At 43.5% G+C, this 72,089-nt stretch overlaps 1 protein-coding gene across 2 annotated transcripts; it reads left to right on the top strand.

Annotated features, from left to right (window-relative positions):
- The first annotated feature begins 15,516 nt into the window (after positions 1 to 15,516).
- On the top strand, positions 15,517 to 70,741 carry LOC123482915 (interleukin-8-like). Of its 2 annotated transcripts, XM_045212144.1 has the most exons (4): positions 15,517 to 15,685; positions 16,256 to 16,379; positions 16,594 to 16,677; positions 17,646 to 17,986. In XM_045212144.1, exons 1-4 carry the CDS (start codon positions 15,622 to 15,624, stop codon positions 17,710 to 17,712), a joined length of 339 nt encoding a protein of 112 aa, XP_045068079.1. In that variant the 5' UTR covers positions 15,517 to 15,621; the 3' UTR covers positions 17,713 to 17,986. The 2 variants fall into 2 exon arrangements, with proteins under 2 accessions (XP_045068079.1, XP_045068080.1); XM_045212145.1 differs by lacking the exons at positions 16,256 to 16,379; positions 16,594 to 16,677; positions 17,646 to 17,986 and adding exons at positions 66,513 to 66,560; positions 70,301 to 70,741.
- Positions 70,742 to 72,089: the final 1,348 nt, after the last annotated feature.

The raw sequence follows: 72,089 nt of genomic DNA, 5'->3' as shown, positions 1-72,089 counted from the left end.
ATTCCTTGCCACTTTGTGTCATATGATAATCTTTGGAGTGTAATGGTAGCCAATCAGACTGGCATCCAGACTACGACCAATGACTCTGACTACCTGGCACACTGCTACTGGATGTGTAACTGTGTGTGTGGTGTGTGAGTGTGCAAATGTTTTTTCATATTTCATTTGAATTTGATTAAAAACCAATCATAGCATCCCCTCATCTCAATGAAGGCTGTTTCTTTTGTCCTGCCTAATGTGTGTGTGTGTGTGTGTGTGTGCCTGCGTGCGTGCGTGCGTCTGGGGTGGGGGGTCGGGGGGAGTGCTGACATGTAAGCTAATGTTTTGTGAAATTCTCTAGAAGAGGCCTGCTGTCCAAAAACATTTTACTTGGATGACTTCGCTTGCTTTCCTTCTACTCTGGTATGTGGTCTCTCGAGTCACATTCACTGAGCTCAGACCATATAAGATATCTCTTACCATGATGCAGCAGACAGACACTAAAGTGGAGACAAGAAGAGCAACTCATTAAAAACAAACTGTTTAACTCAGAAATTCACTGCAACCAAAGAAGAAGAAGAAGAAGAAGAAGAAGAAGAAGAAGAAGAAGAAGAAGAAGAAGAAGAAGAAGAAGAAGAAGACTGCAGCTGGCTTACTAGTATTCCCTCTGATACAACAGCCACACTGCAACTACAGTCTACAGAGTCAAGATCATCATGAATACTGCAATGACTGTTATCGTTCTTCTGGTCTGCTCAGACGTCATCTACAGTGGGGAAAAAAAAGTATTTAGTCAGCCACCAATTGTGCAAGTTCTCCCACTTAAAAGATGAGAGAGGCCTGTAATTTTCATCATAGGTACACGTCAACTATGACAGACAAATTGAGAAAAGAAAATCCAGAAAATCACATTGTAGGAGCTTTAATGAATTTATTTGCAAATTATGGTGGAAAATAAGTATTTGGTCACCTACAAACAAGCAAGATTTCTGGCTCTCACAGACCTGTAACTTCTTCTTTAAGAGGTTCCTCTGTCCTCCACTCGTTACCTGTATTAATGGCACCTGTTTGAACTTGTTATCAGTATAAAAGACACCTGTCCACAACCTCAAACAGTCACTCTCCAAACTCCACTATGGTCAAGACCAAAGAGCTGTCAAAGGACACCAGAAATAAAATGGTAGACCTGCACCAGGCTGGGAAGACTGATTCTGCAATAGGTAAGCAGCTTGGTTTGAAGAAATCAACTGTGGGAGCAATTATTAGGAAATGGAAGACATACAAGACCACTGATAATCTCCCTCGATCTGGGGCTCCACGCAAGATCTCACCCCGTGGGGTCAAAATGATCACAAGAACGGTGAGCAAAAATCCCAGAACCACACGGGGGGACCTAGTGAATGACCTGCAGAGAGCTGGGACCAAAGTAACAAAGCCTACCATCAGTAACACACTACGCCGCCAGGGACTGAAATCCTGCAGTGCTAGACGTGTCCCCCTGCTTAAGCCAGTACATGTCCAGGCCCGTCTGAAGTTTGCTAGAGTGCATCCAGAAGAGGATTGGGAGAATGTCATATGGTCAGATGAAACCAAAATATAACTTTTTGGTAAAAACTCAACTCGTCGTGTTTGGAGGACAAAGAATGCTGAGTTGCATCCAAAGAACACCATACCTACTGTGAAGCATGGGAGTGAAAACATCAAACTTTGGGGCTGTTTTTTCTGCAAAGGGACCAGGACGACTGATCCGTGTAAAGGAAAGAATGAATGGGGCCATGTATCGTGAGATTTTGAGTGAAAACCTCCTTCCATCAGCAAGGGCATTGAAGATGAAACGTGGCTGGGTCTTTCAGCATGACAATGATCCCAAACACACCGCCCGGGCAACGAAGGAGTGGCTTCGTAAGAAGCATTTCAAGATCCTGGAGTCTCCAGATCTCAACCCCATAGAAAATCTTTGGAGGGGAGTTGAAAGTCCGTGTTGCCCAGCGACAGCCCCAAAACATCACTGCTCTAGAGGAGATCTGCATGGAGGAATGGGCCAAAATACCAGCAACAGTGTGTGAAAACCTTGTGAAGACTTACAGAAAACGTTTGACCTGTGTCATTGCCAACAAAGGGTATATAACAAAGTATTGAGAAACTTTTGTTATTGACCAAATACTTATTTTCCGCCATAATTTGCAAATAAATTCATTAAAAATCCTACAATGTGATTTTCTGGAATTTTTTCCCTCATTTGTCTGTCATAGTTGACGTGTACCTATGATGAAAATTACAGGCCTCTCTCATCTTTTTAAGTGGGAGAACTTGCACAATTGGTGGCTGACTAAATACTTTTTTCCCCACTGTACATGATACAAGGTAACTGTAGAACTTTTGATGACAATTAGTATTATCTTTGAGTATTTAGTAGAACTTTGAACTTATACAGTGGGGGGAAAAAGTATTTAGTCAGCCACCAATTGTGCAAGTTCTCCCACTTAAAAAGATGAGAGAGGCCTGTAATTTTCATCATAGGTACACATCAACTATGACAAACAAATTGAGGAAAAATTTTCCAGAAAATCACATTGTAGGATTTTTAATGAATTTATTTGCAAATTATGGTGGAAAATAAGTATTTGGTCACCTACAAACAAGCAAGATTTCTGGCTCTCACAGACCTGTAACTTCTTCTTTAAGAGGCTCCTCTGTCCTCCACTCGTTACCTGTATTAATGGCACCTGTTTGAACTTGTTATCAGTATAAAAGACACCTGTCCACAACCTCAAACAGTCACACTCCAAACTCCACTATGGCCAAGACCAAAGAGCTCTCAAAGGACACCAGAAACAAAATTGTAGACCTGCACCAGGCTGGGAAGACTGAATCTGCAATAGGTAAGCAGCTTGGTTTGAAGAAATCAACTGTGGGAGCAATTATTAGGAAATGGAAGACATACAAGACCACTGATAATCTCCCTCGATCTGGGGCTCCACGCAAGATCTCACCCCGTGGGGTCAAAATGATCACAAGAACGGTGAGCAAAAATCCCAGAAAAACACGGGGGGGACCTAGTGAATGACCTGCAGAGAGCTGGGACCAAAGTAACAAAGCCTACCATCAGTAACACACTACGCCGCCAGGGACTCAAATCCTGCAGTGCCAGACGTGTCCCATTGCTTAAGCCAGTACATGTCCAGGCCCGTCTGAAGTTTGCTAGAGTGCATTTGGATGATCCAGAAGAGGATTGGGAGAATGTCATATGGTCAGATGAAACCAAAATAGAACTTTTTGGTAAAAACTCAACTCGTCATGTTTGGAGGACAAAGAATGCTGAGTTGCATCCAAAGAACACCATACCTACTGTGAAGCATGGGGGTGGAAGCATCATGCTTTGGGGCTGTTTTTCTGCAAAGGGACCAGGACGACTGATCTGGAGGGAGTTGAAAGTCTGTGTTGCCCAGCGACAGCCCCAAAACATCACTGCTCTAGAGGAGATTTGCATGGAGGAATGGGCCAAAATACCAGCAACAGTGTGTGAAAACCTTGTGAAGACTTACAGAAAACGTTTGACCTGTGTCATTGCCAACAAAGGGTACATAACAAAGTATTGAGAAACTTTTATTATTGACCAAATACTTATTTTCCACCATAATTTGCAAATAAATTCATTAAAAATTCTACAATGTGATTTTCTGGATATTTTTTTCTCATTTTGTCTGTCATAGTTGACGTGTACCTATGATGAAAATTACAGGCCTCTCTCATCTTTTTAAGTGGGAGAACTTGCACAATTGGTGGCTGACTAAATACTTTTTTTCCCCCACTGTATATATATATATATATATATATATATATATATACAGTGGGGAGAACAAGTATTTGATACACTGCCGATTTTGCAGGTTTTCCACTGTATCTAACTATAGAATTATGGACTATGGGTGTGAACTATGTTATTCATTTCTTGCAATTTACACTAAAATGTTAAGGCCGGGATTCAATCCTTCTAACGTTGTCCATGATGCGCCTTTTAAAGGCAATGTTACCTCGTTCGCTGAGATCATATTTGAGGTACAGTAAACACTTCAAATATCAGCTCATTCGGAAATTACCTTTAAATGTCAAGCGCTGTAACACGTTTTCAGATTGAATCCCCTGTCTAAAACTAGATTAGGAAATTGTTGATGAATGTATAGGGAGACTAAAGTGTTTTGTTTGACTTTCGCTATTTTCTCTACAGGGAGAGCTATAGCAGATCCTCGATGCCGCTGCCCTAAAGTACATCCAGGTGAGGTGACCTGGGATAGGATAAAGTAATCCTTCTACCCCCCCAAAATTGTAAAGTGGTTATCCCACTGGCTATAGGGTGAATGCACCAATTTGTGAGTCGCTCTGGATAAGAGCGTCTGCTAAATGACGTAAATGTGCCCTTGAGCAAGGCACTTAACCCTAATTGCTCCTGTAAGTCGCTCTGGATAAGAGCGTCTGCTAAATGACTAAAATGTAAATGTAAAATGTGACTACCAGTTTAATCATGAAACTGACCCATTACCCTCCTCGCTCACACTGCTCTAAGGAAGAAGTCATGTGAGTTACTATACTATACTGTGCTGTACTGTACTGTAATGTACTATACTGTACTTAAATAAAATTAGATGCACACACTATACAGTGGGGAGAACAAGTATTTGATACACTGTCGATTTTGCAGGTTTTCCTACTTAAAAAGCATGTAGAGGTCTGTAATTTTTATCATAGGTTCACTTCAACTGTGAGAGACGGAATCTAAAACAAAAATCCAGAAAATCACATTGTATGATTTTTAAGTAATTAATTTGCATTTTATTTCATGACATAAGTATTTGATCACTTACCAACCAGTAAGAATTCCGGCTCTCACAGACCTGTTAGTTTTTTCTTTAAGAAAGCCTCCTGTTCTCCACTCATTACCTGTATTAACTGCACCTGTTTGAACTCGTTACCTGTATAAAAGACACCTGTCCACACACTCAATCAAACATACTCCAACCTCTCCACAATGGCCAAGACCAGAGAGCTGTGTAAGGACATCAGGGATAAAATTGTAGACCTGCACAAGGCTGGGATGGGCTACAGGACAATAGGCAAGCAGCTTGGTGAGAAGGCAACAACAGTTGGCGCAATTATTAGAAAATGGAAGAAGTTCAAGATGACGGTCAATCACCCTCGGTCTGGGGCTCCATGCAAGATCTCACCTCGTGGGGCATCAATGATCATGAGGAAGGTGAGGGATCATCCCAGAACTACACAGCAGGACCTGGTCAATGACCTGAAGAGAGCTGGGACTACAGTCTCAAAAACCATTAGTAACACACTACGCCGTCATGGATTAAAATCCTGCAGCGCACACAAGGTCCCCCTGCTCAAGCCAGCACATGTCCAGGCCCGTCTGAAGTTTGCTAATGACCATCTGGATGATCCAGAGGAGGAATGGGAGAAGGTCATGTCGTCTGATGAGACAAAAATAGAGCTTTTTGGTCTAAACTCCACTCGCCGTGTTTGGAGGAAAAGAAAGGATGAGTACAACCCCAAGAACACCATCCCAACCGTGATGCATGGAGGTGGAAACATCATTCTTTGGGGATGGTTTTCTGCAAAGGGGACAGGACGACTGCACCGTATTGAGGGGGAGGATGGATGGGGCCATGTATCGCGAGATCTTGGCCAACAACCTCCTTCCCTCAGTAAGAGTATTGAAGATGGGTCGTGGCTGGGTCTTCCAGCATGACAACGACCGAAACACACAGCCAGGGCAACTAAGGAGTGGCTCCGTAAGAAGCATCTCAAGGTCCTGGAGTGGCCTAGCCAGTCTCCAGACCTGAACCCAATAGAACATCTTTGGAGGGAGCTGAAAGTCCGTATTGCCCAGCGACAGCCCCGAAACCTGAAGGATCTGGAGAAGGTCTGTATGGAGGAGTGGGCCAAAATCCCTGCTGCAGTGTGTGCAAACCTGGTCAAGACCTACAGGAAACGTATGATCTCTGTAATTGCAAACAAAGGTTTCTGTACCAAATATTAAGTTCAGCTTTTCTGATGTATCAAATACTTATGTCATGCAATAAAATGCAAATGAATTACTTAAAAATCATACAATGTGATTTTCTGGCTTTTTTTCCATCTCTCACAGTTGAAGTGTACATATGATAAAAATTACAGACCTCTACATGCTTTGTAAGTAGGAAAACCTGCAAAATCGGCAGTGTATCAAATACTTGTTCTCCCCACTGTATATTTTCATGATCAATTTTATTTTATTAAACATCTCTCTCTCCCCCCCACTATTTATCTTACTCATCCTCCTCTCTCTCTCTCTCTCTCTCTCTCTCTCTGCTCTCTCTCTCTCTCTCTCTCTCTCTCTCTCTCTCTCTCTCTCTCTCTCTCTCTCTCTCTCTCTCTCTCTCTCTCTCTCTCTCTCTCTCTCTCTCTCTCTCTCTCTCTCTCTCTCTCTCTCTCTCTCTCTCTCTTTCTCTTTCTCTTTCTATATCAATCAGTGTCACATTGAAAACTGGAAGATTGCTCTGTCTCGACCCAAATGGGAGCTTTGCCAAAAAACAGATTAAAAGACAGACCAAAGTGTGAGTGTATATATGTATTGTATTGCACAAGCTATGTTATAAAGTCAGAATTATGCTTTTTCTTATGACTTATTTTAGTCAATTTAGTTGTTTGAATAAACGATTAAAGTTTAAATGGATTATGGGTGTGAACTACATAAATACTGCATAAATTATGTCAATGTAAATGTAATATAAAAAAATATATATATATATGCCATTTAGCAGACGCTTTTATCCAAAGCGACTTACAGTCATGCGTGCATAAATTTTTTTTGTGTATGGGTGGTCCCGGGGATCGAACCCACTACCTTGGCGTTACAAGCGCCGTGCTCTACCAGCTGAGCTACAGAGGACCACATTTCAAAACATGGCATAGTCTGACCAGTTGAATCCAAGTGAAAGCTATGATCCCTTATTGATGTCACTGTCAGGCTGACAAGGTAAAAATCTGTCGTTCTGCCCCTGAGCAAGGCAGTTAACCCACTGTTCCCTGGGCGCCGATGACGTGGATGTCGATTAAGGCAGCCCTCCACACCTCTCTTATTCAGAGAGGTTGGGTTAAATGCGGAAGACACATTTCAGTTGAATGCATTCAGTTGTACAACTGACTAGATATCCCCCTTTCCCTTTCCTCTCCCTTTTGTTAAATCCATTTCAACCAATGTAGATGAAGGGGAGGAGACAGGTTAACTTTTAAGCCTTTTTGACAATTGAGACATGGATTGTGTATGTGTGCCATTCAGAGGGTGAATGGGCAAGACAAAATACTTAAGTGCCTTTGAACGGTGTATGGTAGTAGGTGGCAGGCGCACCGGTTAGTGTCAATATTTGCAACGCTGCTGGGTTTTTCACGCTCAACAGTTTACCGTGTTTATCAAGAATGGTCCACCACCCAAAGGACAGCCAGCCAACTTGACACAACTGTGGGAAGCATTGGACATTGGCCAGATCCCTGTGAAACGCCTTCGACACCTCGCAGAGTCCATGCCCCGATGAATTGAGGCTGTTCTGAGGACAAAAGGGGAGTGGGGGATGCAACTCAATATTAGGAAGGTGTTCCTAATGTTTTGAACACTCAGTGCCTACAGTGTATATACATATCAAATCAAATCACATTTTATTGGTCACATACACGTGTTTAGCAGATGTTATTGCGGGCTTGTGCTTGTAGCTCCGACAGTGCAGTAATATCTAACAAGTAATATCTAACAATTTCACAACATTTACCCACACAAATCTAAGTTATACAGTTATTTATATATAAATATATATATATATATATATATATATATATATATATATATCTTTACTGTCTCTCTGTGTGCCCTTGGCTTATAGAACATGGGCCATATATTTTTCCTGAATTAAGAATGGTTTGAAGCTTGACAGAGTACAGTATCTGTTCTGCCACGTATCTCAGAGGGTTAATCAGCACACCTTCTTCTCTCCTACAGAAACCAACAGCGTCCAGAATCAACGTTCCATTGAGACTCTCTCCCCACCTACCACCTCTAGCACTTGATCAGTCTTTGTCTGGTGCTGGAAGCTGGAAGCTGTGCCACCCTGCAACCCCTCTGCAGGCTTGCCTCTGAAGCAGGGTTGGCCCCTTGTATGGGACACCATAACCAGAACAAGTGGTGTTGGAGTGCCAGCAGGGGGCACTGTTCCCTCTGGTCCAAAGACACATAGATCCCTTTCCTAGAGTCAAATGACCTACTGGCATCATGGGTGGAATATTATTAATATGTTTCATAATTTCATAATTTATGAAGGTATATATTTTTTTGTTGCCGAAAATCTGGTGTTTCTATGTCAAACTGTTTTGTTATATTTCAGTATTCTGTGGTGTATATAAAGTGAAATATTTGGATGCAAACTCAAAATGCAATACATTTCAACTCTATATCTGACATGGTACACGTGTCTTCTTTTTTTAAGGTCATTACCATGTGTGTGAGGTGTATACTTTTGCTTCAAATGTAGATTTGTTTAAGACTACCAAGAATCACTCTGTGTGACCCTGATTTAGCCCACTGCAGTAAAAGGTTAAATCAATGTGTCAGGACAGTTATGGGGTCATTGCCCTACTAAGAGAGCCATCCTTTTATATATATTTTATTAATGTTTATATATACAGTATAGGAATAATATAATAGTATTGTTGATATAAAACATGTCTTTGATGTATTTATTTTCATAGTTATTGTCACGGATTCCGCCGAGGCTGCTCCTCCTCCTTGTACGAGCAGGCGTCGGCGGTCGCCGTCCCCGGAGTACTAGCTGCCACCGATCTTTGTTCTGTGTGTGATTGCTTTTGTCTGTCTGTCACACCTGTGTCCAATTGTTTATTGATCACCTGTCCTATAAGTTCTGTCTGTTTGCTTAGTAGGATTGTGTGTTGTTGTTCGCCTGTCGTAGTGCTGCGTGTTTCGTTTCTTGTTTTCTGTTTTAGTGTTTTACGCATTGTGCGTAATGTTCGCCTCTGTGTTTTTCGAGGCAGTTTGTTTACCGTTTCCTTGTTGGATTATTTGAGTAAACTCTGTTGGACTGAGCCTCGGTGTCCTGCGCCTGACTTCCACCCCACATACACCTCACCTCTTGACAGTTATTTCATATGTTTATATGATAGCCAGTGGTGGATAAAGTACCCAATTGTCATACATGAGTAAAAGTAAAGATACCTTAGTAAAAAATGACTGAAGTAAAAGTGAATGTCACCCAGTAAAATACTCCATGAGTAAAAGTCTAAAAGTCTTTGGTTTTAAATATACTGTACATAAGTATCAAAAGTAAAATATTTCACATTCCTTATTAACCAAATCAGACGGCACGATTGTCTTGTTTTGTTCGTTTTGCACACTCCAACACTCAGACTCCAACACTAAGACAAAAAACATTGACATTTGTTTGGCAAAAACAGTAGGATAAATACACATGTGGATAGAGTCCATTCCAAAATGTACAATTCCATAATTTACATAATTTACAAACGAAGCTACTGTGTTTAGTGAGTCCACCAGATCAGAGGCAGTAGGGATGATCAGGGATGTTCTCTTGATAAGTGTGTGAATTGGACCACTTTCCTGTCCTGCTAAGCAGTCGAAATGTAATGAGTATTTTTGGTTTTGGAAAATGTATGGAATAAAAAGTAAATTATTTTCTTTAGAACTGTAGTGGGGTTAAAGTAAAAGTTGTCAAAAATATACATAGGAAAGCAAAGTACAGATACCAAAAAATGTTTTACTTGAAGATGCACTCATTGACACAGCTCTGCAGTAAAGAGCTCTAGAGTCTGATGCCCAGGCCCAGGTCAAGCTTTTGTTTCAAATTAATTGAAGCTTAAGAGCGCAGTGGCAAAAACAGGTTCACCAACGGTTAACATCATTTAAAAAAAATGTTTAAGTAATTGAACGGTGTGTTTGACAATGGGTCACTTACTTTAACCATCAATTAAACATTTTAGACACATTAATAAACAGTTATGGTTAAAATTGGGAAATTGTCATTTGTGCTTGCCAAATTGTAAGCTTTGTTGAATAATGGTTTATACTGTACTTAAATGGTCATAAGCCAAACTCTTATTCATCACATAATCTTGCAAGGGTTTCACTGTTGAAGAACATTCTCACTTGTGGATAGGATGCGTTGGTGCAATTATGTATTTATCTCAGGAATGAAGGCATCATGTCAAGGAACAATATCTTCCCATATGCGCAACACACTCAAAATAAAAACAACCTCGAACGTGTCCCCTTGTGTTGCCACTGACTTCATGTGACAACAATTGAGTACCACAGTATGATTCATAAAACCCGGAAATGGTTACAATCGCTTTTTTACCATTCCTATTTCCATCTGTGATTTCAGAACTACTTCATAGGTCTGTGTTTCTTGTAGGTTTACCCTGGCATAACGATTTGATAACTGTGCAAATCTCTCTCCTGTACCCCTCAAGATACACTTCATTTTAACGAGCTAAATCCTGTGTAACACCTAGTAATTACATTGTACTTATGCAGGTATAACATGTACTCTGTGCTGTACTAATGTGTTTATTCTCCCACTTGGATCTTGATTCCAGAAGCTTTAAATTGAGGGCCTGGTTGTCAGGATGGGTAATGTACTTTATAAGTACACATTCATTACAAGTAAGTACTCCTCAAGATACACTTCATTTTAACTAGCTAAAACCTGTGTAACAACTAGTAATTAGAGGCATAGACCGTTTAGGCAACATGAATGAGGAGGATGACATTGGTGTTTCTCTAGAAATAGGGTGAGTCAACATGTCCTTTCTACTTGCACACACACACACACACACACTCACACACACACACACACACACACACACACAAATCAGTGCCATGGACAGCCACATCATATTTAGCTTACGTTCATTGGACTAAATCGTTTTTGGTATCTTTTAGTTATCACTGTATTAGACTAAGCATAGGTGATTAGATTATGTTGAAATGTTGCTGGAATAGTGGAGGCAGCAGCTGTTTTCTTTGCGACTTGCGGTAACTCTCCGTGGTTCTAATCAATAGTTGTTTAGAAGTCCAAAAATGTCGGAAACATTAACTTGCTTGACCATGCTGTAGGTCATGTAACTGTTTGTTACATGCAATATGTTTTGTGGACTTCACCAGACAGATGTTGCTCTCCGGTTTTGTGATCAAACAAAGGTGTGGATGAATTTATTCTGCCACTGTGTCTTCCTATTGTCTCGGCCTTTGGCCTTTACATCACAGTGTTAAGGCATATGAACTAACAGGTTACAGAGCAAACAACGCAATTATCACAACACATAGGTTGTAATATGTCTTTTTATTTTACCTGGCTTGGCTTCCCCTGTGATTTTACCCACACACTGCCACTGCTTCCAGAAATGTTAAAAATGAGGGCAAGGTTGTCAGGATGGGTAATGTACTGTATAAGTACACATTCATTACAAATAAGTACCCCGCAAGATGCACTTCATTTTAACTAGCTAAATCCTGTGTAACAACATTGTACTTAGGCAAACATTACATGTACTATGCTTTGAAATAATGTCTTATTCCTCATCTGGGATTACATTTACATTTTTTACATTTTAGTAATTTAGCAGGCGCTCTTATCCAGAGCGACTTACATGAGCAATTAGGGTTAAGTGCCTTGCTCAAGGGCACGTCGACAGATTTTTCACCTAGTCGGCTCGGGGATTAGAACCAGCGACCTTTCCGTTACTGGCACAACGCTCTTAACCACTAAGCTACCTGCCGCCCCTGGGATGACACTCATATTAGATATGTTTTCGTAAGCTCAACTAATTTAACCCATATGGTATGCTTTATTTTGGGGGCAACAACATTGACTGGAGATACAGTATATTTTTTACAATGCACATTCATGGGTAAGTAATTAGAGCCTATTGAGCATAGGCTATAATCTATCAGACACCCAGCACATCCACAAAGGATCCCAACCTTTGTCACAGTTTTCAATTAATTAATTGTATGAAGCCGCCATGGGGCGGCGCACAATTGGCCCAGCGTCGTCCAGGGTAGGGGAGGGAATGGCCGGCAGGGATGTAGCTCAGTTGGTAGAGCATGACGTTTGCAACGCCAGGGTTGTGGGTTCGATTCCCACAGGGGGCCAGTATGAAAAAAAAAAAAAAATACAATAGTTGTTACAGTGTAATTACACATGTTATTACACTGTAACTATGAGTTGTTACAGTTATCTAAAATACTTGTTACAGTGTAATTACACATGTTATTACGCTGTAACTATGAGTTGTTACAGTTAACTACAATACTTGTTACAGTGTAATTACACATGTTATTACACTGTAACTATGAGTTGTTACAGTTAACTACAATACTTGTTACAGTGTAATTACACATGTTATTACACTGTAACAAGAACCCGTTAAAAGTAGGCGTTACCAAATGGCACATCAACTGGACTCAGATAAATGGTCCTTCAGTCTTGTCCAGGACAGGAGACCAATCATGGAAAGATACTGAAGTGGATACAGAGTTGCGGTAAAGCTGGATAGATAGTTTAAAAACTGTTCAGAATTTGGCTTGAATAAAGGACTGTATTTCTGTTAACTATTGCTGGTTAGAGTTGGAGCTATCGTGATGGTGTGTCCATTAAAATACAAAGAGGAGGTTGAATTTAAAAAGTGATAAAGGGCAAATGTGAGGAATTTCCTACAGATAGATACAGGTAACTGCCAAAATCAAAGAAACACCAACATAATGTGTCATAAAGTGTCTTCAAAGCACCTTGGCATAGATTCTACAAGTGTCAGGGAACAAGTGTGTTTCCATGCACACAGACACACACACGCAAACGCACACACACTTCCCTAACATAACACTCCTATCAGTTTGGCAACTCTGAGGACTTTGTTAAGCCAACAAGTACAAGCGCCTCAACCATATTTGATAGTAGTGGGTGGTTTAGTAATGCTTCCAGTAGTGGGTGGTTTTGTCGTTGGAAATAAGAAGAAATACCAGCGTTATTCATAGATATTGTTTGAGTCACAGGGATGTCACAGGCGGGATTTGAACCAAGGTCTCCCACAGAAGAACCCAACGTCTTAATTGTTAGCCCTATAGGAAATTCCTTATTAGGAATCACATCTGCTAAAGTAACAAAGACAAATAATTAAAAGTGGCAATACTCTTCCCTTCATTATTCTTTATTTATCTTTATTATTTATTTAAGGAATACCTGGAATAGTATAAAGTAATCCTTATTTTTTTTTTCAAAAAGGTAGTTGTCCCACTGGCTATCATAAGTTGAATGCACCAATTTGTAAGTCACTCTGGATAAGAGCGTCTGCTAAATGATGTATATGTAAATGTAATTAAACTGAGTTGCTATTTATTAAGTCACAGGGACAGTCAGTGGATTGTCACACACGCGCACACACACACACACACACACACACACACACACACACACACACACACACACACACACACACACACACATACATAGACAAATTACCTTCAATTTAGTTAGTTTTGGGAGTGTTTAAACAAACCATTCTTTAATAATACCAGGGCTTTTCTTTCCTACATGATGGATTGTGGAGATTTACATTATCGCACCCTTAGTGCAGCTGGTTCAGAAGTGTTTAGAAGTGGAGAACAGCATTGCAACACATCTCTTCCCTCTGAAACTCCAGGAAATTATATGAGCCCTGAATGACCAATGTAGTCTGAGTAGTACCAGTCTGTTGAGCGTTAAAGCCTTTATCATTCCAAATCCTTTATCGTTCTGATCAGTGTCATATGATCATCTTTGGAGTGTAATGGTAGCTAAACAGACTGGCATCCAGACTATGACCAATGACTCTGACTCCCTGGCACACTGGACATGTGACTGTGTGTGTGTTCTTCTGAGGGGGGTGAAGTGCTGAACTGTGCGACATAAGGTCAGAAGTACCCACCCTGTGAAAATGAATGTTGATTTCTCTACCATAGAGAAATGTTGTTTAGAGAAATTGGCAGTACGTCAACCGGCCTCACATCCGCAGACAACATGTATGGCGTTGTGTGGGCGAGCGGTTTGCTGATATCAACGTTGTGAACAGAGTGCCCCATGGTGGAGGTGGGGTTATGGTATGGGTAGGCATAAGCTATGGACAATGAACATAATTGCATTTTATCGATGGCAATTTGAATGCACGGCAATGGAACGGCAGAGACAAGACTTGAATATTTTCTATGAGCGATTTGATCAGAAATGCAATGAACTGGGCCTGGCAGAGCGAAACTTGTAGTAAACAGCCGATCAGAGCAGAGAGCGGGCAAATCTACAACAACATACTGGACAATATCAATGTTCAGATGAGAGCCAGGTTTTACCACTTTGGTGAACTTAATTTCCTTGGCTTAATGGACTGCAAAAAATTCAAAACAATGTCACAAATGTTTAAACATCAGCAAACGAGTGTCAGTGTTGATGTGGATGCGGTTGAGGAGTCAGACGCAGGGGACGCATAGGCTGAGTCAAACAAGACTTTACTAACTGTATAAACAATACAAAATAAAGGACCTCAAAACAAGGAGGCGAGCGACAACGCAAACACAGTGCGTCACAATAAACAAAGTCCAGAGTACTGCACAGGTGACACCAACGGACAGGCGGAAAATAACACGCAAACTCACAAACACAAAGCAGGAAACTTATAGGACACATAATCAGACACAAACGGACACAGGTGCAACAGACAGACCAAACCAATCAAACATCGAAACATCTAACGGTGGTAGCTAGTACTCCGGGGACGACGAACGCCGAAGCCTGCCCGAGCAAGGAGGAGGAGCAGCCTCGGCAGAATCCGTGACAACGAGAGCCTTTCAAAATATTCCACTTAAGGCTGATCTTGTCAGATTGTACAGTTCAGAAATGGTACAAGACTAAGCACCTGGACAGCTCATTAGCTTCTTGTTCCAGCATGACCTGACACAGACTGTGAGCGGGGCTCAATAGAAAGTGGCTTCCCATCCTCAGACCTCAACACACGTCACTGGTTCAGTGTCGATACAGGATGGAAGGAAGGTGCCTCATAAAAAGGTGATTGGTACAATGAGAATTGGCACTTTTTTTTGTGAAATTCTCTGGTAGAGAAGGGCTGCTGTTCAGACATGCATTACGTAGGAGGGAGGAGGGGAAATAAGTGGATGAACACATTTTCCCAAATGCAATATTTGGCTTGCTTCCCCTCCACTCTGGTATGTGGTCTCTTGAGTCACTTTCACTGAGCTCAGACCATATAAGATGTCTCTTACCATGATGAGGCAGACATACACTAAAGTGGAGATGAGAAGAGCAACTCACCAAAAACAAACTGTTTAACTCAGAAATTCACTGCAACCAAAGAAGAAGAAGAAGAAAAAGAAAAAGAAGAAGAAGAAGAAGAAGAAGAAGAAGAAGAAGAAGAAGAAGAAGAAGAAGAAGAAGAAGAAGAAGAAGAAGACTGCAGCTGGCTTACTAGTATTCCCTCTGATACAACAGCCACACTGCAACTACAGTCTACAGAGTCAAGATCATCATGAATACTGCAATGACTGTTATCGTTCTTCTGGTCTGCTCAGACGTCATCTACATGATACAAGGTAACTGTAGAACTTTTGATGACAATGAGTATTATTTTTGAGTATTTAGTAGAACTTTGAACTTATACTGAGTGTACAAAACATTAAGGACACATGTGGGAAACATTGGAGTCAACATGGGCCAGCATCCCTGTGGAACGCTTTTGACACCATTCCCTGACATATTGAGGCTGTTCTGAGTGCAAAAAGGGGGGATGCAACTCATTATTAGGAAGGTGTCCTTGTTTTGTATGCTCAGTGTATATCTAACTATACAATTATGGACTATGGGTGTGAACTACGTTATTCATGTCTTACAATTTACACTAAAACATTAAGGCCGGGATTCACTCCTTATAACGTTGTCGATAATGCACCTTTTAAAGGCAATGTTACCTCGTTGGTTGAGATCATATTTAAGGTACAGTAAACGCTGCAGATGTCAACTCAATTGGATATTATCTTTAAATGTCAAGCGCGCTGTAACACGGTTTCAGATTGAATCCCTGTCTAAAACTAGATTAGGAAATTGTTGATGAATGTATAGGGAGACTAAAGTGTTTTGTTTGACTTTCGCTATTTTCTCTACAGGGAGAGTTATAGCAGATCCTCGATGTCGCTGCCCTAAAGTACATGCAGGTGGGGTGACTACCAGTTTAATCATCAAACTGACCCGTTACCCTCCTCGCTCACACTGCTCTAAGGAAGAAGTCATGTGAGTTACTATACTATACTGTGCTGTACTGTACTGTAATGTACTATACTGTACTTGAAGAAAATTAGATGCACACACTCTCCAAAATATATATTTCAATGATCAATTTCATTTTATTAAACATCTCTCTCCCCCCCCCACCATTTTTCTTTCTCATCTCCCTCTCTCTCTCTCTCTCTCTTTCTCTCTCTTTGTCTCTCTCTCTATCAATCAGTGTCACACTGATAACCGGAGGTTTGCTCTGTCTCGACCCAAATGGGAACTTTGCCAAAACACTGATTGAAAGACAAACCAAAGCGTGAGTTTATGGATGTATTGTATTGCACAGGCTATTTTATGAAGTCAGAATTATGTTCTTGTTATGTTATGTTAGTATATTTAGTTGTTTGAATGAACTATTAATGTTTAAATATATATACATATATAATTTTTATTTAATTTGATTAAAAAACACACAAAAAATACTGCATCTACGTGTGCCATATAGATCATGGGACATTTACAGGAGCCACTTGAGTAAATAAGGGATACAAAGTATATTGAAAGAAGGTGCTTCCAAACAGGTGTGGTTCCTGAGTTAATTAAGCAATTAACATTCCATCATTCTTAGGGTCATTTATAAAAAATCCTGGGCAGGCCCAGGTGCCCATTATTTTGGCTACCATGGCTATGCCCCCGTAGGATGACAATGCCCCCATCCACAGGGCACGCAGTGGTCACTGAATGGTTTGATGAGAATGAAAACGATGTAAACCATATGCCATGGCCGTCTCAGTCACCAGATCTCAACACAATTGACCACTTATGGGAGATTCTGGAGCGGCACTTGAGACAGTGTTTTCCACCACCGTCAACAAAACACCAAATTATGGAATTTCTCGTGGAAGAATGATGTCGCGTCCCTCCAATAGAGTTCCAGAGTCTATGCCAAGGCGCATTGAAGCTGTTCTGGCTCGTGGTGGCCCAACGCCCTATTAAGAGAAAATAATGTTGTTGTTTCCTTTATTTTGTCAGTTACCTGTATTTTCCCTGAATTAAATATGGTTTGAAGCTTAACAGAGTACAGTATCTATTCTGCCATAAATATATTCTTCCATAAAGCTTAACAGAGTACACTATCTATTCTGCCATAAATATATTCTTCCATAAAGCTTAACAGAATAGATTATCTATTCTGCTTTAAATACAGTATAGTCTGCCATAAAGCTTATGTATTCTGCCACGTAACTCAGAGGGTTAATCAGCACACCTTCTTCTCTCCAGCAGAAATCAACAGCGTCAAAATCAACGTTCCATTGAGACTCTCTCCCCACATGCCACCACTAGCACTTGATCACTCTTTGTCTGGCACTGGAAGCTGTGCCACCCTGCAACCCCTCTGCTGGCTTGCCTCTGAAGCGGGGTTGGCCCGGTCGAGCCTTGGATGGTAGACAATAACCAGAGCAAGTGATGTTGGAGGGCCAGTAAGGGGTAATGTTCCCTCTGGTCCAAAGAGACTTAAATCAATGAGTCAGGACAGTGATGGGGACACTGCCCTACAAAGGGTGCTGTCCTTTTAATATGTTTATTATATGTATTTATATATTTGTATATATATAGTATAGACATTAAGGAATAATAGAATATAATTGTTGATATAAAACATGTCTGTAATGTATTTATTGTCATGTATTTAATTTTTTCAAATAAAACAAACAATAATAGGATATAGATTAGTTGTTTTCTCAACAATCTGCTCAGTAATGAGTTGGATATCTACAGTGCCTTGCAAAAGTATTCATCCCCCCTTGGCGTTTTTCCTATTTTGTTGCATTACAACCTGTAATTTAAATGGATTGGACATACACAAAATAGTCCAAATTCGTGAAGTGAAATGAAAAAAAAACTTGTTTCAAAAATTCTAAAACAGAAATAACGGAAAGTGGTGTGTGAATATGTATTCACCCCCTTTGCTATGAAGCCCCTAAATAAGATCTGGTGCAACCAATTACCTTCAGAATTCACATAATCAGTTAAATAAAGTCCACCTGTTTGCAATCTAAGTGTCACCATGGAGACCAAGGAGCTCTCCAAACAGGTCAGGGACAAAGTTGTGGAGAAGTACAGATCAGGGTTGGGTTATAAAAAAATATCCAACATTTTTAACATCCCACGGAGCACCATTAAATCCATTATAAAAAAATTGAAAGAATATGGCACCACAACAAACCTGCCAGAGAGAGGCCACCCACCAAAACTCACGGACCAGGCAAGGAAGGCATTAATCAGAGAGGTAACAAAGAGACCAAAGATAACCCTGAAGGAGCTGCAAAGCTCCACAGCTGTCACGACATCCTCTGAAGCTGCCTCCTCTCCTTGTTCAGGCAAGCTTTGGCGTTCGTCATCACCGGTCTTCTAGCCCCTGCCACTCCTCATCTCATCATTCCATTTGGTTTGTCTTGTTTACTACACACACCTGGTTCATATCCCCTCATCAGTACCTGTATAAGTGTTCCCTCTGCCCCCTTGTCTTTGTGTGTGATTGTTTATTGTGAAGGTTAGTTTAGCTTGGTGGAGCTCCTTGTATTTTGTATCGCGGGATATTTCACCCGTTTCCCCTTGTTGTTTCCCAGTGCGCCTGATTTACGCACTGGAGTGATTGACGCATTGCTGCGTACCACTGTGCTTTTCGGAATAAACCCTTTTTATTCTGTGATTTACCCTCCTGCGCCTGACTCCTTTCAAAATCACTCACCACAGAATCAAACACCTGAACATGGAGTCAGCAGGAGAAGAGCACATGCCTGGAGTCATAGCGCGGGTCCGGGAGCATTCTACGATGCTAGCCAGCTTGGGAGAAATTATGGTTCGGGTTCTCCAGGTTGTCCAACGCCTGGAGAGGAAAGGACCTGACCCTCAAGGACCAGCTGAGCGACCGGACACAGCCACCCACACCCCCAGCACCCAGAGGGAATCTATCCCGACATAGGGATTATGACCGGGACAGCGGCCCGCTGCCAGGGATTCCTCCTGCAACTGGACCTATACTTCTTGACCATCAACCTGGCTCTATCAGAGCGGGAGAAGGTGTCCGCCCTCGTCTCCTGCCTCTATTGGAAAACCCCGCAGCGGGCCAACGCGGTCTGGAGTGAAGGAGGATACGCGTTGGACAACTACGGGGAGTTCGCTCGCCTCTTCCGGGGCCATCTTCGATCACCCACCCGAAGGTAGAGAGGCAGGCGAGCAGCTGGTCCACCTGAGGCAGAGGATGAGGACGAGGACCGCACAGGACTTTGCCCTGGAGTTTCATAATCTAGCGGCTGGGTTCGGGTGGAACGAGCGGGCCCTCATCGACAGCTTCCAGTACAGCCTGCGAGGGACGTCCGACGGGAGCTAGCGGCCGGGATACAATGTTGACTTTCGACCAGCTGGTGGACATGGCCATCCGGTTGGACAACCTGCTAGCTGCAAGAGGACGTCCTGGAAGGGGCCTGCCTGTTTTACCCCCCCTCAACCCGGATTCAGTTCCGATGGAGCTGGGTGGTGCAGAGATCCGGGGAAAATGGAGGACGGCAGCTCCAGTGTCACTCTTGTGGCAGGAGAGGACATTCTGCTGCACGCTGTCGTCAGAGTTCTTTTGGGTCTGGAGGCGGCAGGCAGGGCACTCTCGCGTCACCCCAGGTATCACAAACCCACACTCGTTCAGAGCCCTCTGCTGCGCACTGCACCATTCACGTCTCCTCCCCTGATGACACAGTAGTTTCCCAGTGTTAAGGCGACTGGTCGATTCAGGAGCAGCTGGGAACTTTATGGACAGGTCGTTAGCTCATAGTCTAGGTATTACTTTGGTTCCCCTATCCATTCCACTACCCATCAAAGCACTTGACAGTCGACCATTAGGGTCCGGGTTCGTTAGGGAAGTTACAGCACCAGTCACAATGTTACGCACAAGACCCATAGAGAGCAAGTCATCTTTTTATTATTGAGTCTCCAGATTTCTCTGTTGTGTTGGGTCTTCCCTGGTTAGCACTACTGTCACGTGAATTTTTATCTCTAATTCACCCTAAGCTTGAATCATTACCAGAGGTTGTAAGGCTCTGGTTTTAATCATCAATGATTCAAGGTCCACAACTCACAAGTCTTATCTGTATTTTTATTCATGGCGAGAGCTCTCGGGCCAAAGGCACAAACATACTGTTTTTATACCCCTTGACAAACAAAGACACTATGCTCCTCCCACCTTTCTTAAACAGTTCCTGCCTTCCCCCTTGAATGGTTAGTAACGCCCCTTCTGTTAGTGGGTTGACACTACATGATAATTCTAACATTTATACTGTGTTTGGGGTGAAATTCTTTAGTCATTATTCTTAAAATCCAAATTAATCTAACAATCCACCCCTTTGACTAAATATTCCCACATTCAGGATAAATGTATTTTACAAGCATGATTAATCTCAGAGATCACATCAGAACTAATAAACATTTCATCCAATTGCGGTCTTTCAGGGTCCAAATCCGCGTCATCCACCAAGCCTGGAGGATTGTTTTTCACATTCCCCTGGTCAGAGTCCGGAGTCAGTCCATCTCTCATCATTGTTTAGATACTGCATTTCACCAACGCCTGACTCACCAATCCTCGGACACAGGGAACAAGACAACAACCACATAATACAAGAATACCCATACAAACACTGATCGTTCCTAAGATGGTGGCTGCTAGGGTTTTCCATTTACCAAATATTTCATCAAACCACCCTATCCACAATGTACTAACTTCTGAGTTCAGTTCATCCTTCACTCAGTGCAGTTAATTCTGTAAGAGCTCTGGTGACTGTCCCATCCAGTGTGGTGTTGTTAGGGATAAATATGCAACAATGGCTTATCTTTCTATAGACACCGGCCCTTTCTGCCTGATCTAGAACCAACCTCTACTAAGTTATGAGCGGGATGGCGGATAATCGCTCAGAGATCCCCTTACTGCATCTCTAGTCTTGTCAATAAATCGCTGTTGGTTGTAATAGATATAATTTATCCAATCCATATTTTTGTTTGTCCCCCACCAGAAAAATGTTGTAGTAAAACTCTCCCATATTTGATTTATAGCTTTGTATTCGTCTAGAACACCCCTGGGGATGCCTATACCATCTATCCAAATTGGGCTATTTCCTTCCTTCCTCCTCCTTTATTTTTCTCCTAATTATTCTTCCTGTCACTGGTCTTTGATGACCAATTCTTACAGGTTGGACCAACAATACTGGTACACAAGTACCCACCCATCCCTCTGGTAATGTCTGCCGAATGCTCCCTGTTTAGTGCATGCCCACCACACATCAGTCAAAGGGATGGTTAGGTTCCTAATTTTTTTCCCTTCCTTCCTTATCTAAATCAGTCACATTCATTATCTCCTTACAGCCATCAAAATCACCCAAGTTACGGGTGCCATTTCTATGTCTGTAACACTGGTATTCGCCAGGAGTTAAAGTGAATCTAGGTGGGCTGGCCGAGTATGTAAATTTTGCCAGCCCAATCCCTGTGCAATTTGGCTCTTTTTGATTGGACCCCAGGTCTAATACACAGGGAAACATTGCCTTTGGCATTGGGGCGGTCAACATTGCTGGTCACCCAATGGAGCATGCATAACAATTTGTCTCCCCAAAGGCCCTAGCGGTGTATTTCATCCACTTTAACCAGATATTCTCATCAGGGACCCCCTCCACTTCCTCATTGTTCCATTCCTGGAGGAGAAAATCTTTCATAGTGGACGGGTTAGTCAAATTGACTCCGTCATCCCTTGACTGATTTACTCGGTCGATTGTCATTAATGGATTAATGCCAGTACCTGCTCCCTCTATATATTTTGACTCCATCAAATATAATCTTAGACAAGTATCCCGATCCCGTATACGTCCGCGCAAGCCCAGTAAGTTCTTTTCATGTCCTCTTTAGTGACCTTTACTATCGTTACTACCATCTCCGTGGGGATGTCGTTATACCTTCTTATCCTCCATCTGGACGTCCAGCCCCCCGTCTCATATCTCCTTCCCCCAGTATGTCTAAATACCTGAGCCCAGGAACAATCCGCTGAGGGGGCTGAACATAAATACAACGGGATCTTATAATCCCATGTTGCTTGCTTATCCGCTCTGATAAGATCCCTAATCATAATTTTGAATCTTACTCCCCACCCTTCTCTGACTCCTATTTTGTAGATCACTCGCCCTTGATGGTCAGTATGTCGGGTCGCTTTCCCTTTATTTCTTAATAATGGTAAGGCCATAGCGTAATTGGTGCGAGGTGGTGGTGGATTTTGACCTACCACGACTATTGCCGAGACTATGATGCAGTTCAGGGTCACCCATATTCCACAAAAAAAAAAACAACCCTCTCCTGTCTTGAGTCCTTCTGTTCGGTACCACCCCATACTCACACCCTAGGAACACATTACAGTGATGATAGGTCTGGGTAGGAGATCTTCGTTGACAGAGGTGACCCCCGCACCCTGTGGCGCAGTTCCGCTCGATCAACTCTGCGTGTGCTAAGCGGTGCTTGTATGTGGTCTTACCTTCTTGCAGTGGGTAACATGGACCCAGGTTCCTCTCTCTGCTATTCTAATGGCCAAGGTGGTTACCAACATAACCTGATAGGGCCCTTCCCAACAGGCCTGCTTCCAGTTTTCCTTCTAGTGACTGGATGCTCACCAGTCACCTGGTTAGATAGTGGGTCACCTTCTCCTTTAGTTCACCTGTGGGGCACAAAACCTCTGACATACGGGTGTGGTTAATAAACTATCTTCACACATGTTCAGATTAATGTAACAATTTCTGACTGCATTCTCTTTTAGACTATCTAAAAAATGTTTTTTTTTAAAAGTATTTTGTCCTCTCCTTCGTATATTATCTAATACAATTAGCCTCTTCCCCCCCTCTTGACACATAGTTCTGCTTATGTGTCAATTTTTTCCACCTTCCTAAACATTCCCTTAGGTTATTTATCAACCAATTGCCATGCCTTTCATTTTGAGATTCTTTTTGCTTCTTTATTGCTCCTCCCACTTCCTTTCTCTTTATGGCGGCTAAATTCGACTTTCATTCAGTTCAGAATCAATTAGTAATCCAATCAAACAATCTCTTATCTTGTAAAAACACTTATGTTTAGTTCAACCTCTGTTCTACCCCGGCTCTCCCGGGCTTGACCTGAAGACTGATTGTTGGACATGACAAGTCTATTTTTTAAGTCACTTAAGTCTTCTGTCTAGCAACAAAGAATAAAAATCTCTATGTTCATGATTAACCCAGTTATCTCTAATAGCCCACCAAAAACTTCATCATCTTTAAATCACTACCAATGTCATATCCCTCGTTACTCTCTACCATTTGGGTAACATCCCTGATATATTTATTAAAAGCTAAGACTGTTTGGGAAGAGAGCAACAACATAACCTGTTCTTCCTCCTCAGAGTTCCAAATGATTTTACCATGGGCCGCCATTGCCTTCCCATAGATAAGATCACTTGATTTACCCGTATGCAGTACATAATGACGACCTTAGCTTTACAGAAGTCTATCCTTACCAAAAAGCTCATCATTCTTCATCTAATTGTTTTCTTATTTTCCTTATCTACCTGACCCTATTGCTAAATCAATGACCTAGGCAATAGTTGTCTCGCCTTAGATTGTACATTCTTCTGATTACTGCAGCTTATTCCATGAATTTAGTTTCAAATATCACCCAATAAACCGTTCCATCCCACAGCATAGTAAACACCACCTATGAACTGTTGAAAATTCCCTAAATTCAACATAACAACCCTTTATAAACATCATGCTGGGTGTGTTTTTATTTTATTTGAAAAACCCAATTGAAAAATAACAATCAAAGATAGTTAGGCTCAACTTAATTTGGTAGCTCCCTCTTATGACCTAAATATGCCTAACTTCATAAAATCCCTTCAAAATTCCTCGAGTATACAATGATTATTTAATTGATTACTCTAAATCTTCTACATGTGATCTCATTCAAATGATCCATTATCAATTATTTGATCCACCCCCTAGTAAATCTCTCTCCTCTTCTATCCTGGAGTTTTACCGATCCAAGCTATTTCCCCTAGTGGCCATTAAATACTCTGCTCTCGTCTGTTCCTTTTCTTACTCTGTTAGTCTCTGCTTTTCAAGCTCCAGAAACTGTTATCTCTGTCTCTCAGCCTTTTATTCTCTCCCTCTCTAACTTCCTCTGTCTCTCTAAGTCTGTCTCTGCCTCTCCTTTTTCCCGCCAACCAGAGCCACAAATCATTCTCCTTGTCCTCAACTCTCAACCCTCTCAGCTCTATCGCTACTTCCCTCCTATCATTACTGAATCAATGATAATACATTTACATTCTAGTCACCCAGCAGACGCTCCTATCCAGAGCAACCTAGTGAATACATTTGTATTATTTTTATCTTTATTTTTTTTACTGGCCTCCCCCCGTGGGAATCGAACCCATAACCCTGGCGTTGCAAACACCATGCTCTATCAACCGAGCTCCATCCCTGCCGGCCATTTTCCCCCCTACCCTGGACGACACTGGGCCAATTGTGCGCCGCCCATGAGTCTCCCGGTCGCTGTCGGCTGCGACAGAGCCTGGATCCGAACCAGGATCTCTAGTGGCACAGTTAGCCCTGCGATGCAGTGCCTTAGACCACTGCGCCACTCAGGATAATAATAACTGCAATAACTATCAATAATAATTATAATAACTATTACGAATTATATTGTCCTTTTCTGATGTTCAAATTGTAGTCTATTCATTTTAGTTTTAAATATAAAGTTATTTATAACAAATCCAGAACCCACCACAGGCTGGCGCTATTCCCCCAGCACAACAGCCAATGCCACTTGCTTCCTAACCAAAATAAATTATCGTTTTAAAATCGTCCAATTATTCTGTATTTTATGCCTTTCATTTTCAGTTCGCTATTCAATATCTTTAACAGTTTCTCTGATTCGGCCCCAATCAATAAAACAAACGCTTGATATTATTTATCAGCATACACTTAATGACATCCCTACCATTTGAACGATGTCCTGTCTCTCACTCCCCCCCTCTCCTGCTCCTTCCTACATTATGGGGGAGGCGCGGGAAACTTCCCTACAATTTTCCTTCTTAGGAAATAATGTCATTAGTACTTATAACATATTTTCATAGCTTTAGTAATATTCTAGATATGTCTATCTAATGCAACTTTTAATACACGTAAAAAAACTCTCTCCACCCATTCCTTTTTGAATAAGTGCGTCTTCCTAGTTCCCCCATAACCACGCCTCAAATCTTTTATTTAGCATTTAACCAACCAAATACTAAGTAGTATCCGGTTATCATTTATACCCGCCGTTGAATTTCCTCATACACACATATTTCACCTTCTGCCATTCAAATGCCCAACACGACAGAATAGTTCCATGCAAACCTCTATTGGCTCTTCAAGTCGCTCCGGATTAGAGCATCTGCCAACTGACCAAAAACGCAAATATTCTCTCATAACGTACGTCTACGTTTGAGTGCGAAAGCTCATACACATGCATAATAATATGTCATTTAGCAGACGCTTCCATCCAAAGCGACTTACAGTCATGCGTGCATACATTTTTTATTTTTATTTTTATTTTTTTTATTAGTGGTCCCGGGGATCAAACCCCCTACCTTGGCGTTACAAGCGCTGTGCTTTACCAGCTGAGCTACAGAGGACCACATCGTTGGATTTTATAGGTACCTCTCAAATAATCGCTTTGTGGTGTTTTTAGCCAATTCTTAATTGACACGAATCATTTTGTCAAACATTTGTTCGAACCAAAAATATTGACTGTTATTCTCCTTTTTATCCCCTGCAGTCACGATAGTTAAATATTCCTTTGTCCCCGTTAAAGCATTTTCGCGCTTAAAAAAACACACTCCCTGTCTTCAGCCCCTCCTTTCGCTTTTTTCCATCTAATTTTATATGCATCTGCCTACTAACTTTTTTACTTGAGATGCCCAATAAATTCATACCTCTTCTCCCAAATGGACCCATAAAACATATTTCTCCGATCCCTCCCTAACATATATATTTCATCTCCCGTTAATTCTCAGACTTGTTTAGAAGATGTCTTTCCCATCGTGGAACAATAAGAAATCCCTCCCCCCCTTTTTGTTTTTTAAATAATTCCCTCCCGAATTATTTTCGTAGGAGCTAATCTCTTAGTGCCCCTCCTGCTTTTGTAATTAACCCTTTAAAATGATTTAACCCCTAACCCAGAGTTTCTATTTAAAACTCCGGTTTCAGGAAAAGAGTAAGTTACCCAATTTTTTTCTCACACGACTTATTTTTTTCCCTCCACCCCTGAAATAATGATCACGTCTCCGAGGGATTAAGTCTCACACACATACGACCTTATCATCCGTCAAACTTGTTTGCACAGTTCTAGCAAATGCCCAGTCGCATATATGAACTCCCGACACATCCCTATCATACGATGATAATTATTTCCCTGTTTATACTGAACATTGCAATTCGTACAATGACAATATTAACTTAGTTTACATTTGTGATTGCAATTCACTACCATGTCATTTCGGACTAGTTTTTTTTTGTAATAGCAATTTACCTCTAGGATCAATTGCGGACCCTCCCTGTCGTAATAATTATTACCTTCTTTGGTAACTAAGTTCAACTCATTTTACCAAAATCCATGAATAAAAATTATTGACCTTTTCCTTGCAGTCTGGATTAAAATGCTTTTTCAAACTTGTTAACGTCTTTATCGTTCATAAAGAGTAATCACCGGCCTGTTTATTAACCTTAACGTGGAAGGCCAGGACTCTGTAACGGATGCTATCACCAGCCCGTGCACGGATTTCGGTGTCTCTAGAACGATAAAGATGTATTAAGCTCCGCTCAGAAGGACCAATCTGTCACGTGAATTTTTATCTCTAATTCACCCTAAGCTTGAATCATTACCAGAGGTTGTAAGGCTCTGGTTTTAATCATCAATGATTCAAGGTCCACAACTCACAAGTCTTATCTGTATTTTTATTCATGGCGAGAGCTCTCGGGCCAAAGGCACAAACATAATGTTTTTATACCCCTTGACAAACAAAGACACTATGCTCCTCCCACCTTTCTTAAACAGTTCCCGCCTTCCCCCTTGAATGGTTAGTAACGCCCCTTCTGTTAGTGGGTTGACACTACATGATAATTCTAACATTTATACTGTGTTTGGGGTGAAATTCTTTAGTCATTATTCTTAAAATCCAAATTAATCTAACAACTACACAACCCCATCTTTTCATTACCACAGAGGGTTCTCATGGGGTGGTCGCGAGACTATTGTGTTTGGAGGACAAAGAATGCTGAGTTGCATCCAATGAACACCATACCTACTGTGAAGCATGGGGGTGGAAACATCATGCTTTGGGTCTGTTTTTCTGCAAAGGGACCAGGACGACTGATCCGTGTAAAGGAAAGAATGAATGGGGCCATGTATCGTGAGATTTTGAGTGAAAACCTCCTTTCATCAGCAAGGACATTGAAGATGAAACGTGGCTGGGTCTTTCAGCATGTCAATGATCCCAAACACACCGCCCGGGCAACGAAGGAGTGGCTTCGTAAGAAGCATTTCAAGGTCCTGGAGTGGCCTAGCCAGTCTCCAGATCTCAACCCCATAGAAAATTTTTAGAGGGAGTTGAAAGTCCGTGTTGCCCAGCGACAGCCCCAAAACATCACTGCTCTAGAGGAGATCTGCATGGAGGAATGGGGCAAAATACCAGCAACAGTGTGTGAAAACCTTGTGAAGACTTACAGAAGACGTTTGACCTGTGTCATTGCCAACAAAGGGTATATAACAAAGTATTGAGAAACTTTTGTTATTGACCAAATACTTATTTTCCACCATAATTTGCAAATAAATTCATTAAAAATCCTACAATGTGATTTTCTGGATTTCTTTTTCTCATTTTGTCTGTCATAGTTGACGTGTACCTATGATGAAAATTACAGGCCTCTCTCATCTTTTTAAGTGGGAGAACTTGCACAATTGGTGGCTGACTAAATACTTTTTTCCCCCACTGTATATAGACCCCATGGCCGCGACACACGTTCTCTACACCATTTTTGAGGCTCCTCTAGCACCGTAGAGGATTGGAGTGATCCATATAGCTCACATACCCGTGGTTACATACGTAACCTTCGTTATGTTTCACTATATTGGATCACTCCAATATATTGGTATAGCCGTACCAGATTTAGTCAGTGCTAGAGGGACCCGGCCAGCCAGCGGCGAAGTCCCAGCGCGCAATCGAGACGCAGGGGCCGTCAATGTGGAAGTGGGGTCCCGGCACAGTCCCCGGAAGGGGAGGCGACGCCCAGGACCGCTGAACCAACTGCAGAGGGAGGTGCCACATTTACCCGTGGTACCTAGCAAAGGTGCAAGAGGAAGCCCACCTGGCTGCAGCACAGATATCAGCGAGGGGCACTCCTCTCAGTAGAACCCAGGACGCAGCCACACCTAAATGTGCCACCACAGATCCCAGCACTGGCCTGCCAGCCAAGCGGTATGCTGTCGTAATCGTGTCCACGATCCAGCTAGAGAGCCTCTGCTTTGATAGCCCAGCCCCCAGGACTCTCTCACCATAGTAGACAAAGAGCTGGTCTGCTGTTCTCACTGACCGTGTCAGCTCCACATAGGCAGCCAGTGCCCGCATAGTGTACAGCATGTTAGAGGGAGGCCCAGACTCCCCCGCCACTGCCGGGGGGTCGTAAGCAGACAGGATAAAAAAGATGTTCACATGTCTGTCTGACAGAACCTTACATCCGGTAGCACTCAGAACTTCCCGAAAAAGCATGGAGCTCACCCACTCTCTTCATGGAAGTAATTGTTACCAAGAAAACCACCTTCATAGAGAGGTGTTTCAGGAGGCAGACTCAATGGTTCGAAAGGCGGCTTTGCCAAAGCTGCCAAGACCACATCCAGATCTCAGCTCGCCATTGAGCGGGTCCCAGCTGGACGCAGGCGACGAACCCCCTTCATAAACCTGGAGACCAAGGGATGGCGCCCACACTGGCCTGTCCAACCAAAATATAACTTTTTGGTAAAAACTCAACTCGTCGTGTTTGGAGGACAAAGAATGCTGAGTTGCATCCAAAGAACACCATACCTACTGTGAAGCATGGGGGTGGAAACATCAAGCTTTGGGGCTGTTTTTCTGCAAAGGGACCAGGACGACTGATCCGTGTAAAGGAAAGAATGAATGGGGCCATGTATCGTGAGATTTTGAGTGAAAACCTCCTTCCATCAGCAAGGGCATTGAAGATGAAACGTGGCTGGGTCTTTCAGCATGACAATGATCCCAAACACACCGCCCGGCAACGAAGGAGTGGCTTCGAAATAAGCATTTCAAGGTCCTGGAGTGGCCTAGCCAGTCTCCAGATCTCAACCCCATAGAAAATCTTTGGAGGGAGTTGAAAGACTGTGTTGAAACCCCAAAACATCACTGCTCTAGAGGAGATCTGCATGGACGAATGGGCCAAAATACCAGCAACAGTGTGTGAAAACCTTGTGAAGACTTACAGAAAACATTTGACCTGTGTCATTGCCAACAAAGGGTATATAACAAAGTATTGAGAAACTTTTGTTATTGACCAAATACTTATTTTCCACCATAATTTGCAAATAAATTCATAAAAATCCTACAATGTGATTTTCTGGAGAAAAAAAATCTCATTTTGTCTGTCATAGTTGACGTGTACCTATGATGAAAATTACAGGCCTCTCTCATCTTTTTTAAGTGGGAGAACTTGCACAATTTGTGGCTGACTAAATACATTTTTTCCCCACTGTACCATACCACCATATCATACTATATAGAGTGCATTCTGAAAGTATTCAGACCCCTTGACTTTTTCCACATTTTGTTACGTTACAACCTTATTCTAAAATGGATTAAATAAATGTTTTCCCTCATCAATCTACACACAATACCCCATAATGACACAAGCGAAAACAGGTTTTTAGATATGCTTGCAAATTTATAAAAAATCAAAAACAGAAATATCTTAAGTATACAGACCCTTTGCTATGAGAAATTGAGCTCAGGTGCATCCTGTTTCCATTGATCATCCTTGAGGATGTTTCTACCACTTGATTGGAGTCCACCTGTGGTAAATTCATTTGACTGGACATGATTTGGAAAGGCACACACCTTGTTATATAAGGTCCCACAGTTGACAGTGCATGTCAGAGCAAAACCAAGCCATGGGTTCGAAGGAATTGTGCGTAGAGCTCTGAGACAGGATTGGGTTGAGGCACAGATCTGGGGAAGATACCAAAAAACGTCTGCAGCATTGAAGGTCCCCAAGCACACAGTGGCCTCCATCATTCTTAAATGGAAGAAGTTTTGAACCACCAAGACTCTTCCTAGAGATGGCCGCCCGGCCAAATTGAGCAATCGGGGAAGAAGGGCATTGGTCAGAAGGGCCTTGGTCAAAATTCATTTAATCTGTTGTTAGAAATATTAATAAAATTAAGTTATTTTTTATATACAATAGTATTGTATTTTAAAATGTTTTACATTTCATTTTTTATGAATATTTATGACAACAACAGATTAAATGAATTTTGGCCAAGGGATCCGTGGAATTAGTTTAGAGGGTGTAATAAAATACAATACAATGTAATATTATTCATCTACAATTTATGTTCTTAACTCTGGGCAACATAAGCCTGGGAGGCTCACAGAGATATTGGTATCCACAGTGCTCCACCAATTATGAATTTTTCAACTTAATACTTGTATTCTTTTTTTCATACAGTGCCATCAGAAAGTGTTCTTTCTGTTGTGTTATAAATTGGGAGGGATTAAAATGGATTTAGTTGTCATTTTTTGTCAACGAACTACACAAAATACTCTGTAAGGTCAAAGTCGAAGAAAAATGATAGTATTTTGTATTAAAAATATATATTATATATATATATATATATATATATATATATATATATATTCAAACACCTGAGTCAATACATATTCAAATAATCTTTGGCAGCAATTACAGCTGTCTGGGTAAGTCATTAAAAGCTTTGCACACCTGGATTGTACAACATTTGCACTTTATTCTTTTTTAAATGATTCAAGTTCTGTCAAGTTGGTTGTTGATCATTGCTATACAGCTATTTTCAAGTCTTGCCATAGATTTTCATGCTGATTCAAGTCCAAACTGTAACTAGGCCACTCAGGAACATTCAATGTCATCTTGGTAAGCATCTCCAGTGTATATTTAGCCTTGTGTTTTAGGTTATTGTCCTGCTGAAAGGTGAACCTGGTTTACCTCTAGGATTTTGCCAGTGCTTAGCTCAATTCTGTTTATTTTTTATCCTAAAACACTCCCTAGACCTTGACCATGACAAGCATAACCATAACATGATGCAGCCACCACCATGCTTGAACATGAAGAGTGGTACTCAGTTGGATTTGCCCCAAACATAACTCTTTGTATTCAGGACATAAAGTTAATTTCTTTGCCACATTATTTGCAGTATTATTTTTGTGCATTGTTGAAAACAGGACACATGTTTTGGAATATTTGTATTCTGTACACGCTTCCTTCTTTCACTCTGTCCATTAGGTTAGTATTGTGGAGTACCTACAATGTTGTTGATCCATCCTCAGTTTTCCCCTATCACAGCCATTAAACTCTGCAACTGTTTTAAAGTCTCCATTGGCCTCATGGTGAAATAAAAGTGTCCTTCCTCTCTGGGAATTGAGTTAAGAAGGACACCTGTAACTTTGTTGTGACTGGTTGTATTGATACACCATCCAAAGTGTAATTAATAACTTCACCATGCTCAAAGGGATATCAATGTCTGCTTTTTAGGTGCTACCAATAGGTGCCCTTCTTTGCGAGGCAAAACCTCCCTGGTCTTTGTGGTTGAATCTGTGTTTGAAATTCACCTCTCGACTGAGGGACTTTACAGATAATTTTATGTGTGAGGTACAGAGATGAGGTAGACATTTAAAAAATCATGTTAAACACTATTATTACACATAGAGTGAGTCCATGCAACGTATTATGTGAGTTGTTAAGCATATTATTACTCCTGAACTTATCTAGGCTGGAATACTTATTAACTGAAGACATTTCAGCTTTTCATTTTTATTAATTTGTAAAATATTCTCAAAACACAATTCCACTTTGACATTATGGGGTATTGTGTGAAGGCCAGTGACACAACATCTCAACTGAATCCATTTTAAATTCAAGCTGTAACACAACAAAATGTGGAAAAAGTCAAGGGGTGTGAATACTTTCTAAAGGCACTGTAAATGCACTAATTTAAAGCTAGAATTCTTAGTTGATATGTCTATTTTTGGTATGGAATGCCATGATATATCCATTTATGTTTCTTTCAACAGTCATACCCCATCAGAACCCAAAATATAAGCTTGTTTCACTCCAATGTTTGTAAACGATGTAAATGTAAGCAAACACTGTATAGCCTCAAAACATGGTTGGAACCAAGGGTTGGAACCGGTTTAGGGAACAGAACTGAAAACCATAAAAAAACAAAATTATTAGAGGAACAGAATCCAAACCGGAAACTAAGGTGATCTATAATGTTCCAGAACAGAACCGTTATTTTAAAAGCATGGGAACCGGTAATTAATGTTATTTTACGTTCCAGATTTTTTTCACAACAAAGCGCCTATGCAAAGCAATCACTCTGTCATTTACATTTATTCAGTGGGTGTGCGTGTGTGTAGGCTGCCTGCCCCTCCCCCTCTGAAGCATAGGTTACTGTAGCCTACTAACGACACTACAAGCGTGATTCAGAAATTAGGGAAAGATGTTTAATTAGAGAAGAATGGATTAAAGCTGCTATATGTAACTTTTTGAGCGCCCTGACCAAATTCACACAGAACTGTGAGTTATAGATCTGTTATTAATTTTGAAAGCAAGTCTAAGAAGCGATAGATATGTTCTATGTGCGCTATTTATATGCTTCCCGTTCTTAAGTTTCATTTTTGCGTCTTTTACTTTTGTTTTGTACACCAGCTTCAAACAGCTGAAAATACAATATGTTTGGTTATGGAAACTATATTTCACAGTGGTGTAGATGGTACAATGATTCTCTACACTATACTTGCTTGTTTTGTCACATGAACTGAAATTAGGCGAACTATTAGAATTTAGGAAATGGCAGAGAGATTTCTGCATAGTGCACCTTTAACTTTTTTAATGCTAGTTATCGATACTATAGTTATCACGTTTCGCATTGGATTTATTAAGTACAAAAAGGTAACACGTGTTTTTACATCTAGTTCTGATCTGCACACACAAGCTTGTTAGCTAGCTAGCTAACGTTTGCTCTGGTCCAACGTTAAGTCAACTTGGAAGTTCAAAGACATTCAAAGTTGCTCCATAGACGCCACTTCTCCATAGGTATAATTCTGTGGGCCTAATTTAGATAATGCACATCATAACAAGATGCCAGCACTTCAAGGCAAGCTTTCTCCACCCTCTCTCCTCACCCACAAAATTTCATTTGCATCTTGTGCCCTACACTGGTCTGTCCATAGTGACTGGCAGCTAGGGTTGCAAAATTCCTGGAAGAGAAGCTTAGGCCTGACCCCAGAGATAGAGATATGCTTGTGGCATCCTACAAAACGGACATGCATTTCTTTATGACAGATGGCTACTGCATCTGCTATACAAATATAGACGTACAGAAGGAGGGTAATTCGTTAATTTTCGATCCAAACATTTTGTATAAAGATAAGCATTATATTGTTGGATTATAGAAGTAACTCTGGTAGGCCTGAAACATTCTTCCTCACCTCAAGTTCAACTGTCAGAGTCAGCTGGAGCACCGGGGTGCACTGTCTTCATATCATAGACCTGCAGCACCTAAAGCTTAATAATAGCCACACCATACCAAACCTTCATAAACGTTTCTAAACTTTATTAGGGTAATAATTAAAAGTAAGTCACGCCATTATTTATAGGGAAAATATGAGCAGAAAAGTGAATTTAAACCAAAAAAAACACAACCCTCCCCAAAGCAAAGAAAAAGTTAGACAACCCTCCCCTATTTTGGACCTCCTCTCCCCCCAAGTAAATTTCGATCTTTCCCTAACATTAAACTAACACCAAAAACAAGATTTTAGTTTTCATTAATTTTTACAATATTGTCAATTTTGACTTTGCAGCTGGCCCATTTAGTGGAAATCGCTCAGTTCTGGCTCAAGGATAAGACTCATCCCAATAAATGTCAACCTGCCAGTACAACAGCGAGGCCAACACTAAGCTAAACAGACAAACAAACCCAATCTGACACAGTTAGATCCATTTGTAGCATTGCTTGCCTCACTTGCCAGAGGATGTCTGAGTGAAATGTAAATGAAGAGATTTTAGGGTTGCTGATCTACCGGGTCACACTGGTTTGACCAACATGATCGCACAATGAACGCTCACATTGGTTGAAAATCACAGCCAGAGAAAATGTAAAAAAACAGCATATTTTCCCTGAGAAGCTGGTTGGAGGACAGCTGAACACACATGTCTCTACTTAAGACCACCCCAAAATGGCCCTTCAACTTGACTCAGAGAGATGGTTCTTCAATGTTGTCCAGGACAGGAGACCAATCATGGAAATCTACTGAAGTGGACACAGAGCTGCAGTGAAGCTGGACAGATAGTGTAAAGACTGTTGAGAGTTCCGCTTGAATAAAGGACTGTATTGCTGTTAACTATTGCTGGTTAGAGTTAGGGCTATCATGATAGAGTGTCCACTCAAACACAAAGAGGAGGGGGATAAAGGGTAAATGTAAGGAATTTCCTACAGATATCTACAGTATATACAGTGACGGAAAAAAGTATTTGATCCCCTGCTGATTTTGTACGTTTGCCCACTGACAAAGACATGATCAGTCTATAATTTGAATGGTAGGTTTATTTGAACAGTGAGAGACAGAATAACAACAAAACAATCCAGAAAAACGCATATCAAAAATGTTATAAATGTATTTGCATTTTAATGAGGGAAATAAGTATTTGACCCCTCTGCAAAACATGACTTAGTACTTGGTGGCAAAACCCTTGTTGGCAATCACAGAGGTCAGATGTTTCTTGTAGTTGGCCACCAGGTTTGCACACATCTCAGGAGGGATTTTGTCCCACTCCTCTTTGCAGATCTTCTCCAAGTCATTAAGGTTTCGAGCCTGACGTTTAGCAAATAAAACCTTCAGCTCCCTCCACAGATTGTCTATGGGATTAAGGCCTGGAGACTGGCTAGGCCACTCCAGGACCTTAATGTGCTTCTTCTTGAGCCACTCCTTTGTTTCCTTGGCCGTGTGTTTTGGGTCATTGTCATGCTGGAATACCCATCCACGACCCATTTTCAATGCCCTGGCTGAGGGAAGGAGGTTCTCACCCGGGATTTGACGGTACATGGCCCCGTCCATTGTCCCTTTGATACGGTGAAGTTGTCCTGTCCCCTTAACAGAAAAACACCCCCAAAGCATAATGTTTCCACCTCCATGTTTGACAGTGGGGATGGTGTTCTTGGGGTCATAGGCAGCATTCCTCCTCCTCCAAACACAGCGAGTTGAGTTGATGCCAAAGAGCTCAATTTTGGTCTCATCTGACCACAACACTTTCACCCAGTTCTCCTCTGAATCATTCAGATGTTCATTGGCAAACTTCAGACGGCCCTGTATATGTGCTTTCTTGAGCAGGGGGGACCTTGCGGCGCTGCAGGATTTCAGTCCTTCACGGCGTAGTGTGTTACCAATTGTTTTCTTGGTGACTATGGTCCCAGCTGCCTTGAGATCATTGACAAGATCCTCCCGTGTAGTTCTGGGCTGATTCCTCACCGTTCTCATGATCATTGCAACTCCACAAGGTGAGATATTGCATGGAGCCCCAGGCCGAGGGAGATTGACAGTTATTTTGTGTTTCTTCCATTTGCGAATAATCACACCAACTGTTGTCACCTTCTCACCAAGCTGCTTGGCGATGGTCTTGTAGCCCATTCCAGCCGTGTGTAGGTCTACAATCTTGTCTGACATCCTTGGAGAGCTCTTTGGTCTTGGCCATGGTGGAGAGTTTGGAATCTGATTGATTGATTGGTTCTGTGGACAGGTTTCTTTTATACAGGTAAAAAGCTGAGATTAGGAGCACTCCCTTTAAGAGTGTGCTCCTAATCTCAGCTCATTACCTGTATAAAAGACACCTGGGAGGCAGAAATCTTTCTGATTGAGAGGGGTTCAAATACTTATTTCCCTCATTAAAATGCAAATCAATTTATAACATTTTTGACATGCGTTTTTCTGGATTTTTTTGTTGTTATTCTGTCTCTCACTGTTCAAATAAACCTACCATTAAAATTATAGACTGATCATTTCTTTGTCAGCGTGCAAACGTACAAAATCAGCAGGGGTTCAAATACTTTTTTCCCTCACTGTACTTAATTGGCGGGGAAGTTTCTTGTTACGTCCAAAATGGCAACCTATTCCCTATTAAAGGAAAATTCCACCCAAAAACAAAATGCATCATACTTTGACACTTTCTATATCTTGAAAATGTGATTGCTGACATACAAAACCTTTTGGGACTGTATCAACGGTGGACTAATGAAACAAATGACAAAATATCGTTTTTGAGTGGTATTTTCCTTTAAGTGCACTGCTTTTGACCAGGGCCCAGCAGAGGAAAAGCACTCCAGGACTTCAAAGACAACACCCACACACCTTCCAAATGCTGCGGTCAGATTCAATTTCCTGTTTTCACAGGGTCCCAAAGACAATAGTTTTCTTATTTTAGCATATACAGTGGGGAAAAAAGTATTTAGTCAGCCACCAATTGTGCAAGTTCTCCCACTTAAAAAGATGAGAGGCCTGTAATTTTCATCATAGGTACACGTCAACTATGACAGACAAATTGAGGAAAAAAATTCCAGAAAATCACATTGTAGGATTTTTAATGAATTTATTTGCTAATTGTGGTGGAAAATAAGTATTTGGTCACCTACAAACAAGCAAGATTTCTGGCTCTCACAGACCTGTAACTTCTTCTTTAAGAGGCTCCTCTGTCCTCCACTCGTTACCTGTATTAATGGCACCTGTTTGAACTTGTTATCAGTATAAAAGACACCTGCCCACAAGCTCAAACAGTCACACTCCAAACTCCACTATGGCCAAGACCAAAGAGCTGTCAAAGGACACCAGAAACAAAATTGTAGACCTGCACCAGGCTGGGAAGACTGAATCTGCAATAGGTAAGCAGCTTGGTTTGAAGAAATCAACTGTGGGAGCAATTATTAGGAAATGGAAGGCATACAAGACCACTGATAATCTCCCTCGATCTGGGGCTCCACGAAAGATCTCACCCCGTGGGGTCAAAATGATCACAAGACCGGTGAGCAAAAATCCCAGAACCACACGGGGGACCTAGTGAATGACCTGCAGAGAGCTGGGACCAAAGTAACAAAGCCTACCATCAGTAACACACTACGCCGCCAGGGGACTTAAATCCTGCAGTGCCAGACGTGTCCCCCTGCTTAAGCCAGTACATGTCCAGGCCCGTGCTAGAGTGCATTTGGATGATCCAGAAGAGGATTGGGAGAATGTCATATGGTCAGATGAAACCAAAATAGAACTTTTTGGTAAAAACTCATCTCGTCGTGTTTGGAGGACAAAGAATGCTGAGTTGCATCCAAAGAACACCATACCTACTGTGAAGCATGGGGGTGGAAACATCATGCTTTGGGGCTGTTTTTCTGCAAGGGACCAGGACGACTGATTCGTGTAAAGGAAAGAATGAATGGGGCCATGTATCGTGAGATTTTGAGTGAAAACCTCCTTCCATCAGCAAGGGCATTGAAGATGAAACGTGGCTGGGTCTTTCAGTATGACAATGATCCCAAACACACCGCCCGGGCAACGAAGGAGTGGCTTCGTAAGAAGCATTTCAAGGTCCTGGAATGGCCTAGCCAGTCTCCAGATCTCAACCCCATAGAAAATCTTTGGAGGAAGTTGAAAGTCCGTGTTGCCCAGCGACAGCCCCAAAACATCACTGCTCTAGAGGAGATCTGCATGGAGGAATGGGCCAAAATACCAGCAACAGTGTGTGAAAACCTTGTGAAGACTTACAGAAAACGTTTGACCTGTGTCATTGCCAACAAAGGGTATATAACAAAGTATTGAGAAACTTTTATTATTGACCAAATACTTATTTTCCACCATAATTTGCAAATAAATTCATAAAAAATCATACAATGTGATTTTCTGGATTTTTTTTCCTCATTTTGTCTGTCATAGTTGACGTGTACCTATGATGAAAATTACAGGCCTCTCTCATCTTTTTAAGTGGGAGAACTTGCACAATTGGTGGCTGACTAAATACTTTTTTTCCCCACTGTATGTCTTCAAATAAATCCTGATAGACAGAGAGACAGAGAGAGAGAGAGAGAGAGAGAGAGAGAGAGAGAGAGAGAGAGAGAGAGAGAGAGAGAGAGAGAGAGAGAGAGAGAGAGAGAGAGAGAGAGAGAGAGAGAGAGAGAGAGAGAGAGAGAGAGAGAGATTTTGGTTTTGGGGTGACATGAAACAGCCTGCAATGAATTCCAAGCTTGAGTAGACTGCTCAGCAGCTTTCTCTTGTATTTACTTAACCACTTCAAGGACCAGCGCACCCTCATCCGACAACAGAATCATAATTGGAGACCCATAATACAGCAGCTGTCCAAAGGGTTGCATGTAAAGGGATATCACCATGAACACCACAAGCATAACCATCATTCTGCTCACCCTCCTGGCCATCTTCTCAGCAAGTGAAGGTAAATAATCATCCATTTGTCACTTAATATTGTATACGTAATTACTAATTCATTACTACTATTTTACTATTTTTTATACTATTTTATGATAGTTTATTACTTTATTGAATTTATAATCTGGTTACTTTCATTTGAAGTTTTTGCAACTAATCAACATTCCAATAGTGTCGGTGACTCTTTACATTATAGTTTTCTTATTACTGTGTTATTATCCATGTTTATACAGTGTACTAACTATTGTAACTTTATTTTATTTTATTTTTATTTCACCTTTATTTAACCAGGTAAGCCAGTTGAGAACAGGTTCTCATTTACAACTGCGACCTGGCCAAGATAAAGCAAAGTAGTGCAATAAAAACAACACAGAGTTACATATGGGGTAAAAAACATAAAGTCAGAAATACAACAGAAAATATATATACAGTGTGTGCAAATGTAGCAAGTTATGGAGGTAAGGCAATAAATAGGCTATAGTGCAGAATAATTACAATAGTATTAACACTGGAATGCTAGATGTGCAAGAGATTATGTGCAAATAGAGATACTGGGGTGCAAAAGAGCAAAATAAATAACAATATAGGGATGAGGTAGTTGGGTGGGCTAATTTCAGATGGGCTGTGTACAGGTGCAGTGATCGGTAAGGTGCTCTGACAACTGATGCTTAAAGTTATTGAGGAAGATAAGAGTCTCCAGCTTCAGAGATTTTTGCAATTCGTTCCAGTCATTGGCAGCAGAGAACTGGAAGGAATGGCGGCCAAAGGAGGTGTTGGCTTTGGGAATGACCAGTGAGATATACCTGCTGGAGCGCAGACTACGGGTGGGTGCTGCTATGGTGACCAATGAGCTAAGATAAGGCGGGGATTTGCCTAGCAGTGATTTATAGATGGCCTGGAGCCAGTGGGTTTGACGGCAGACATGTAGTGAGGACCAGCCAACAAGAGCGTACAGGTCACAGTGGTGGGTAGTGTATGGGGCTTTGGAGACAAAACGGATGGCACTGTGATAGACTACATCCAATTTGCTGAGTAGAGTGTTGGAGGCTATTTTGTAAATGACATCGCCGAAGTCAAGGATCGGTAGGATAGTCAGTTTTACGAGGGCATGTTTGGCAGCATGAGTGAAGGAGGCTTTGTTGCGAAATAGGAAGCCGATTCTAGATTTAACTTTGGATTGGAGATTCTTTATGTGAGTCTGGAAGTTGAGTTTACAGTCTAACCAGACACCTAGGTATTTGTAGTTGTCCACATACTCTAGGTCAGACCCGTCGAGAGTGGTGATTCTAGTCGGGTGGGCGGGTGCCAGCAGCGTTCGATTGAAAAGCATGCATTTAGTTTTACTAGTGTTTAAGAGCAGTTGGAGGCTACTGAAGGATTGTTGTATGGCATTGAAGCTCGTTTGGAGGTTTGTTAACACAGTGTCCAATGAAGGGCCAGATGTATACAAAATGGTGTCGTCTGCGTAGAGGTGGATCTGAGAGTCACCAGCAGCAAGAGCGACATCATTGATATACACAGAGAAAAGTGTCGGCCCAAGAATTGAACCCTGTGGCACCCCCATAGAGACTGCCATAGGTCCAGACAACTGGCCCTCCGATTTGACACACTGAACTCTATCTGAGAAGTAGTTGGTGAACCAGGCGAGGCAGTCATTTGAGAAACCAAGGCTATTTAGTCTGCCAATAAGAATGCGGTGGTTGACATTGTAACCTTGTTTATTCAGCAGTAACCCTTACCCTAACTCTAGCCATAACCAATAACCATAGATTGATGCATGTATTTCTGATATCATCTTACATCATGCAAGATAAACGGCCATTTCACAAAACACAGAGGTCTTGGAATGGTGCCGTCTTTCCTAAGAAAAAGGTTCACTGTGAGAACATCAATATAGAATGAGCCAAGAATGACTTATTTTAGTGTTGTGGGAAGCACATGCAGATAAGAAAGTTTAGGGCCAGTTATTCAGACACAGATTACTTAATTGAGCCTAGTCCAAGACTAAAAGTGATTTAAATGGAGATTCTCCATTAATTTAAGCAGATGTGGCAGACATAAATAATATATAATATAATAAAATACAAATATTAAACAAAAAAATTAACTTGCAGCAGCACTATCTGTGATCATGTTGACTATTTCCAGCTTTAGCTGAGACAACGAGCAAATAATTAGTTTCTATAGCACCTTACACAACATGTATATACACCCATTTCCCTAATCACCCCATTCACTCTGTCCAATTTGAAAAATAGTTGAGTAGTGGAGAGACCAGAGTCTATCAAACCTGGGGTGTCTCTTTGCGAAGTTCATAAGAGAGCTTTTAAAGAGGAATAAAGTCAACAATCTGGTCAATCTACATTTTTATATTCAAATGTAGGAACTGGGTTCTACAGTTTGAACCCTTGCTGTCTCTGGCTCCACACCCACCCGCCCGGCCATCTAGATGTGTGAAAGTTAGTGTATAAGCTAATGATCCATCATGTATGACATTCCTGGTAGTGTGCAAACTTACATGTTGTATTACCATATCATTTTTGTATGTTCTCTATAGTTATGTACTTGAAAATGTATCAATTGACCAATTCGGCACATTTGGGCAAACTTGATACAAAATAGTATTGCAATGCTTCACTGGATCAATCTGAAACTTTGTACACACACTGCTGCCATCTAGTGGCCAAAATCTAAATGAAGCCTAAACGTCAATATTATAATGTGGCATTTCTCTTGCATTTCAAAGATGTTTGTATTATCTTTTACCAGATCTAATGTGTTATATTCTCCTACATTCATTTCACATTTCCACAAACTTCAAAGTGTTTCCTTTCAAATGGTATCAAGAATATGCATATCTTTGTTTCAGGTCCTGAGCTACAGGCAGTTAGATTTGGGTATGTCATTTTAGGCAAAATTTGAAAAAAGGGTCCAATCCTTAAGAGATTAATGAATATAATTGAGCTTAGGGGCAATGAACCATAGGAGTGGACCTCTATCTGAATCCACATTGAGTCTTGTCTGTTTGTGATCAATGTTAGCATGTTGCTGATTAGATTCAGGTTTCCATAGAGTGGAGAACTTGATCCTAGGTTTTTTATTGCCCCATATACATTTGGTGATGCTTTGGTTGGTTGTTTTGAAAAAATAAACTGGGAGATAGCATTGGAGCATCTGAAATAAATAGTTAAATCTAGGGAGGATGTTTATACAGATAACATTGATTCTTCTGACTAAGCTAATTGGGAGGGAGATCCAGGTTCTGAGGTCATTCTTGATTCGATCCAGGAGTGGGAGATAATTTTTCCTTGAAAAGGCAATTCAGATCTGGTGTTACAAAGATCCCAAGGTATTGAAACCCCTATGTCTTCCATTGGAATGGGCAGAGTGTCTTCATAGAGCTGATGAGTGTAAGTTTGAGAGGGCAAACAATGGATTTGTTCAAATCTATCTTATATCCTGAAAATGTGCAGTACTCAGCAATTGTGTCTAAATGGGAGGGATTTCTCAGGGTTGGATATGTAGAGCAAGACATCATCCGTGTAGAGCGAAATCTTGTGCTGAAGGCCGCTTGCAGAAACACCCATAATACTTGGATTGCTACTTATCAACTCCGCCAAAAGCTCCTCCCCAACAAGTAGAGCAGTGGGTACAGCGAGCATCCTTGTCTTGTGCCATGTCCCAAAGTGAATCTTTCAGAATTCAGACCGTTAGTAGTCACCATGGCATTTGGATGAGAATATAGGGACTTAATCCATTTAATAAAGTTTGGACCCATATTGGACTTTTCTAAGACTGAGAAAAGAAAGCTCCACTCCATCCTGTTGAACGCCTTCCCAGCATCCAGTGAAGCCAGCAGGATAGGGGTCTTCTGTGTGTTTACTTGATCTATAATATCAAAAAGACAGCGAACGTTATCAGAAGAGTACCTGTCTCTAATAAATCCAGTTTGGTCCGCTTTTATTATTTTGGGAAGAAGAGTGTTTAGTCTTTTGGCGAGCATATAATTTGCAGTAAAAATCATGAAAAAGTTTAATGTAATCTTATTTGGATCATATGTGACCTCGTCATCTGCTGTTCGGATGGCCATGATTGGACGCTCTGACTGCTCTTTTTTAAATTTGTATGCAAGCAATCTGCTAGGCCTATTGCTATACTCATGGTATTTCTGTTTATTTACATTTACATTTACGTCATTTAGCAGACGCTCTTATCCAGAGCGACTTACAAATTGGTGCATTCACCTTATAGCCAGTGGGATAACCACTTTACAATATGTTTTTTTTTTTCTTTGGGGTGGGGTAAGGGGGGGTAGAAGGATTACTTTATCCTATCCCAGGTATTTCTTAAAGAGGTGGGGTTTCAAGTGTCTCCGGAAGGTGGTGAGTGACTCTGCTGTCCTGGTGTCGTGAGGGAGCTTGTTCCACCATTAGGGTGCCAGAGCAGCGAACAGTTTTGACTGGGCTGAGCGGGAACTGTGCTTCCGTAGAGGTAGGGGGGCTAGCAGGCCAGAGGTGGATGAACGTAGTGCCCTCGTTTGGGTGTAGGGTCTGATCAGAGCCTTAAGGTAAGGAGATGCCGTTCTCCTCATAGCTCCGTAGGCAAGCACCATGCTTTTGTACTAGATGCAAGCTTCAACTGGAAGCCAGTGGAGTGTGCGGAGGAGCAGGGTGACATGAGAGAACTTGGGAAGGTTGAACATCAGACTGGCGGCAGCGTTCTGGATAAGTTGTAGGGGTTTAATGGCACAGGCAGGGAGCCCAGCCACAGCGAGTTGCAGTAATCCAGACGGGAGATGACAAGTGCCTGGATTAGTACCTGTGCCGCTTCCTGTGTAAGGCAGGGTCGTACTCTCCGAATGTTGTAGAGCATGAACCTACAGGATCGGGTCACCGCCTTCATGTTAGCGGAGAACGACAGGGTGTTGTCCAGGGTCATGCCAAGGCTCTTCGCACTGGGAGGAGGACACAACGGAGTTGTCAACCGTGATGGCGAGATCATGGAACGGGCAGTCCTTCCCGGGAGGAAGAGCAGCTCCGTCTTGCCGAGGTTCAGCTTGAGGTGGTGATCCGTCATCCACACTGATATGTCTGCCAGACATGCAGAGATGTGATTTGCCACCTGGTTATCAGAAGGGGGGAAAGCAGAAGATTAGTTGTGTGTCGTCTGCGTAGCAATGACAGGAGAGGCCATGTGAGGATACGACAGAGCCAAGTGACTTGGTGTATAGCGAGAATAGGAGAGGGCCTAGAACTGAGCCCTGGGGGACACCAGAGCACGTGGTGCGGAGACAGATTCTCGCCACGCCACTTGGTAGGAGCGACCGGTCAGGTAGGACGCAATCCAAGAGTGAGCCGCGCCGGAGATGCCCAACTCGGAGAGGGTGGAGAGGAGGATCTGATGGTTCACAGTATCAAAGGTAGCAGACAGGTCTAGAAGGACAAGAGCAGATGAGAGAGAGTTAGCTTTAGCAGTGCGGAGAGCCTCCGTGACACAGAGAAGAGCAGTCTCAGTTGAATGACCAGTCTTGAAACCTGACTGGTTTGGATCAAGAAAGGTCATTCTGAGAGAGATAGCAAGAGAATTGGCTAAATACGGCACGCTCAAGAGTTTTGGAGAGAAAAGAAAGAAGGGATACTGGTCTGTAGTTGTTGACATCGGAGGGATCGAGTGTAGGTTTTTGGGAAGGGGGTGCAACTCTCGCTCTCTTGAAGACAGAAGGGACATAGCCAGCAGTCAAGGATGAGTTGATGAGCGAGGTGAGGTAAGGGAGAAGGTCACCGGAGATGGTCTGGAGAAGAGAGGAGGGGATACGGTCAAGCGGGAAGGTTGTTGGGCGGCCGGCCGTCACAAGTCACAAGATTTCATCTGGAGAGAGAGGGGAGAAAGAAGTCAAAGCATAGGGTAAGGCAGTGTGAGCAGGACCAGCAGTGTCATTTGACTTAACAAATGAGGATCGGATGTCGTCAACCTTCTTTTCAAAATGGTTGACGAAGTCATCCACAGAGAGGGAGGAGGGGGGAGGGGGAGGAGGGTTCAGCAGGGAGGAGAAGGTGGCAAAAGAGCTTCCTAGGGTTAGAGGCAGATGCTTGGAATTTAGAGTGGTAGAAAGTGGCTTTAGCAGCAGAAACAGAGGAAGAAAATGTAGAGAGGAGGGAGTGAAAAGATGCCAGGTCCGGATGGAGTCTAGTTTTCCTCCATTTCCGCTCGGCTGCCCGGAGCCCTGTTCTGTGAGCTCGCAATGAGTTGTCAAGCCACGGAGCAGGAGGGGAGGACCGAGCCGGCCGGGAGGATAGGGGACATAGAGAGTCAAAGGATGCAGAAAGGAAGGAGAGGAGGGTTGAGTAGGCAGAATCAGGAGATTGGAGGGAGGAGGATTGAGCAGAGGGAAGAGATGATAGGATGGAAGAGGAGAGAGTAGCGGGAGAGAGAGAGCGAAGGTTGCGACGGCGCATTACCATCTGAGTAGGGGCAGAATGAGTTGTGTTGGAGGAGAGTGAGAGAGAAAAGGATACAAAGTAGTGGTCGGAGACATGGAGGGGAGTTGCAGTGAGATTAGTAGAAGAACAGCATCTAGTAAAGATGAGGTCAAGCGTATTGCCTGCCTTGTGAGTAGGGGGGAACGGTGAGAGGGTGAGGTCAAAAGTGTCACGGTTAACTAAGCCAGAACCCAGAAGCAGACCAGGACACGGTACGTGAGACAAAGGTGAGTGTTTATTAATAGAGTCCGAGTGAAGCTGAATAATCCAGGGAACAGAGCGGGTGGCGTGGATGGGTTGTTGAGGGTGCAGTGGTTGGTCCGGTACTGGCTCGGCGGCCGCCGACCATCAGGCAGAGGTTGGGTGAAGGTTCGGGTGAGAGACTGCAGACAGAACAAAACGGAGGTCAGTACACAGCAAGTCAAAAGGTGCAAAACAACAAAACTAACACTACTGGCTCAGAGACTGATACGCTGACAACATACTGTTCATGGCTAACGATCCGGCAGGAACTGGATGTTGGGCCAGAGCCTAAGAAGGGTGATGATCAGGACCAGGTGTGCAGATTGCTGATGGGATGCAGGTGCGGAAAACCAGAGCGCTCCCCGGAGCGTTCCCGAACCCTCGGGAAACTGGAGAATACGAGCAGGAACACTAGTCACCAGACAGGACCCGACTCAGACAGCCGGGATCGTCACAGTACCCCCTCCGCCAACGCCACCGGGCGGACTTCCCGGAGCGCCAGGATGGAGGCGGTAGAAGTCACTGATGAGGTCTGCGTCTAGGACCTGTCGCCGCGGAATCCAACTCCTCTCTTCAGGGCCATACCCCTCCCAGTCCACGAGATACTGAAACCCGGCCCACGCCGTCTGGAATCCATGATGCGACGCACCGTGTAGGCAGGACCACCTCCGATCATCCGAGGAGGAGGAGGAGGAGGCGGAGGAGGCAACAGAGGACTGAGGAAGACAGGCTTGAGGCAGGAGACATGAAAGGTGGGATGGACTCTGAGCGTCCTCGGTAGTTTGAGTCGAACTGCCACTGGATTGATCACCTTCTCCACCACAAACGGACCAATGAACTTCGGTAACAACTTCCTAGACTCAGTCCGTAACGGAAGATCCCGTGTGGCCAACCAAACCCTATCTCCGATGGTATAGGTGGGAGCGGGGAATCCGGCGACGATTCGCCTGGAGCTGATACCGGTCCGAAACTCTAAGGAGTGCCTTTCTGGCCCGATGCCAGGTCCGGTGGCAACGCCCGAATATGGGCCTGAACAGAAGGCACTGAGAGCTCCTTCTCCTGAGAAGGAAACAGGGAGGTTGGTAGCCATACAGGCACTGGAAGGGAGACATCCCAGTGGCAGATGTAGGAAGAGTATTGTGGGCATACTCAACCCAAGGCAACTGAGAGACCCAGGAGGTGGGGTTGGAAGAGACCAGACAGCGTAGCGTTGATTCCATCTTCTGGTTGGCTCTCTCCGCCCTGACCATTGGATTGGGGTGAAAACCAGATGTGAGACTGACCGTAGCTCCAATGGCCAAACAGAAGGACTTCCAGACAGCAGAGGTAAACTGAGGGCCACGGTCGGAAACGATATCACTGGGCAAACCGTGGACCCTGAAAACCTCCCTAACCAGGATCTCGGACGTCTCCGAGGCAGAGGGAAGCTTGGCAATTGGCACAAAGTGGGCGAACTTGCTGAATCTGTCCACGATAGTCAGAACGACCGTGTTCCCCTCAGAAGCGGGCAACCCCGTGACGAAGTCCAGGGCCAGATGCGACCATGGTCGCGGGGAATAGGAAGGGGGTGAAGTAGTCCAGAGCTGGGCCGATTGGTACTCTTATTCTGCGCACACACTGGACAGGCAGCAACAAAACCCCGAGTATCCTCGGCCATGGCAGGCCACCAAAAAGCGTCTGCGAAGAAACGCCATAGTCCGAGCCACGCCAGGGTGACAAGCCATCTTGCTGGCGTGGGACCATTTGAGGACAGCAGGACGAACCGACTCAGGCACAAACAACCGACCGGGTGGACCGTTACCGGGACCGGGCTGAGTCGAAGGGCCGCCAGCACCTCCTCCTCAATCTTCCACATAACTGCTCCCACGACGCAGTTCCGGGGGAGGATTGTCTCGGTCTTGGACCCACTCTCCTCCGTCTTGGAGAACATCCGGGACAAGGCGTCCGCCTTTGCCGTTCTTAGATCCAGGTCGGAACGTCAGGGCAAACTTGAATCGTCCGAAAAACAACGCCCACCTGGCCTGGCCGGGAGTTGAGACGTTTAGCCGATTGCACGTAAGCAAGATTCTTGTGGTCCGTCCAGACAATAAACGGTTGCTCCGCCCCCTCCAACCAGTGGCGCCACTCCTCCAAGGCAAGTTTCACCGCGAAAGCTCCCGGTTACCCACATCGTAATTCCTCTCCGCAGGCGAAAGGCCGACGAGTAGTAGGCGCAGGGATGGAGTTTACTGTCCGTGGAGCATCGCTGCGACAGGATGGCGCCAACTCCCACATCAGACGCGTCCACTTCAACGACGAACTGACGGGCCGTGTCCGGTTGAGAGAGAATCGGTGCGTTGGTGAATCACCTCTTCAAATCCAGAAACGCTCGATCCGCCTCCGGATTCCACTTGAAGGTCCTGATGCTGGAAGTCAAGGCAGTTAACGGAGCGGCCACACGGCTGTAATCCCGGATGAATCTGCGGTAGAAATTCGCAAACCCCAAAAATCTCTGGAGCTGCAATCTCGTACCGGGCTGGGCCCATTCCAGAACCGCTCTAACCTTCTCCTGGTCCATCCTAATCTCTCCCCTGGAGATGATGTACCCGAGAAAGGATGTCGTGTGGGCGTGAAACTCGCACTTCTCGGCCTTCACAAACAGGCGATTCTCCAACAATCGCTGCAGAACCTGCCGGACATGCTGGACGTGGTCGGAAGGTTCCTTCGAGAAGATCAGAATGTCATCCAGGTAAACAAACACAAAGAGACCGATCATATCTCTCCAGGACGTCGTTCACCATACTCTGGAATACCGCTGGAGCATTGGTCAGTCAAAACGGCATCACCTGATACTCGAAGTGACCCATCGGTGTGTTGAAACCCGTCAACCACTCGTCCCCCTCTCTGATCCGGACCAGGTGATACGCATTGCGTAGGTCTAGCTTGGTGAACACCGTAGCACCCTGTAAGAGTCGAAGGCAGAACTCATCAAGGGCAGGGGATACTTGTTCTTGACCGTGATGTCATTCAACCCCCCGATAATCAATACACGGTCGAAGAGAGCCATCCTTCTTACCCACAAAGAAGAATCCTGCCCCCAGGGGTGATGACGAGGGAACGAACGAGACCAGCAGCTAGGGACTCCTTGATGTAGGTCTCCAACGCCTCACGTTCAGGTCGGGAGATACTGTATAACCTTCCCTTGGGGTAGACAGCTCCAGGGACCAGGTTGATGGCACAATCATATGGTCGGTGGGGAAGGGAGTGACAGAGCCTTCTGCTTACTGAAAACTTCCCCCAAATCGTGATATGTCTCGGGAACCAGGGACAAATCTGGGGGTTTAGCCTCAATCACCTGACTGGGAACCGAATGGGGGCAGGCAGTCTTGAGACAGTTAGCATGACAATCAAGGCTCCAACTCGTTACCTTGCCCGTCACCCAATCGAACGTGGGATTGTGTTCCTTCAGCCAGGGGTATCCAAGGACCAGAGGAACATGGGAAGACGGCAGAATGAAGAATGAAATCATCTCAGAATGATTCCCGACAACCGCATCTTAACCGGTTCAGTCCTCATCGTGATACGTGCCAGACTACTGCCGTTCAGAGTGGTAGCTTCAATGGCTTCCGGCAATTGCTCCTTGGAAAGCCCCAGCTGTTCCACCAACTCGGCATCTAGAAAGCTTCCATCGGCACCTGAATCGATAAAAGCGTTAATCGCTAAGCTCTGATTCCTGTTCATAAGGGTAGCCGGAAAGCGGGGTCTGACAGAGGTATTGAGAGGTCGAAACTGGCTCGCTAAAAGTCCTCCCAACTTTAGCGAGCCGCGCAGTTTGACGACCCGACTGGATCCTGAGAAGCTGATCGGTTGGACGGAACCCATTGCTTCTCCCTCCTTCGCTCTCGGACTCGATTATCCACCCGAATAGACAAAGCTACCAAGCTGTCCAGGTCACTAGGCTCCGGATAGGAGATCAACTCATCCTTGAGCTGCTCCGACAGACCCTGGTAAAAGGCCGCTTGCAGAGACTCCTCGTTCCACCCACTCTCCACAGCCAACGTCTTGAACTCGATCACGAAGTCGGCCACGCTGCGAGTTCCTTGGCGGCGAAAACAGGCGCCTAGCTCGTCCCTCCCTCGGACGGAATGGTCGAAGAGCTTCCTCATCTCGGCCGTGAACCCCTGGTATGAAGCCATGCAGGGATCCTGTCGTTCCCAAACGGCTGAAGCCCACTCCAGCGCTTCGACCACGCAGCAACTCAATCACAAAGGCTATCCTAGCCTTGTCTGTGGCATAAGAGTAGGGCTGTAGATCGAACACTAGTCCACACTGCATAAGGAAGGAACGGCATCTTCCCCAGCTCTCCCTCATACTTATCCGGCGTCGGAACCTTGGGCTCACGGATGGACACAGCTTCAGAAGCGGCAGGCGAGATGGGTGAAACCGGTAGTGGATCCTCCACCGGACACTTGCGTTGGTTCTGGACCTCCGTCAGACCCGGTAGAAAGGTTCCGAACTGACAACGCGATCTCCTGTAGTACCGTGCTATGATGGCCCAACATCTTCTCCTGCTGGGTAATAGCATGGCGAACAGAGTCCAGGTCCGCTGGGTTCATTACTGGCCGGATCGTTCTGTCACGGTTAACTAAGCCCAGAACCCAGAAGCAGACCAGGACACGGTACGTGAGACAAAGGTGAGTGTTTATTAATAGAGTCCGAGTGAAGCTGAATAATCCAGGGAACAGAGCGGGTGGCGTGGATGGGTTGTTGAGGGTGCAGTGGTTGGTCCGGTACTGGCTCGGCGGCCGCCCGACCATCAGGCAGAGGTTGGGTGAAGGTTCCGGGTGAGAGACTGCAGACAGAACAAACGGAGGTCAGTACACAGCAAGTCAAAAGGTGCAAAACAACAAAACTAACACTACTGGCTCAGAGACTGATACGCTGACAACATACTGTTCATGGCTAACGATCCGGCAGGAACTGGATGTTGGGCCAGAGCCTAAGAAGGGTGATGATCAGGACCAGGTGTGCAGATTGCTGATGGGATGCAGGTGCGGGAAAACCAGAGCGCTCCCCGGAGCGTTCCCGAACCCTCGGGAAACTGGAGAATACGAGCAGGAACACTAGTCACCAGACAGGACCCGACTCAGACAGCCGGGATCGTCACAAAAAGAGGAGAGGAGTGGAAAGAAGGAGGCAGAGAGAAATGAGTCAAAGTTAGACGTAGGAGGTTAAAGTCACCCTAAACTGTGAGGGGTCAGCCATCCTCAGGAAATGAATTTATCAAGGCGTCAAGCTCATTGATGAACTCTCCAAGGGAACCTGGAGGGCGATAAATGACAAGGATGTTAAGCTTGAATGGGCTAGTGACTGTGACAGCATGGAATTCAAATGAGGAGATAGACAGATGGGTCAGGGGAAAAAGAGAGAATGTCCACTTGGGAGAGATGAGGATTCCTGTGCCACCACCCCGCTGACCAGATGCTCTTGGGGTATGCGAGAACACATGGTCAGACGAGGAGAGAGCAGTAGGAGTAGCAGTGTTTTCAGTGGTAATCCATGTTTCCGTCAGCGCCAAGAAGTCGAGGGACTGGAGGGTAGCATAGGCTGAGATTAACTCTGCCTTGTTGGCTTCAGAACGGCAGTTCCAGAGGCTGCTGGAGACCTGGAACTCCAACAGGAGAGTCTTTGTTGTCTTGTGTGTAGTTGACTATCCATGTAGTAACCAATGTATAGAATGCTTCATTTGATAACATGGAGGTGTTGAATTTCCAGCTCTTTGACCTCGGGATGTTTTTACAGAGGTCAAGCGGAGGCGGACAAAGGCGTGATCTGAAAGTGCTATGGGTCCGATTGTACAAGTGGCAGAATTTATTAAAATCTTTGGCATAAAAATCTAATCTATACGAGAATAGGTGTTATGGACATTGGAGTAGTATGTATAGATTAGCTATTAGTCTCTCTCCAGATATCTATCAGTCCCATCTTTGCCTATCTAGGGTTTGTGGTTGGGACTTGAGATGATTGTCCAGAGTTGAGTTAAGGGTACAATTAAAAACTCCAGCCAGCACTCCAAAGGAAACACAATGCTCATTGAACAGGGTTATCATTTTTGACATGAAATCAGGAGTATCTGTGTTAGGGGCATACTGTATATATTGAAGATAGTAATTGGTTGCCCACAGAGTGACCCAGTTATCAGAATAAATCTCCCCTCTGGATCAGATATGTTTTTGTCAATTGTGAATGTAACATGCTTATTGATAAGTATGGCTGTGCCTCTGCTGTTAGATTTGAAAGATGAGAAATACACCTGTCCCACCCAAGCTCTGCCGAGTTTAGCATGTTCGGCATCACAGAGGTGTGTCTCTTGTAATAGCGCAATGTCTGCTTTTACCTTTTTGAGAGCACATAGTATATTTTTCCGTTATATTGCATGACCTAGCCCATGGCAGTTCAATGTCAGTAGATTTAAGGTACTAGTCAAGAGATAGAGAGAGAGAGAGATTCCTCATCCTCTCCACCCCGCATTAAGTAAGTGACAATGTAGCCCCCGTCCAGACCACAGTAAAAAAGAGAGGAAGAAATGAAGTAAATCAAATCAATAGCCCAGCCTAAAAATACATCCCCCAAAGGACACAGGCCTAATCATTTGGACTAAATAAAACAGAAATCAGGGTGCAAATCCCTAAGAGGGATCTATAGGATAAGTTGTTTGTTATTATTAAAACAAAATATCAACAGGATAAGGTGGTCATAACCATAGGCAAAAAATGGACACACTGATCCTCTCGTTATGTCTGTAGATATGTCGTAATCGACAGGCTATCAATGGTGAAGGCATTTGTGAAAATTGTCAATAGAAATAAAAAAAGTTGGCTATATAAAATTGACAGAATCGAATCACTTTGTCTGCCAATTAGCCTATATCTTCTACAGACAAGATAACATGCTGTAAATTGTTAATTTTCTCACTTGACATAAAAGGGGAAATAAAAGTAGGCTAAAACGTTAGTAGGCCTAGCTTAGGTTTTAGGGCCTATCCCTCTCTCAGCGGGTGGGACATTGGATGGCGGCTCTATGTTGTCTTACCTTGTCACGCCCTGGCTCTGGGGACTCTTTAATGTTGAGCCAGGGTGTGTAGGTTTATTGTTTAGTTTTCTATGTGTTTCGTTCTAGATCGTGTACATCTATGTTGGCCAGGGTGGTTCCCAATCAGAGACAGCTGTAGCTCGTTGTCTCTGATTGGGGACCATCACTTAGGCAGCCTTTTGGCATTTTAGTTTTGTGGGATCTTGATCCGTATAGGTTTGTGTTATTAACCTGGGACTTCACGTATCGTTCATTTGTTGTTTTTGTTCGTGTTGTGTACACTTAATAAAACATGTACGCCTTATCACGCTGCGCCTTGGTCCGCTTCACATAACGATTGTGACATACCTCCAATAGTAATAACAGTAATCACTTTTAGTAATCTATCCATTTCTCAGTGGCCAGGATTGCCCTTCAAAAACCTTTTTGCCTCTTCTGGAGTTTTGAAGTGTCGCAGGGCGTTTGGGTATTTGAATCTCCTGAAGATACCTCGGTCAATTAAGTGTTTTTTCACCTCGTCAAACCCTCTGCGTATTCCAGCGTAAGGTGATTTTGGCGTTTCCCACTGTAATGGTGTTGATTTTCGTCACCTGTAGTACTCATTCATTGTCGGTGAATCTGTTATGGTGGTAACCACATGATCATTGCTCATAGTGGATAAAGTAAAAAAAAAAAAAAAGCTAAGTACATGCCGCTAGAAAGCACCACAGCCTCAGCCGTTCGCTGTCCGCCCGTCACCACTGGACAGGCACCACTGTTATTTAATTTATTTAACCTTTATTTAACCAGGAAGTCCCATCGAGATTAGAAGACCTCTGTCCCACCTCTTTACCAGGAGAAGCTGCCTCCTGCTGGCTCTGGGGAGCACCTACTCCACACTCCTCACCAACAGTAAGACCCAAACATATAAATATTATGATAGAATTCATAGTTCGACCCGAGCGGGTCGGGTCCAAAATTCAAACTTGTCCCTCCGGTTCGGGTCGGGTCCTGTTTGATTGTCATCGCGTTTTGGGTCTATGTAACTATAGCTGATAGACCTGAATGAACCCGACCACCACAAGTACACAAGTATATTAAAATATGCAAATAATTCAAATATTAATAATAATAATGTAATATTCAAATACGAGATGTACTTCTCCGGCATGTCTTAAAGTGGAACTGACAGCATTTTAGCAACATGAAATCTCATTAGAAATCTGTTCATATACACCCCCAGGAAGAATATGACACTTTTTAAAAAGTTTTCTGAAAAGAAAGCTCTTAGATACAGTAATTTTCACGTTTTCATAAATGTTTGGAATGTTTGAAAATTACGTACACTACCAGTCAAAAGTTTTAGAACACCTACTCATTCAAGGATTTTTCTTTATTTTTACTTTTTCTACATTGTAGAATAATAATGAAGTCATCAAAACCATGAAATAACACATAAGGAATCATGTAGTAACCAAAAAGTAAACAAATCTAAATATATTTTATTTAAAAAATATTTTTGATTTGACTAGGTCATTTCTACATGACACGCAGAGAGATTTGTTAGAACAGAGCACAAATAGGCTCCAAAGTGATTTGTTTGTCTTGGATACAGATAGCAGGATGGACGCACAGTCAGTCTAACCTAGAGGTGTGGTGTGGAGTCCATGCTGCTCTCTAGTATGCAAGCTGGCCAAGCTACCAAAACAGCTCCCATTTCAGCTATTGGGACAGGTACAGAGACTAATCCCAAACAGCCCACAAAGAGTTGTTGTAGTTTCTGTAAAAGGGAAGGGCATATGGTCAGGCGTTGTTGGAACCTAGGCAGAGGAAATCCTCCTGCACATTTTAGGCAGCCTGCAGGCCCACAGAGTAGAACCAACCTTTCAATAGGTTTTGTAACTCATAGAAGTGGTCATACTTTTGGGGCATGGCCTTTCAAGCTATGGTTTCTCTCGCTCTCTCTGATCATGCTTAGAATAATGCCTTGTAATGCTTGTGTAATGGGATATTCTGGGACTGCTGCTGCTCTGTTCAACAGGACAGATTGGTGTCAGAAGTGGGATGGTAGGGTTGAGTGGTAATGAACATTTTGACAATTCGCCAGCTCACCCCCATGACCCTACCCCAAACTACTTTGATGAATTGATGTATTTTATTTGTAACAAGGTGCCTCAAACCAATGGACAACGACATCGTGTTTGTAGACTGACACCTAAATCTGTGTCAGGGGTTTTTCCCCCTGATTGCAAGAAGACTTACTGACTACGAAACTTGCAAGATGTTTCATTCATCAATTGTTCCCCACACTGTTTATAATGCCAATATCTATCACCCCCACACTGTTTATAAGGCCAATGCCTGTCACAGAGAGCTGTGCAAATACCACAACTACAAAAATGTGGAACTAAACTGCAGAACGAACGCCCTACGGCTGTCAAGCCGATTGTTTAAATGTTCCTGATACTGTTGTTATTGATGTTATTCCTGAATATTATTATTATTATTCCTGAGATTCACTGGTTCTGGGGACCAGGCGGTAGAATTGGGAGTGTTAGATAGCCACCCTTTGTAAAAACGAGGTGAATGACAATTGCCCAACATTTCAACAGGGATTACACAATTTTGCAACAGCAGCTGGGAAATGTTTAGTAGGAGCACCTGAAGGAAATTATTGGATTTCTAATTATACTGCTTACCCCAATTTACCTGAGGGACCAACACATGGTTTATGTGCTCTGGCAAAGGTTTTACCTGCCATGAGGAGCGAACCAATACACCCCGTGGTTCGGCCAAAAATATCATTAGGGTAATATAATAAGGGTTAAGGCACACTGTGGTTTCCTGGGTGTTCTCTTTTCGTTTCAGTTCCTGATTTTAGTAGAAATACCTCCTTTTTGGTTTACTGGTAGTGGGAGTGGAATATTGGCTGAACGCCCAGACTCTGTGGTTGCCAGGTGTTCTCTCCTAAGCAGCCGCACTCTGGGAGCAAACGCTTTACTGAGGAAGAATCCACTTGGCTATCTTTGTTATACTTAATCAGCAGAAACTGGCAAGTTAGAACTGTATATGATGGGTGACGGGTTGAAGGTTTTAAACTCAGTTTCACAACGGATGAGATTTACATGGAAGAATTGGTGGAATACAGGATATTATGCCTTTAGAAGCTTGCTACATTTAAAATTGCTTAAATTATTATTAAGGAATTAACAAAAGGGAGGAGTGTAATGGGACATTTTAATTGTATGAGTATGTGACTAACCTTGTGAAACTGTGAAACTGTCCTCCTGTTCATGGGAGTATCATCCTATGTTGCAATCCAGCTTGCACCTGCGTCCTTGTATAGATAGAGTTCCGCCCAAGAACAGGAACTATAAAGATATGTGCTTATCACCCAATGCTTCGGAATTCAGACTGTCTGCACTGCGCTGTGTAGCTCTGCTATTCTCCCTGAGCTCAGAAAAATAAAGAATCTTTGTTTGGCTTGGACTCCAGCAAATCCTTATTTTATAATATCCACCACAATTTGGCACCCTAGACTGGACTGACGTATCGTTGACCTGCGGCTCCGGTAAGCTGCCCCGCAGAGGCTCACTGCGCTGTGAGTCTAGGGTAAATTCCTCCTCGTCAAACGAGGGAAGGGAGAGACCCGCCTGACGTCCACGGGAGTTGAGGGTCAGCGATCGCTCAGTCAATATTTTACTAAGCTGGTGAGTCATCATTCGAAGATTCTTTATGAATGAAATCACTTTGCGTTAAGTGATAGAGAAAATGATCATTGAAATAAGAGGAATTGTTCATTCCTAAATTGCTTTGCGCTAAGTGTTCGAGAGCATGCTCTACCGCATAGTGCGATGCGGGTGGACCGGTTAGGACGTCATGTTAGACTATAATATCAGGTTAGGGATAGACTTCTTAACCAGTGGACAGGAAGAACTGTCCACTGTCCACTGTCCACACAGTTTTTGCAAAGTGTCATAGCAAAACTGTGTTTACTTTTTATGTAAGTAAGATACCAACTTGGATTAGTTCTCCAGTGGTTCAACAACAAATTAGGCAATATTTTAGCAGCCATGCAATTACATGGTTTAGGTTGTAGGAACTGATCACTCCTCTATTTTATGTGTGTGTGTGTGTGAGTGTGAGTGAGATAGGAACTCAAGATGGGTTCATCCTCGAGCAAAAAGTGTTCTCCAGCCACCCCATGCTACACAGGGCCGTTGAAGGTGATGGTAAGCAAATGCAGTCCGAATGTTGCCGAGGACGTGTCACAATGGCACCGCTTAACGAATGGAGATTTTCCCGAAGAAGGCACCCTCAGTGTCGTTAAGTTGAAATTAGTCAGAGAACAGTTTGAGAAATTAGGGAAAGGCAAGAAAAATGATATACGCTGGGATAATTTTAGTAAGTGGGAAGTTGAAACTGAGACAAGGACAGAGAGAGAGAAGAAGGGTGCAGAGGAAATGATGAAAGCTGAAGAAAATAAAGTCAAAGCAAGTAGGAACAGACGTAAAGATCAACTGTATCCACATTATCCACCTTCCTACACTCCCCCCACCTCAACAACAGCTACCACCTCCACAACAAGGACCCCCAGCAGCAGGGGGCTTTGGGGGCAGACGAGGCGGAGAATCTGAAGAAGAACGAAGAAGAAAAAGACAAGCCTCTGACCACCAGAGTAGAATACCAACACCTCTGACCACCACACACACTGAGTTCCAGAGTAGAATACCAACACCTCTGACCACCACACACACTGAGTTCCAGAGTAGAATACCAACACCTCTGACCACCACACACACTGAGTTCCAGAGTAGAATATCGACACCTCTGACCACCACACACACTGAGTTCCAGAGTAGAATACCGACACCTCTGACCACCACACACACTGAGTTCCAGAGTAGAATACTGACACCTCTGACCACCACACACACTGAGTTCCAGAGTAGAATACCAACACCTCTGACCACCACACACACTGAGTTCCAGAGTAGAATACCAACACCTCTGACCACCACACACACTGAGTTCCAGAGTAGAATACCAACTCCTCTGACCACCACACACACTGAGTTCCACACACCTCAGGTCTCCACACGCCTCTGGTCTCCACACGCCTCTGGTCTCCACACACCACTGGTCTCCACATGCCACTGGTCTCCACACGCCTCTGTTCTCCACACGCACGGAGTTCCGGGAGTAAAATACTGACAGAGCCGCCCCCGCCAAGACCCTAAACCTCCCATAAGACTGGTCGTCGAAATGACCTGTGGACTTTATCCAGACTTACCACCCCTCCCCCTCCTGTTTTCACACCACACTCTGCCGAACTGTTTCCCCTGATGTCAATACCAAATCCAGTGGTGGGCCGTGACATGAACGCCGCTCCAACCATCCTAGTTTACCACCATGATTAACAGGTACAAGCCGTCTGCAGCAGAGTTAGAGTTCATTTTACGAAAAACATTTAAACTGCATTGGGGGGGCCCTCAAGGGTGATTCCTGACCACTGCAGCCGATGGAACCCCAATTAACCATGGACATGGGAACTATGACACCGAACTGCAGACTCTAAAAGACAGGATTGAGACAAAGTATCCTACAAGAACGAACTGGCCCCTGCTGCAATCCATGAAACAGGGACCAGAGAGGGCTGCTTTGATTCCCGAGCACGAGTTGAGGAGGCTTTTAATAGACATTCTGGCATTGAAGAAAACAATGACGCCTGAGACGGACTGCTGAAGGGCCTCCTGATACAAGGTCTCCTCCCAGTACTACGAGAGAAAGTAACGACTACCTGCATTGGCTGGGAATCTCATCCCTTGACCACAGTCTAGCCACATGCTGTACACGCTGAAAGACAACAAGCTGCAGGAAGGGAACTCGGCAAGTGGCAAGTGCCCAGCTAATGTTTTATGAGGGAGGGAACAGAGGGAATTCGGGAGACAGAGCAAGAGGGGCTGGAAGAGCAAGATTAGGATGGGGCCACGGAGGAGGAAGAGGGGAAACATGGAGGTGTTATAACTGTCAACAGCCTGACACATTTCAAGAAATTGCCCACAGAACAGGAGTGCTGTGGGTGGCTATGATGAAGCTGAGGGCAGTGATACCTATTATCCACCACCACCACGTGAGAGCATCTAACCCGCAGGGTAGAGTGGAGGCTCGAGATAGGATGAGGAGGAGGTAGTGTCGTGGAAATTGATCACTATACTTTATTAACAATCAAAGTTCTTACAGAGTTTTTGTTGCTTCAAGATATTACTTTATTCGAGTTTCAACAAAGCCGATGCCGGTCTGCAGAGTGGCACCCCCTCTTCTTCTCTCCCTCCATCTTATATAGTGGCCTCCACACACACTAGCTTTAAATCCCTCCCTCCTCAGTTTCCCGCTCTTTTATTGCTCCGCCCACTCCCTTTGTCTATGGTGGCGGCTACATTCGACTTTCATTCAGTTCAGAATCAATAGTAATACACTCAATCAATCCTTTATCTTGCAAAAACACTCATGTTTAGTTTAAACTCTGTTCAACCCTGGCTCTCCCGGGCTTGACCTGAAGACCGATTGTTGGACATGACAGGTCCCTAAATCCTTGAAACATACACAAACCCCCCTTCATGCTGTAATCTATCAAGAAGATAGCCAAGGAGAGACAAAAGTTTAGCCCAAACTCTGTTCAACTCTGGCGCCGAGAGAGACAAAATGCCACAGGCTAGTTCCAGTCTTTGATAAGATAGGACAGCCATGGATTTAAGTAAAAGCGAGCAATTTGACCTTAGGTCAGATTGCCTCTTTACCCCCACACACACAATGAATTTACCCAATTAAATTCCTGGCCCATTAACACAAAATTCTAACTCTATGTTCATGATTAACCCAGTTTTATCTCATAGTCCATTAAAAATACACATCATATCCCTCCTAATGGGATTACTAATCCCATAAATTTACAAAAGTATATTATGTTTATGCTATCAATCACAATCTTTGCATTTAAGGTTATAATCATACTAAAAATATCACTTTTTCTATTCAAAATAATTCCACTATAAGTGTTAGTATCCTAACACATTAAAACGAACGTAGCGTTGTTTTAGCCATACTACCTAATACATGTTTAAGAATAGTGTCAACATTTAACTCACATAACTTCATTCAGATCAATCAGTCAGCTTACAATTCATAATCAAATTAATTACCCAAAACAAATTTAGAATGACAATTCTTAGTTAGTCACTTTGGTTCCATCGTTCAAAGTTAAAACTCTCACCTTGGCACATACTGACACTAACATAATTCTAGCATTAGCTTCCTCACAAAGAGAATTACAACAGATCAGTATCTCAATGCATTCCTAGTCTAAATTACTATAAATTTAGCAGTGTACAATACCTCTTAATCAACATACTACCTCAAATAACAATCCTTCCTCCACCGGCACTCAATCTTCTGGCATCTTCATTATGTTCTTCAGATAGCTTCATAGTTCATCTTGGATTGCCCATGGCAATGTCCCAATTCCAATGTCACACCTGAGCCGCCCCACCTCTACCTCCATTCTGTTTTGTCCATTTTGCCAACCAGTATACCCAAACTATGAGAAATGTTGTATTAGAATAGATCTCTCTTCCCTGAACAGTCTCTGACTTTGGGGCCCTAGTTCCACCTCCACTACTGCGTGGGTGTTGTCATAGTGAAACCATTTCAAGGCTATAGTCCTTTCTGTGATTTTAAATAATGCTTTCTCATAGATTGCATCTGGACCTGGGTGTTTGTTATACCAGAGAATACAGTGTAGGTCATCGGGGGGACATTTTAGTGGGGCCTGGTACTACATTATCAGCAAGTTCCATCAAGGTTCGGGGAATATCAGTTATTCCCCCCTAAACAAATCTTGCCTATACCAATAACATGGCTCCCCTTCCCCACAGACCACCATATTGTCTCTGACTATGTGTACTTTCATTCCCCTCTCAGCGGAAATGACAGCCACATTCAATTTAGTCATTACATCACGTCCTAGTAAATTTACCCGACACAGCTTAGATATCAGGATGGGTATGGTTGCCTCTCATCCTGATTGGTCATGTTTTAGGGTTATTGGGGCTGATAACCTTTCAATAAATTGATGACCAGAGGCAGATCGCACTATGATTTTCTCCCCATCAATCCTGACTCCATCTGGCTTGTCTGTTGCACAGGTTGCTGTCCTGCAGGCTCCCGTATCACAAAGGAATTTAATTTTCATACCCATTACTGTCAATGTCAAATAAGGTTTCTGTTCCTGTTGAAGTGCTAAGTCAATAGTAGCCAATTCAAACACCTCACAATTTGGATCAAAGGGTTCCTTAGTCTTCCCCCCACTAGAGTCTACTATTTCTCCCTCAAGGACTAGTCATGCCTTATCTTCCTCTTCCTCACGCTCAAAGCTGGGGGATGGACTTCTCTCTCCCTCTCTTCTCTCTTTTCTCTCTTTCTCTCCTGTCTGACTTTCTCTGCCCTTGTCTGGTACTCCTCTACCTCTTGCTCTTCCTCACCTTCATCTTCCCCTTCCTCCTCCAGCCCCTTCTTCCTCATAGGAGGTGGGGCCGGTTAGGGGGCAACATTATTCCCCTGCACTCTCCTTCTCCTCCCTACGTATTCATCATCTGGATTTTCTCTCCATGCCTGGTCTGCCAAGTTTGGATATAACCTTTCTGCCCTCTGCTCTGGGGGAGGCACGGAGACCTCAACCTTCACTTCTCTTTCCCTCTCACTCACTTCTCTTTTCTTCCTGCCTTATCTCCTCTCTCTCCTAAGTTTCTAGTTCTACCCGCCATCTCTCCCAGAGTGGCAATTAGTTACTCTGCATCTTCCTCTTCTTTCTTGGCTCTGTCCTGTCTGTTATTCTGCTCATGATGGATTGCATGTCTCTCTGAGGCTATTACACAATTCAGTTATTTTCCCAACATACTCTCCGTAATCGGCCCATGGCAAAAGTGTCCTCTGGGCATCCCCTGAAACCCACTGCCCTCTAACGGCAGCCCAAACCTTACTATTCATGTTTCGGGGTGGGTCATTCCTTCTACCGCTCTGGCCACGTCCTCTGTGTTCATGGCCTGTCTGCTAAATGGCATATTATTATTATTACTGTATACATCTAAGGTTGCTGGGGCCCCTTTCATTCCCCGCCAATAGATTAGGTAAGGCTATCAGTGGGTACTGGCCCCCTCCTACTCTCTCTCTCTCTCACTGCTTATTTCTCCTTTATACACCTTATGTATCTGTTTAAGCATGGATTCAAGTTTATCTGCGTCTAGACGTCCCTCAAAACCATACCTCTCCCTCCACCTGGTTACATAATGGACATTTCTTCTATCCCTGGATTCCATTTTAATTACATCAAGTATTTCTCGTCCCCCAGTAAATTCTGGGACCTCTTGTGAGATTTGCCCCCCCATGGTTGGTACTGTTAAAAATCCCTTAGCCACCTCTTCTATATAACAAGTCAATTTAACAAGTAATTCAAAATAGCTTCACACAACAACACCTTGAATCACCCCTTCCTGTATATGTAATCTTGACTAGTCCCCCAGAATTATCTCATACTTTTACAGAGGGATTGATCCCCACAATGTAATCTTGATAATTCCTGACAGTCTCATACAACAGGAATGGGTTCTCCCTCCTCTATACAACCACCTCTCCCTGTATATGTAGTCTTGACTAGTCCCCCAGAATTATCTCATACTTTTACAGAGGGATTGATCCCCACAATGTAATCTTGATAATTCCTGACAGTCTCATACAACAGGAATGGGTTCTCCCTCCTCTATACAACCACCTGGAATTATTCATGTGACTTTTGAGCAAACATTAGGTCTCACACGTTGTGATGTCACGAGAGGCTGTGTCCTGGAGGGACGTTACATCCCCCTGAGGTGGCTGCAAACCCAGACAGCTATGGCTCCATCTGCTGGTATGGTCGGGAACTCCACCCCTCTATGGCCAATCTTCCCACGCAGCTGAAACAAATGAGGGGCTGATGAGCTGAAGGTTTGGGAAGGGAAGAGACACACTGAGGGAGTGTGTGGGGGTGAAGAGACACAGTCTCCAACCTGGGCTCTCTGGAGGACAAGAGTGCTGCACGTCCACTTCCATGAGGAATATAAGGATTTGGAGATACTTACCTTTGGGAAATACTCACCTTTGGATATATGCACCTGTGGAAATACGTGAGAGACATTTGGAAGGACTTTTTGCTGGGTTGGCCACTAGCTGCAACGTGGACTACAGTAAGGCTGGGGAAAAGTTATCTGAGCGAGTGAGAATTATGATTTTGGATGTGGAAGAGACATCCCTGAACTGTTAACCCTTAAAGAGCCACAAGAGAACAGAATTTTGTTATATTTTCGTTAATTTCCCAAGACCTATAATAAAATCCTTGTTTTGTTTGAACCTTGTCTCCTTGCACTACTTGAGCAATCCCGCTGAAAGCTGTGTAGCCTCTCGTGACGTCACAGATGGTGGAGAATACGGGCACGCTCAAGCGTTAATAGTGCATGTCAGAGGAGGATACCGAAGGTTTGATCACCCAGTTTTCCAAGTTGGCCGTAGGCTCCCCGCCCGACTGAAATGGAGGACATATTGAAAGCCCTTGTTGCTGGCCAGCAAGCCCAGATGCAAGCAAACGTGGCTCTCTTGGAGGAGCAAAAGAAAGCCAACCTTCTGAAGGCAGAGGAATTGCAGTTGCAGAGACAGAGGGTGGTCCAAAATACCCGCCCAATAAAGGCAAGTGACTTTATATCTAAGATGGGAGCTACCGATGACATTGAGGCATACCTGCATGCATTTGAGGCCACGGCCACTAGGGAAGCCTGGCCCAAGCAACAGTGGGTTGGTCTGTTAGCCCCCTTTCTAACCGGGAATCGCTGAATGCTGTCCGGGACCTGGGCCCTGACCAGGTTACTGACTATGATGCCCTGAAGTCTGAGATCCTCAGCAGATATGGACTCACAAAGTTTGGTATGGCCCAGCGCTTTCACAGCTGGACCTTCCAACCAGACCAACCTCCTCGGGCGCAGATGCATGAACTTGTCCGAATCGCAAGGAAATGGCTGGATCCGCAGAGGAATACAGCAGCGGCGGTGGTGGAGGCCGTTGTGGTGGATCGTTACCACGCGCCCTGCCTTATGAGGCAAAACGGTTCATCAGTCAACAGGCCTTGACCACGGCTGATCTGACCGTGGAAGCTGTGGAAAAGTACCAGGCCACAGCGGAGATGCTGAATGCTTCCCGAAAAGACCCCAGGAGTGCGGCCCCACCACAAATGGGAAGAACCCGTCCAAAGGACCCCAAGGTCTCGAACCCAGCCACGTCAGGACTTATCCCGGCTCCAGGGGGAGCCAGAAACCAGGCGGGTCCAAGAAGAGTACACCAGGAGGGGGAAACTCGACAGTGTTACCGGTGTGGGGAGATGGGACATATCTCCTGGCAGTGTGGGAAACCAGCCGATGAACCTATGCCCACTGCGGAGTCCTCCAGCTCAGCACCCACACACCGTTTTGCCTCGCTCTTGGGAGTCGTAGATGGCGGCCCAGATCGACCCCCCACCTGCCCGGTAACTGTGAATCACCATGATGTGGAGGCCTTACTGGATTCTGGTAGCCGGGCCACCCTGGTGCGTAAGGATTTGGTGGGCCCAACGTGTCTGACCCCGGGGAAAGTCCTCCCAGTTTCCTGTGTCCATGGGGACACCAGAGAATACCCCATTACTGAACTTACAATGACCAGCACACGGGGAACCATACACACGACGGCGGGGGTGGTTGATTCCCTCCCCGTCCCTGTCCTAATTGGACGAGACTGCCCAGCCTTTTACCCACTCTGGAGAGAGTCTCAGGAGAGGGATAACCCGAGTACCTCGGAAACGGAGAGGCAAGACTCATCCTGGGAAGGCTCCGGTGCAATCCTCCGAGTTACTCACTCCCGCCCGGGCTCTGATAGGGATGGCAGGTGCCCAGACCGACACAGAGACGGAGCTACAGAATCTGGACAAAGAACTGTCTGGTCTGAAGGGGACCGCTGAGAGGTATCGTTTGTTAAAGCAACAGTTAGACATGAAGACAGAAGAGTTAGATATCCTCCAGGCTAAACTCCAACAGAGCTCCTTCCCTAAGCAACAGGAGGAGCTGGAGAGGCTGCGCAGGACCATCGAGGAGTGTGAGGAGACCCTGCGCAGTAGTAAGGAGGTCCAGAAGAAGGCAGAGGAGAAGTACAAGGTGTTGGAGAACCAGATGAAGAATGCGGAGGCAGAGAGAGAGAAGGAACTGAAAGCTGCTCAACAGAAGCTAAACTCTGCTAAAACCAAGGCTGATGCGTTCAGTAAGAAACTCAGGGAGAGACAACAGGAGGCTGAGTCCCTGGTCCTAGAGGTGGAGGAGTTGAAGAGAGAGCAGGCTGGCAAGCACCACGGCAATGCGGACGCCCTCTCCCGGCGTGATGCCTTCTTCGCTGCCTTTACCCCGACGAGGACGTCGGTCCCGAGGAGGGGGATGTGTGATGTCACGAGAGGCTGTGTCCTGGAGGGACGTTACATCCCCTGAGGTGGCTGCAAACCCAGACAGCTATGGCTCCATCTGCTGGTATGGTCGGGAACTCCACCCCTCTATGGCCAATCTTCCCACGCAGCTGAAACAAATGAGGAGCTGATGAGCTGAAGGTTTGGGAAGGGAAGAGACACAGTCTCCAACCTGGGCTCTCTGGAGGACAAGAGTGCTGCACGTCCACTTCCATGAGGAATATAAGGATTTGGAGATACTTACCTTTGGGAAATACTCACCTTTGGATATATGCACCTGTGGAAATACGTGTGAGACATTTGGAAGGACTTTTTGCTGGGTTGGCCACTAGCTGCAACGTGGACTACAGTAAGGCTGGGGAAAAGTTATCTGAGCGAGTGAGAATTATGATTTTGGATGTGGAAGAGACATCCCTGAACTGTTAACCCTTAAAGAGCCACAAGAGAACAGAATTTTGTTATATTTTCGTTAATTTCCCAAGACCTATAATAAAATCCTTGTTTTGGTTGAACCTGGTCTCCTTGCACTACTTGAGCAATCCCGCTGAAAGCTGTGTAGCCTCTCGTGACATCACAATATATATATATATATATATATAAATATACAGTGGGGAGAACAAGTATTTGATACACTGCCGATTTTGCAGGTTTTCCACTGTATCTAACTATAGAATTATGGACTATGGGTGTGAACTATGTTATTCATTTCTTGCAATTTACACTAAGATGTTAAGGCCGGGATTCAATCCTTCTAACGTTGTCCATGATGCGCCTTTTAAAGGCAATGTTACCTCGTTGGCTGAGATCATATTTGAGGTACAGTAAACGCTTCAAATATCAGCTCATTCGGAAATTACCTTTAAATGTCAAGCGCGCTGTAACACGTTTTCAGATTGAATCCCTGTCTAAAACTAGATTAGGAAATTGTTGATGAATGTATAGGGAGACTAAAGTGTTTTGTTTGACTTTCGCTATTTTCTCTACAGGGAGAGCTATAGCAGATCCTCGATGCCGCTGCCCTAAAGTACATGCAGGTGAGGTGACCTGGGATAGGATAAAGTAATCCTTCTACCCCCCCCACCCCCCAAAATTGTAAAGTGGTTATCCCACTGGCTATAGGGTGAATGCACCAATTTGTGAGTCGCTCTGGATAAGAGCGTCTGCTAAATGACGTAAATGTGCCCTTGAGCAAGGCACTTAACCCTAATTGCTCCTGTAAGTCGCTCTGGATAAGAGCGTCTGCTAAATGACTAAAATGTAAATGTAAAATGTGACTACCAGTTTAATCATGAAACTGACCCATTACCCTCCTCGCTCACACTGCTCTAAGGAAGAAGTCATGTGAGTTACTATACTATACTGTGCTGTACTGTACTGTAATGTACTATACTGTACTTAAATAAAATTAGATGCACACACTATACAGTGGGGAGAACAAGTATTTGATACACTGTCGATTTTGCAGGTTTTCCTACTTAAAAAGCATGTAGAGGTCTGTAATTTTTATCATAGGTTCACTTCAACTGTGAGAGACGGAATCTAAAACAAAAATCCAGAAAATCACATTGTATGATTTTTAAGTAATTAATTTGCATTTTATTTCATGACATAAGTATTTGATCACTTACCAACCAGTAAGAATTCCGGCTCTCACAGACCTGTTAGTTTTTTTCTTTAAGAAAGCCTCCTGTTCTCCACTCATTACCTGTATTAACTGCACCTGTTTGAACTCGTTACCTGTATAAAAGACACCTGTCCACACACTCAATCAAACATACTCCAACCTCTCCACAATGGCCAAGACCAGAGAGCTGTGTAAGGACATCAGGGATAAAATTGTAGACCTGCACAAGGCTGGGATGGGCTACAGGACAATAGGCAAGCAGCTTGGTGAGAAGGCAACAACAGTTGGCGCAATTATTAGAAAATGGAAGAAGTTCAAGATGACGGTCAATCACCCTCGGTCTGGGGCTCCATGCAAGATCTCACCTCGTGGGGGCATCAATGATCATGAGGAAGGTGAGGGATCATCCCAGAACTACACAGCAGGACCTGGTCAATGACCTGAAGAGAGCTGGGACTACAGTCTCAAAAACCATTAGTAACACACTACGCCGTCATGGATTAAAATCCTGCAGCGCACACAAGGTCCCCCTGCTCAAGCCAGCACATGTCCAGGCCCGTCTGAAGTTTGCTAATGACCATCTGGATGATCCAGAGGAGGAATGGGAGAAGGTCATGTCGTCTGATGAGACAAAAATAGAGCTTTTTGGTCTAAACTCCACTCGCCGTGTTTGGAGGAAGAGAAAGGATGAGTACAACCCCAAGAACACCATCCCAACCGTGAAGCATGGAGGTGGAAACATCATTCTTTGGGGATGGTTTTCTGCAAAGGGGACAGGACGACTGCACCGTATTGAGGGGAGGATGGATGGGGCCATGTATCGCGAGATCTTGGCCAACAACCTCCTTCCCTCAGTAAGAGTATTGAAGATGGGTCGTGGCTGGGTCTTCCAGCATGACAACGACCCGAAACACACAGCCAGGGCAACTAAGGAGTGGCTCCGTAAGAAGCATCTCAAGGTCCTGGAGTGGCCTAGCCAGTCTCCAGACCTGAACCCAATAGAAAATCTTTGGAGGGAGCTGAAAGTCCGTATTGCCCAGCGACAGCCCCCGAAACCTGAAGGATCTGGAGAAGGTCTGTATGGAGGAGTGGGCCAAAATCCCTGCTGCAGTGTGTGCAAACCTGGTCAAGACCTACAGGAAACGTATGATCTCTGTAATTGCAAACAAAGGTTTCTGTACCAAATATTAAGTTAAGCTTTTCTGATGTATCAAATACTTATGTCATGCAATAAAATGCAAATGAATTACTTAAAAATCATACAATGTGATTTTCTGGCTTTTTTCCGTCTCTCACAGTTGAAGTGTACATATGATAAAAATTACAGACCTCTACATGCTTTGTAAGTAGGAAAACCTGCAAAATCGGCAGTGTATCAAATACTTGTTCTCCCCACTGTATATTTTCATGATCAATTTTATTTTATTAAACATCTCTCCCTCCCCCCCACTATTTATCTTACTCATCCTCCTCTCTCTCTCTCTCTCTCTCTCTCTCTCTCTCTCTCTCTCTCTCTCTCTCTCTCTCTCTCTCTCTCTCTCTCTCTCTCTCTCTCTCTCTCTCTCTTTCTCTTTCTCTTTCTCTTTCTCTTTCTCTTTCTCTTTCTCTTTCTATATCAATCAGTGTCACATTGAAAACTGGAAGATTGCTCTGTCTCGACCCAAATGGGAGCTTTGCCAAAAAACTGATTAAAAGACAGACCAAAGTGTGAGTGTATATATGTATTGTATTGCACAAGCTATGTTATAAAGTCAGAATTATGCTTTTTCTTATGACTTATTTTAGTCAATTTAGTTGTTTGAATAAACGATTAAAGTTTAAATGGATTATGGGTGTGAACTACATAAATACTGCATAAATTATGTCAATGTAAATGTAATATAAAAAAATATATATATATATGCCATTTAGCAGACGCTTTTATCCAAAGCGACTTACAGTCATGCGTGCATACATTTTTTTGTGTATGGGTGGTCCCGGGGATCGAACCCACTACCTTGGCGTTACAAGCGCCGTGCTCTACCAGCTGACCTACAGAGGACCACATTTCAAAACATGGCATAGTCTGACCAGTTGAATCCAGGTGAAAGCTATGATCCCTTATTGATGTCACTGTCAGGCTGACAAGGTAAAAATCTGTCGTTCTGCCCCTGAGCAAGGCAGTTAACCCACTGTCCCCTGGGCGCCGATGATGTGGATGTCGATTAAGGCAGCCCTCCACACCTCTCTTATTCAGAGAGGTTGGGTTAAATGCGGAAGACACATTTCAGTTGAATGCATTCAGTTGTACAACTGACTAGATATCCCCCTTTCCCTTTCCTCTCCCTTTTGTTAAATCCATTTCAACCAATGTAGATGAAGGGGAGGAGACAGGTTAACTTTTAAGCCTTTTTGACAATTGAGACATGGATTGTGTATGTGTGCCATTCAGAGGGTGAATGGGCAAGACAAAATACTTAAGTGCCTTTGAACGGTGTATGGTAGTAGGTGGCAGGCGCACCGGTTAGTGTCAATATTTGCAACGCTGCTGGGTTTTTCACGCTCAACAGTTTACCGTGTTTATCAAGAATGGTCCACCACCCAAAGGACAGCCAGCCAACTTGACACAACTGTGGGAAGCATTGGACATTGGCCAGATCCCTGTGAAACGCCTTCGACACCTCGCAGAGTCCATGCCCCGATGAATTGAGGCTGTTCTGAGGACAAAAGGGGGAGTGGGGGATGCAACTCAATATTAGGAAGGTGTTCCTAATGTTTTGAACACTCAGTGCCTACAGTGTATATACATATCAAATCAAATCACATTTTATTGGTCACATACACGTGTTTAGCAGATGTTATTGCGGGCTTGTGCTTGTAGCTCCGACAGTGCAGTAATATCTAACAAGTAATATCTAACAATTTCACAACATTTACCCACACAAATCTAAGTTATACAGTTATTTATATATAAATAAATATATATATATATATATATATATATATATATATATATATATTCTTTACTGTCTCTCTGTGTGCCCTTGGCTTATAGAACATGGGCCATATATTTTCCCTGAATTAAGAATGGTTTGAAGCTTGACAGAGTACAGTATCTGTTCTGCCACGTATCTCAGAGGGTTAATCAGCACACCTTCTTCTCTCCTACAGAAACCAACAGCGTCAGAATCAACGTTCCATTGAGACTCTCTCCCCACCTACCACCACTAGCACTTGATCAGTCTTTGTCTGGTGCTGGAAGCTGGAAGCTGTGCCACCCTGCAACCCCTCTGCAGGCTTGCCTCTGAAGCAGGGTTGGCCCCTTGTATGGGACACCATAACCAGAACAAGTGGTGTTGGAGTGCCAGCAGGGGGCACTGTTCCCTCTGGTCCAAAGACACATAGATCCCTTTCCTAGAGTCAAATGACCTACTGGCATCATGGGTGGAATATTATTAATATGTTTCATAATTTCATAATTTATGAAGGTATATATTTTTTTGTTGCCGAAAATCTGGTGTTTCTATGTCAAACTGTTTTGTTATATTTCAGTATTCTGTGGTGTATATAAAGTGAAATATTTGGATGCAAACTCAAAATGCAATACATTTCAACTCTATATCTGACATGGTACACGTGTCTTCTTTTTTTAAGGTCATTACCATGTGTGTGAGGTGTATACTTTTGCTTCAAATGTAGATTTGTTTAAGACTACCAAGAATCACTCTGTGTGACCCTGATTTAGCCCACTGCAGTAAAAGGTTAAATCAATGTGTCAGGACAGTTATGGGGTCATTGCCCTACTAAGAGAGCCATCCTTTTATATATATTTTATTAATGTATATATATACAGTATAGGAATAATATAATAGTATTGTTGATATAAAACATGTCTTTGATGTATTTATTTTCATAGGTATTTCATATGTTTATATGATAGCCAGTGGTGGATAAAGTACCCAATTGTCATACATGAGTAAAAGTAAAGATACCTTAGTAAAAAATGACTGAAGTAAAAGTGAATGTCACCCAGTAAAATACTCCATGAGTAAAAGTCTAAAAGTCTTTGGTTTTAAATATACTGTACATAAGTATCAAAAGTAAAATATTTCACATTCCTTATTAACCAAATCAGACGGCACGATTGTCTTGTTTTGTTCGTTTTGCACACTCCAACACTCAGACTCCAACACTAAGACAAAAAACATTGACATTTGTTTGGCAAAAACAGTAGGATAAATACACATGTGGATAGAGTCCATTCCAAAATGTACAATTCCATAATTTACATAATTTACAAACGAAGCTACTGTGTTTAGTGAGTCCACCAGATCAGAGGCAGTAGGGATGATCAGGGATGTTCTCTTGATAAGTGTGTGAATTGGACCACTTTCCTGTCCTGCTAAGCAGTCGAAATGTAATGAGTATTTTTGGTTTTGGAAAATGTATGGAATAAAAAGTAAATTATTTTCTTTAGAACTGTAGTGGGGTTAAAGTAAAAGTTGTCAAAAATATACATAGGAAAGCAAAGTACAGATACCAAAAAATGTTTTACTTGAAGATGCACTCATTGACACAGCTCTGCAGTAAAGAGCTCTAGAGTCTGATGCCCAGGCCCAGGTCAAGCTTTTGTTTCAAATTAATTGAAGCTTAAGAGCGCAGTGGCAAAAACAGGTTCACCAACGGTTAACATCATTAAAAAAAAAAATTTAAGTAATTGAACGGTGTGTTTGACAATGGGTCACTTACTTTAACCATCAATTAAACATTTTAGACACATTAATAAACAGTTATGGTTAAAATTGGGAAATTGTCATTTGTGCTTGCCAAATTGTAAGCTTTGTTGAATAATGGTTTATACTGTACTTAAATGGTCATAAGCCAAACTCTTATTCATCACATAATCTTGCAAGGGTTTCACTGTTGAAGAACATTCTCACTTGTGGATAGGATGCGTTGG

Source organism: Coregonus clupeaformis, unplaced genomic scaffold (assembly GCF_020615455.1).
Source record: "Coregonus clupeaformis isolate EN_2021a unplaced genomic scaffold, ASM2061545v1 scaf0001, whole genome shotgun sequence".
Lineage (NCBI taxonomy): Eukaryota > Metazoa > Chordata > Actinopteri > Salmoniformes > Salmonidae > Coregonus > Coregonus clupeaformis.
This window is presented reverse-complemented; position numbering and strand designations above follow the sequence as displayed.

What these genes read in the sequence shown, in the direction of transcription:
- LOC123482915 (XM_045212144.1), top strand. Translation starts at nt 15,622, where the DNA reads ATGAATACTGCAATGACTGTTATCGTTCTTCTGGTCTGCTCAGACGTC. An exon ending in CGTCATCTACATGATACAAG is followed by an intron (nt 15,686 to 16,255) that starts GTAACTGTAGAA and finishes TTTTCTCTACAG; the next exon opens with GGAGAGTTATAGCAGATCCT. An exon ending in ATTGAAAGACAAACCAAAGC is followed by an intron (nt 16,678 to 17,645) that starts GTGAGTTTATGG and finishes TCTCTCCAGCAG; the next exon opens with AAATCAACAGCGTCAAAATC.